This window comes from Varroa jacobsoni, unplaced genomic scaffold (genome assembly GCF_002532875.2).
Source record: "Varroa jacobsoni isolate VJ856 unplaced genomic scaffold, vjacob_1.0 scaffold_132, whole genome shotgun sequence".
Taxonomy (NCBI): Eukaryota; Metazoa; Arthropoda; class Arachnida; order Mesostigmata; family Varroidae; genus Varroa; species Varroa jacobsoni.
The window spans coordinates 143698-215786 of NW_019213034.1; the positions used below are offsets into that span (position 1 = coordinate 143698).

The 72089-nt window shown below is 45.9% G+C and overlaps 1 protein-coding gene and 1 long non-coding RNA gene across 2 annotated transcripts; one reads left to right on the forward strand and one right to left on the reverse strand.

Annotated features, from left to right (window-relative positions):
• Nucleotides 1-6070: 6070 nt before the first annotated feature.
• On the reverse strand, nt 6071-10800 carry LOC147753885 (uncharacterized). Its single transcript, XR_015314082.1, has 3 exons — nt 10700-10800; nt 10125-10181; nt 6071-9625 (listed from the first exon to the last, which is right to left on the reverse strand). It is a non-coding gene; the product is annotated as an uncharacterized LOC147753885 (long non-coding RNA).
• Nucleotides 10801-14479: 3679 nt separating this feature from the next.
• Nucleotides 14480-48035, forward strand: LOC111268062 (uncharacterized). The gene is made up of 3 exons (XM_086971574.1): nt 14480-14546; nt 41904-43071; nt 47849-48035. The coding sequence occupies exons 2-3, from the start codon at nt 42467-42469 to the stop codon at nt 48033-48035; spliced, it is 792 nt and encodes a 263-aa protein (XP_086827700.1). The 5' UTR covers nt 14480-14546; nt 41904-42466.
• Nucleotides 48036-72089: the final 24054 nt, after the last annotated feature.

Sequence of the window (72089 nt, forward strand, 5' to 3'; positions counted from 1 at the left end):
AGTCCCGATCAGTAGATAAGATTTTTGCACGAGGACACCTTTCGTAAATCGTCCTTTAAAAATGATCATGTCAAAGGGCACAAGATGAATGTGTGCTTTGCTTTCCAGAGTACGATGCAAGTTGCCTAGTCCAGTTGGCTGTTTCGTTTGAGGTACACAAACACTCGGAATTTTAATTTGCCCACGAAGACTATCGAGCATTCGCTTCTGGCGTAATACTAGATAAAAGGCCATCTGTTAGTCCCGTCGAAACAAAAACTGGAGATTTCAGGCACAACTGTTGTGCTTAACTGTATGTTGACACCTTTGGTATGCTAAAGAGGTAGCTCGCAATGGTAAAGAGTGTGGTACGCATAGCAAAGTACGGCTAAAAATCATTTATCTCCAGTATCTAAAGCACAGTGTTGGAAATTGGTAGGGACGCCGCACTCGTCTAGATATCCTCACCGCATAATTATTATGTACAAGCCATCATTTCGAACTAAAGAAGTTCCCGCCTGTATAAATCACTGGATCTAATATTGATATCTAAAAGCGGTTTTCAAGACTTGTCCGAACTTGCGTCTACACAGTATTTTGCTATCGCTGCTGCAAAGTGGCACTTAGTTCTTTTTAAGCGTAAAAACAAACCTTATTTGCTTAGAAAGGTTGGTAAGACGTTCGAGCTGGATAACAATACAACAGCTTCGATAAAGCATTAAAAATCCTGTTTGCTAAAACAATCATATATAAATCAACATTATCGACATTGATTCTGTTTATCGCTTATTTAAAAAAACGTGTTCACCTACAGTCATAAGTAAAGTTTCTGAATGAACTCATCCGTACAGTATAAAGACTCACGACTCTTTAATGCTGCCTTACTTTGTCTTGTGCTGTGACAATTTTGTGATTAAGTTCATTGATGCAATCGAGTATTGAATTGGATGACCTGAGCTTCATCATTACTTTAACTTCGTGTGCTATTATTGTGGATTATGTCTACCTTTATAACTTTGCCTCTATATCGCACCAGAATAGTTTGCCGCCGAAAAGCAAAATTTATTTAAAAAGAAGCGTCTTCAAGTGCGTATGTCTTACAATAGGACTATACCATAATCAAAATCACCATCAAACGTGGCTCGTATTGAACCTCGTGCGAGCGCACGAGCCAAGCGTGGCTACTGTAAATGACTGTGTTCAGAGGCAGCTTTTGTCTCCACTATTGACAAACACTGCGACGCCAATATACCCGTAAGAACGGTAACGGTCAACTCACAATGATCATTATTCTACAATAGTTTCTGTCATTAAACAACGGGTATCCGACTAGCAGTCAATAGGTATAGTGTAGATTCCGCAACGACCCTTTTGAAAGGCCTCGAGAAACAACCATCGAGGTGGCAGAGGAATTAAAAACTGCCGGTTCCTCTTAGTAGCACCTGCAGGCGTTGCAATCGGGCAGGTTTCGTGTCTGTGCGCGCGTCTCCGTTGAACTTCTTCCAATCTGCATATACAGACAGGTTGTAGGTGAGGTAGAAGGCCTTTGTGGATTTGTGAGTGTGGGTTAAATAAAATCAGATATAATAAATAAAAAAAACTATACCACCAAAGTAAGCACATTGGTAAGTGACCAACCGCACCAATTTCATGTCTTGCCGTGACTAGAGTAAGTTTCTACCGCGTTTTTTTACCTCTTTTGCATTTCGTCGAAAAGCGGATTCATAACGAATGTTTAGTGCATTACAGAGATGCATTCTACATACTATAATATTACCCATATTACTACAGTCGACGGCATCGTGTGCTCTGTGTGTGTGTGTGTTTGTGTGTGTGTGTGTGTGTGTGTGTGTATGTGTGCACGTGTGTGTGTGTGTGTGCGTGTGCAAGCGTGCGTGTGCGTGTGCGCGCCCCCGTGATCGTATGTCGTGGACGACACTAGCACGAGTTTCAGTAGGAAAGGGTCAAAACATATGAGACTTAACGAATCGGCCACAAAAAATCAAGACGTCGCCAACAACAGCAGCGCCAGCAACCACAAACAAACCCGAAAACGCCTACACCGCTAACGACTTTTCAACGATCGACCTGATCATATATTATTATATATGAGAGAAGCACGCGAAAAACTATCATTATAACTACTAGTCGTACGGTTTCTATGCTAACTAGATCTTAGCTAGACGACAGGAGGTATTGCGTAGCAAAATGGACAAGGCAAAACTCTCCTGTTTGTTAACGCTGTTTCGACGGCCGTCATCGGTCGCGTGTGCCGAGTCCTGCATGAATACTTCTACGACGGATCCGCGACAGCGCAAGGGCTGCAGTGGCAACGACGGCAACACCAATGGCTCGTGATAGAATCTCTCCTGTTTTGTCGGTTTCTGTTGCGGCGGCCGCTATTACGGCTGCGGATGTTGATGCTGACTCTTTCAATAAGAGGTCGTTCACGGTGTAATTAGATAGATTCGGCAACTGGCGACCGCCGACTTCCAACCGCTGGCCTCACCTCTTAATCGTCACATCTCGCTTTGCTAGATCCGCTCGTGTCGTTGCAAATCTGTCGCGGCCTTTGGACGTCTCGAATGCATGTATTATATAGATACATATATATATATATATATATGCATATATATGTGCTTGTTACTAATGATGATGATGATGATAATGTCGTTGCGGCTGCCACTGCCTCTCGGCCATATAAATGGTCGCCACTTACTATAATATAACATGATACATAGTGGCATCTGTGCCATCTCAAGAGTAATTTTCCGGAATTGAATCTATAGCAGGTACATACCTCTATAAGAGGACCAAACATATGGACCACCTTGGGTTGAAGGAAAATAGTGATAAAAAATTAATCAATATGAATAGTATATTGAGCATGTACACAGGGTGCTTGGTGGGAAAGCTTCGCTGAGCTAACGCTATGCTCCTTCGTTTGGTGTTAACCAAGCACCAATGGCTGGCTAACAAAATGGAGATGCTTATTGAGTTTTAATTTCCCTCGAGAGATCAAGAACCTTGGCGATATTTTAAATAAACTCAGTATCTTGATGTGGCGCCTTAGCGGTACTATGTGAATTCATCAAAACAATAACCACTGAGAATGACGCACGTTCGAAAGTGAACGTAATGATAACGTTTGAGAATATAAGTTATTTACGGCAGACGAATACCACCGCATTGAAGGGGATTCTTGTTCCTGATGTTGGGGGCTTTGTAGACAAAGGCCATCAGGTTTTTGCACGAAACGATGCCTATCATTTAAAAGGTCGAGCGTACATTTCTGTAAGCTAACGCGAGCTTTAGGCCTAAGATTAGACGTGACGAATTATAAGATAACCTTAGCTGACTTGTTATCACTATTTATGTTTAATGAACTAACTAAATGAAGTAGATGTTAAACTAACGAAGTGCTCTGTTAATATCTCCCTTATGAGCGCAGGTTTGCACGTTATCAATCGAAGCAGTACTTTTCACCTAACCGTCTGTTTGTCTCCATGAGCTAACCGTTTTTATGATCGGGTTCAATTATTTCTCAACGGATTAGCAATTCGTTGTAAAATATTCTAGGTACGTATATTTTTGGGTTGTCGAGGCGGTGGGATGCCATTTTTCGACCAGACTTTATGAGTGCCCCATTTTTTGTAAAAGTCTGATAAAATAACTCATTACGCTCTTGATTTGTAGAAACTTATGTAGAGCTACTTTTTACAGCTGCCGACCTCCAGTGCATTACCAGCATATCTTGCGATCTGTGGTCACGATAATATCACGTTTAATATTCTTTTACCTTGTGTTGTCCTATTGCGTTTATGGTCTGCTTCTATCAAGCGTTATACACATGGTAACATATTTGAACTTAAAAATTTAAATAAACGTATCGTGCTTCTTCAACGTTGTGTAATGGACAGTGTAAAGCTCCAAATGGGCTTGATTTTAGCCTGTCACTGATATAGACAGATCGGACCCTGTGTCAAGCAAACTCGTTAGCTCTTGCGAGAAATAGTACCTTTGCTTTCCATTTGTTCCGCTTCGAAATTGCCTATTTCAATTGCCTCGGTTTGCTCACGGGAGCTATGTTATCAGGTAGTTTTTGTTACACTTAAGGAAATCTCTAACCATCCATTGACCCGTTGTAATTTTTCGAAAACTATATGACGCTCATTTAATGGTGTATTATTCGGCATCAAAGACCCAAAGATTACATTGGTTCAGTTACTTCCCCATGTCAATAACTGGTAACCTATGGCCCAGATTATAGCTACGTTAGAGTTATTCTGTTTCTTGTTCTCCCATTCTAATTGGATACCTATTACATTGCATGTACTTTGCACTCGTGCGCACGGAGTCAGACCTAACGCCTTAACTTGAGTTGATGTTGTCATGTTTACATATTAACAAACAAGTTTGCTTTTTCGTTGAAACGCTCTTTCGGCACCTATCGACTACTGTGCATTTCCTACTATCCATGGCAATTAATCCGTTTCGCAAATTTTCACATTGACATAGCTTACAAAATCCTGAAAGTAGCCCCAAAAAATACCATTTTATTTCTCAATCACAAAAATACGAAAACTTTTTCCAGTTTCGTCGGCCTCGCAAAAGCAAGCAACTTTCCAACATTAACGGAACTTCAGAAGATTTCACTGGTTATCGAACAAAAAACTCAAAAAGCGTCGAAGTTGAAAAAAATTGCCAAGAAATTTCACTTGAAAAATGTTACTAACTACCGAAATCTAATCCACAGTTCACCACGACGTTATCCTACAACGGGTCCTAGGAAACACAGACTACAAGGGTCATGCCACGTAGTTCATTTCGAGCGGACGCACAGAAACACGAGCATACAAATAAACCATCTTAACGGTATATAAACAGATTCTACTAAACGTAGTTCCTTGCGAAGACAGAGAAGGCTCTACAAAAATCCCTATTCAATAATAACAAAAGTAACGCTAATTTTTAATCTTGGTGAAAGTTTTAGAAATAATTTCTGCTTCCTTCCCATACTTGCGTCCTGCTAAGGATCGCAACTATCGAAAATTGGTCATTAACAAATACGTTGTTCAAGATTATTCTGTTTCACCTATAAAAGTCAAAATTATGTTTACTTATGTGCGCACTGCTGAATAGGACAACTGTAAGATGTATCGATTATATGTGTTATATTTTACACGGGCTTGGGGTTTCAGTGCTGCCGTTAATCATAGTCTCTTTGATTATTTCTGTATAAAATCTACATTCCTTCGGCCGAAGCTGAAGAAAAAGGTTGTACTTTTCATCGTGTTGAACGCTTTTGTAAAAGAAATTACGTTTACGTAAAGACTTAAGGTATACGCCATTATACAGGTACTTTCTACTTCTAGCAGAACCGATTGATCTCGGACAGCGATCTACAGTTTTCGAATACGAATGTATGGTGACTTCATTCAGTTTTATCTTATGGGAATCTTGCCTTAGTAACTTAGAAGGAAGATTTCATTTTGATAGCGCTGCTGCATCAGCCAGGAGCAATGCAGTTTTACTAACGAAAAGGCCAGCTTCTTTAGTTGTTAACCAGAGCTCCACGGAGAACGCTGAAATCCTAGATGATATTGATAAAAATCAGCCAGCGTCGTAGGATTGGGCTGGCTAGAAATCCCACCTTTCCATGTTTTTTTGTTGTCGTCGTCGCTGTTCTTAAGATCGGTTCTTAAGGCAAATTCAGATAAGTAGAGTTCTAAGAGAGTGGATATGGTCGTCATTGATGACCGGGCTACGATAAATGGAGAAAACCGTCTGCTTCGTTGAAGATAACTGATATGAAATGCTTGTGAGTGAAAGCGGTATGGATTAACGATGCCGACATATTACGAAGATATAAATCAAGGGGCCAGGTACAAACAGACGGATATATTCTCGTGTTGTTTGCTCTTACAGTTCTTGCCCTTTTAGGCTCAAGTAAGTTGACATTAATGGTGTTGATAATTGCCGGAGTCTGATCACCCCGGAAGTAAGTAGCATTGAACCTTTTAAGCGCTTCTTTCCAAAAACTTTTTTGCTATTATTGCAGATCCACAAAACTACCACCTATAGGCATATATCTCACTGCGACTTGGCAAGCATAGGCGAATGAAGTATTTTAACACAGTTTGTGCTGCCACGCTCTACTTACTACGCAATTTACGTCAAGAAAACAAAGTTTAATTGACAACTCAAAGATATAAGATGACGAATTTTCTACGAGGTAGTTGTGTTCGGTGGTACTCTACGTTTGCTTTTATTCGATTTTTTATCCATACTAATAATAATGTATCTCACATTGTCAGCCAAAGGTCATGTGATTAGATTGCCGCTAGTAATCTAACTATTCCCGCAGAAAAAAGCAAATTCTATATTTGTAAACGATTGATTGTCCAATGTCGCTTGTCAAGATCAGGCGAAACAATATCGAAAATGGTACACAGTTATCCTTGCTGCCTCCTGTTTCAAGAAGGATTATATCGAGCAGTCCAAGCATAAACCTGTTTAGTTTGAACAATTGGCGGGCATTTATAGTGAACTTAAACACAATACTTACTCAAGATCTAGTTTACTACGTTTCATTTAGTATTAGTAGTAAGCCATACGTCACACAATGCGTGAAAATGCATCCGTATAGCATTCTTTCAAAGTAGATGGCAGGAGGAAAAGTAAGTCAACTTCTATGTTAACGTCATTAGTACTAGTAAATACAAACGTCAACGTCCTAGGCCTACTACAATGGTCTCGCAATCTGACGAAACGAACCGTGTGTCTGTCTGTACCGAAGTTCGAAGCTAGATCAGAACGTGTCTCTAATACCAGCAAGCAAATGCATTACCCGCCAAGCTATCATGGGGACTAGTAGAGACATTGAAAAGGTCCTGCATTGTTCTTCGTACAATGCCTGAAAGAGGACAATTCGTAGAATGCAAGAATTACACGAACCCTCACTCGCTTTTGCCGGCCGTTTATCAATATCGTTATTACTTTGCTATAAAATTGATTTAACATTCTACTTGAGCAGTCAGAGTGAAATAATTTCCCTCATCATTTTTATTGATCTACATTAATCGGTTTTGAAAACTTACTTTTAGCGGCTGGCATTCTTGTCTGGTTACAATATATCAAAACCAGGTGAAGCCTAGTGACATACAAAGAGCGTTCCAGTTCAGCGTTATATTTCAATCAATTTAACTCAAAAAATGTATTTAATGAACGTGTGCCAGCGGATCTTGTGTGCTTATTTTTTACGGGGAGGGGGGAAGTTGGGGGGTCACATAACAGTCACAGCTATATTCATGTAGCTTTTCCTCCGAGTAATTAAGGCTTACTAACTAATCGTTATCGAAAACAGCAAAGAAAACTAGCTTACGGGGCTCGTTTCGCGCAAAAATGTATATGGCAAGCCTCTCTCTCTCGATAAACTTTACGCCGACGGAACATGCATCGTATCGAGTAAAGCCTCACTCTATAAGGATTGTAGTAATTGTTACGCCTCTTCTTTTTTAAGTCGAACTTTTGTTTACAAAGCCTCTTCCTTAGTGACCTTTGCACCAGGAGGCAATTCCAAGACAACTTTCCGCGCTGCCACTCAAACAGTAATCAGAATGAATCTTGACTTCTTCAACCTCTAATAGTTTGCCTATATATATCCGATTTGACAGTGTCTCTTCATGCATACAGACGTATATACAAAAAGATAGATTATATGTATGCTATTGAAATACTTTTTTACTATTTTGCCGTCTAACGCTCAGAGCTCCCAGCATTTCGCTGTTCACGTCGCGCGGTTGGCTACCCAACGGTCACTACGACTTGGCTGTCCAGGCATATTTCCTACCACATGCAAAGTCTCCCTCCCAAGTAACAAGTAGCTCCAGAGATACAAAAACATATCGAGGTTTAGTAATATGTCAGTAACAGATATCCAGTAGCAGCAGCAAGTATTTATGCATTCACGGCGCCACATAAGGTTCAGTAATAGCTCGGACGTGTCCTAAGTGAAAATATGTTCCTTTCACAGTATGGACATTACAAGATAGTCGTATGCATTATATGTTGTCTCACATAACTATGACTTAGATTTTATTTGGCTAATGGGCACTGCTTGGGCATCACCAGGTTGCAGTGGCGATCCGAAATATCGTTGTTTCAAGCATGTTTCTGACGTTATTACGTACACTTACGGACGATTACGAGATGATGTTACGCCATCGACCATATCCGCTTTCCGACAACAAACACCTTACTGGCTGATTTTGAGCAGGGTTCGCTGGAGGCTGCCTTTGATCTTTCGAAAGTCTAGCGACTAAAAGCTGTAATAGGCAGCCCTATTAGATATGAAACGGATTGCCCTTATATTAAAGCTAAGGTACATCTGATCCTGGCTCCGGTGTGGTACTGCTATTAGCTGGTATTAAAAACGTCAGCAGACGTCACCCTTCGCAAAGGAATCTTTCTGAATTTAACTGAATTCTTTTAACACGCCGTTATATTATTAGAGTCACTTGAAAATATTGTATAACAGTATAGCAAGTGTGGGAGGATGGAAACAGTAGAAAAGTATATATTAACGCTGGTCCGCCAAGGTACATTCAGCTAAATCGTCAACTAGTGAGTCCCCATATAATGAATTCCTGCCATTTTTTAATAAGCACACATTCAACCTATGCTAGGTGGTCCACAAATGTAGTCTGATGAGTCCAGACACACACAAAAGCATAACACTGTTGCTTTGTCCCAAAGTATAATGCGAGCGTCTTTTTGAGACGGTGCTCTTTCGATATGCATTACGTTACGGAAACTACCTATATCCTATCAACGTGAGAGGTTCAGATCAATATATTGTACTATCTTAGTGCGTTAACAAGACGCTTCAAGTGCCAAAAGATGTCCTGCAATCGCGCAGTTACGCGTTGCTTTTCTAGTTTCTCTTCATTTGTACGTAACGTTGGTAAGTGTAGAGTGAATAGGCCGCAGTGTAATAGAGATCTAAATGCGAATGTGATTCTGACGGTTCCCGTCGATTGAGTTAGGTTGGGTCCAAATGTGATGCTTCGTCTTGATGTGTTTTCCTTCAAACATCCTGGTCCTATCGTACAGTCATTATTTAAAGAACCGCTATCGCGTTGTGTATGATATATTAAAAACGATTCAAAAAACGAACGTGCAGACACCAAGCACCAGCTGAAAACACCCGAAGTTCCCAGGTAAAATCGGGACGAAGACAAATCCGAAGATCATGTAGCTCCTCGCTAGATAAGCTTCTATCAGTTGCAGATGTCCTTAAATGGTTTTTAGAAGATATAGCAAGTAAATATGTAGCAATATCGTAGGACGCGTCACTATTAAAATTGAGCTGAAATCTAAAAATATTATTTTAAGAAATTTTGTACTTTCTGCATCTCGTCCATTCTGCTGACTTCCCTTATTAGCACGCAAACATTCAGCGCGATGCACGGTAAGCTACGCATCTATAACATCTTTTGCTTCAAAGCGATGCATCGTATATTAGTGACACGTTCCATATTTTGTCATACGTCGTATCCTTTCCAATGTAGATAAATCTTCCCGCTGTGTACACCTATTGTCATTTGTTGTTCCATGAATGCAAGCGCCTCGATCCGACAAAGTCCTAAAAAGGTCATTGTGAGAAGCATAATAATGAGTAAACAACGATTTCCTCCCTCAGATAAACAACTCTGCGCAAGGGACATATGGTCGCTGGCTTGTTGCATTTTGGTCGATCTATATTGTCACTATAGCCAGGAACAATATCCTAGTATGTTGCTAATTTAAGACTAAATAGTTATGTAATTTGGCATGCGTTCGGTGCTACTATTAAATTACCACGATAATATCACGAAATAAATAATAGCGTTGTAGTCATTTTCTTCAGTGCTAGTAGAATAACGCCAAACTCATAAATTTATGAAAGTTCAACTTAATAAATTGCGTAGAACATGGCATGTTGTTGTGGGGTGACCCCGTTCCCCCGCCAGCAAGTTGGGCGGAACCTACGAAATTAGTGGTATAGGCAACTCGAGCAACGAGTTAGGAACAAACAAAGTTGTCTATTTGTTAAGTTGGAAATGCTTGTTCTCTTTAGACTCCGTAGCTCAAGTTGATCGTACCTGGATTACTTGCGACTGGTTATAGAGTTCTCGATGCATCAAATGTTACGTCGTAATCTAAAAAAAAAGTTCGTCATAACGTGAATTCACGAAAGGTACTGCTTTTCTACCTTATGTATTTCTACCTAAGTGTTGAGACTTTCGCGTTTTATCACGAAACAAAAAAATATAGTTAGGACACAGATTCATATTTTCATTTAGTTGCAAGGCTAACCCCCCGAAAGCGGTTACCGCTACGCGAACAATCGCGCAGTGGCAAATTGACGACTGCGTGACTAAGCGATGCGTGCATTTAGAAGAGAGCTCCTTAAAGCTTTTTTCCTGCTGTCCCTCATACGATAGGCCATGCTCTCGCTGCACATTCAGTACCGAGTATGACCGAGACAAAGAATCGTTTCGAAGGCACAATCTCTTACACTTTCATACCCGCTAACCTGAATCGTCAGAATCTACTGATACGGAAATTAAAGAGCTACAAGAGGCTGCTCGGAGCATACGCGGAAACAATATTTTTTTCCAGACACTCTCTTCGTATATGCAACGCAAAAACGAGGTTGTAGTCATGAAAACCTTACCGATTTCCTTAACGCACTTCCCAAAGTGGGGATACTGCGAAATCCCTCCGCATCTCTGATATTCAGGTAGAGCGCCAGTAAACCCGCCGCATTCATACATCTAAGTTGTACTATACGGAACACATAAGTTTTTCTATTTGAACAGTTTGAACCGCCATTGTCTTGCCAGGCTTTTTTTTTCCTCACACAAAGTAGCTTCTCGCCATTCCTCCCTCCTAACGCTTCATTGTACTCGAATGGAGTTTTTCCTGTGTCTGCCTGATCCATTGCTCTCTTTGATCTATCGCTATTATTACTAGTATAAAGGGTTACTGTAGTGCTCTATTGGTGGCGTTTAGATTAACACACCGCTGCTCCACAAGAGTAACCCAATCGTTCGCGGTCTTTGGTGACAGGTTTTGACGCGCTTTTAACTCGACGTATTATCTTCGCACGCGACAATAATAGGATATGATCTTCTTAAACAGACAGTGTTAGCTAGGGTGTAAACTAGAGGTTGCATTACTAGATGCGAATATATATTTATATTATTATATTAGACAAAAAAAAACGAAAGGTATTCTTTGTTAAGTAGATCCTCTGCAGGACACGCTCTCCGAATTTCTCGTTTAAACCTATCTATCTCTCTTGCCATGCCTTCTCTTTATATCCTGTTATGGTTATCAGTAAATTATAGGCCATAAAAGATAGTCCTAATGTCACATTGTGTGTGACAATAGGTAATGCAGAGTTACATACAGGCTTCGTGAGAGTATAGTTCGGAAGCTCTCTATAAAATTTCTCACAACCAATACGTACTTTGTACATAATCTTCGCTTCATTTTACACTTTAACATCGTTATTCATGGCAGCTTTGTTATTATCATCATTAAATAATAAAAATACTATTATTTACAGTAATACTGCTAATGGCTACAATGGCAAGCCGTCCGGTACCAGCTAAAGGATATATCTTTTTCACTTTCACCGATTATTATATATGTCGTACCTCTCTGCATTTGCGCTCCCCATCCATCGTAGCAACGCTAATATAACAGTGCAAAGTCAACTATATAAACCAACACGTTATTGCAGACTTCTGCAAAGGGCCTCCGCAAAAGTCTGCGGTGTCTTCAGCGGTAATCACCATCGGCACAGCCAGCCCCACCTGTGTCTTATCTGCCAGTCTTGACGATTAAAGTTGCTTGTGATGGTTAACACCTCTATGCTCTGTTACATGGGTGTGCTAGCACGGATGTACCGGCTTGCGTGTTTCAGCTGGCACGCATAAATACGCCTGTCCATCCACAAAGTCTGCTAACGCCTTAGGTACCATCGTACCATCATATCACACCAAATTATTTCACGCCCTCGTTGTTGAAGGCACTATGACGGTTTCAATTAAGACCACCAACTGCCCTGCTGTGATAGCGCTTGGCGTTCGCCTCTAAGGACTGCTACCACAATACGATTATAGTATCACTTTTATTCTTCTATTACTACTACAATCTAGGCTGCCATACTGTACACACATAGATATATATATATATATATACACAGGCATGTCTGCGGTGGCTATCTGACGCTTGCCATCGTCGTTGTGCCAGTGGGGGCCGGCGTCACCAGGAGCAGTCAGCTTTAGGAGATGGTTGCATTTGGTTGCGTTGGTTTTCATCGATCGCTGCTGCCGCTGTTTCTAATGCCGCCGCTCTGGCTGCCGCCTCTGGTGAGCGAGCGAGCGAGCGAGAGAGACGGATCGCCTCAGTCAGACGCGCTCTCCTGTTTTGTTGTGCTCGTCGGTTAATGAAAGAACGAACGACCGAGTGAGCGTAGTCCGTCGTCCGACAGGTCCAACTCTTTCCAAGAGCCCGACCGTTTGCCGGTCGCTGTGTATTCCTCGATGTGTCGATCGATTTGTCTGTCTGTGGGTCCGTCTATGCGCCGTGCGTCGGCATCATACTAAACTACACTATACTATATATATACATACATATATATAAATGTATATATATATATATAGATTTACACATATATATGTTGGTCGGAGAAGCTGCTGCGGTAGCGCCAACGGGGTAGCGATGGTGGCGGCATTGGTATGGTAGTGAGACCGAGGAGCGATCGGCGCAGCCTAGGGGAGAGGGCGCTAGCGGACTGGCTGGCTAGCGTTAGACTAGCTAGTTTAACGTAGTCTGACTGAACTGAACTAGCAGTGACGGCGGCGACGGCGATAGCGGCTGCTGCTGCTGCTACTGCTGCAACGGCGGCGGCGGCGGCGGCAGCAGGCACCAAACCAACAGCGAAACGCCCGGGCTGCTGGTGCAGTTGCTGCGGCGGCGGCGGTGACGCAGCAGCGGCTACTAACTTTTCTGTGTTTGATCCTTGACGCGCGAGCGCTGGAGAGCCAACTAGCCTGACTACTATGACCAGGTTGCTTGCTAGCTGCTGGCAGTCAGCGAGCCAACGCTAACCAGTAAATTCATCCGACGACGGACGTCGCCGGCGGATGGTGGTGCTAGCGCTCGGCGGTGCTGCCTGGAGTTGTTACAGGCTGGAGTGTTGCTTCAAGTGCTTTGCTGGTTTCTGCTGGTGCATTCGCTGGTCCGCGCCAGGAAGGAACGGAACGTCGAATCTGGACACGAGGACGAAGGACGGAAGGAGGACGATGGTCTAGGACAATAGGAGAACACCCAGCCAATAACAGACAGCAAACAACAAAACACAGTGGTGTGCGTCGTCATGCACAGGGCAGCATCTGCATGCCAGCGTGTAACGAGAGTGCGCTAAGCTTAGGGAAGAAGTTACTTAATTATAATTAGTCATTGATTTCGAGGCTCGGGTCATGCCAAACATTCAGACACAGTTCATATACGGGGACTGATTCGGAGTGTTGAAGCTGATCCGAGCTTGGTTGAGGGAAGAACGCCGATGCTGCCAAATATCGAATGCTGTCGCACATAGTCTGATAAAGAAGGATCAAATCGTGTGCAGTTCTGATAGAAGGGAAGCGGTCCGCAACAAGATGGTTGCAAAACAAGGATGACGGAGCTCTGCAGAAACGCTACGTTACGACACGTAGCGAGTAAACGAACGCAAACGTAATCTGGTGTTGATCTCAATGAAATAAAGAAAACAACATGCCTGAACAACTCGAATCATAGAAGATGGAAGAGTTCACTTGAGATTATCGGCTGCTACATGAAGTGTTTGGTACAAACGACGATAGTTTAAAGACGCGTTCGGGAGCCATGACTACTCGTCAGTGAGAGCGTTTCGTTGTGTGTCGCTGAATATTTATACGATAGTGTAGAGAGTGGATCTATGAGAGATAATTATTGAAGAAGCTGCTCGAAGACATGTGACTCAATCAATTGGTGTGGTTTAGCATAGCGTGTAGTACGATACGGAATTGAGTTGAACAGAAAGACTGCTTGCGAAAAGAGAAAACATTTGCCAAGGCTTACAAGCAATATGCTAGTGCTCATTATCGTCATCGTCGAGGTTTGACTGCTGTCTTTAATAAACGATTATATGAATATGACTTGATAGCACAGGATTTCGTGCGGTGTGATGTGTGAGGTGACAGAGCGCGGAGCATCTGGCTGCTCCTGCCTATAGCGGTACTGCTCAAATCGACCTCTTCCTGCGCCTGTAGTACTAGGCTATACGTCAAACGCTCTCCTCCCGTCAGATGAAACCGATGACGCGCTAAATTTAGCACGGAGGCGTCGTGCGAGCCGCGCAAACACCATTAAGTGATATGATTTCTTTGACTACTAAATCTAATTGACGAAACGAGACCTGCAAAAAACGTTTAATTTTGCTGAACGATTAGCAAAGACGCAAAGCCGGATGGGTGCCCTCAAAAAAGGTACGTACTTTAAGGATCCGTTTGGAGGGATCTTGAGGATAAAAGCAAGTGGGTTGTATGTATATGATGCATGAGTGACGACGTGCCTTCAACTGCTATTCAACAAGGCCCACAACTGGTCCATTGCTGTACATAGTTATTTTGTTGCCGTTCATGCTGTTATTTACTTGGGGGATTTTCTATGGTAGATCTAGCGCTCATTGGCCTCTAGTGGGGCGAATGCACCAGCGATACTATACAAAAGTCCCCGTAATGCCCGCCCTTCTGGCAGACACGACATTCATAGGACACGCTGTTCCGATTTCTCGCTACCCGAAAACCTGTCGACGGCCTGTTAGCTCATAAGTGCTGATACGCGGGCGGGGGGGGGGGGGTGCGAATGGGACAATGGGGGAGAGTAGTTTACATTTTCGTGAGGAGGAACTCTTGAATTGTAGCATAGTTATTTTGTGGGGAATCGGAACTTCAAATGGATCCATGGGGGGTGGAACGATACAGTGGCGGTAACAGCGCTAGTGGCGGCGATAAGGGGTCGGGAAAGAAGCGTCAGACATGCAAAGTAACGTTGGAGAACTATGCGTGAAGATGAAGTAAGTAACGCGAGTACTGTTGCTGATGCTGCCACTGCTGTCTCCGCCATCACCGTAAATGTAATGGACCATTGTGGGACAACATCTGGGTTCAGACGACAACGGAGTGGAGCCGTAACATAAACTGATATACTAGGTAGGACTTGCTGGCTCCACGGGATGGCCATGGAGTAAAGGGAATGGGATGGACTGCCTATTGTATACCTGCCTGCCTGACTCACTACCCATGTCTTCACTGAATGAATGCTATGACTGAAAATCTGTGTGTATGTGAGTATGTGCATTTGAGTGGATCTGTCTCGGTGAGGCTATATAACATCATCAATACCCGCTCGCGTCATTGTGGCAGTGTTGACAGAGGGAGGTGAAGCTTGTTGCTTAAACGACCGGTTGCAGCTGCAGCACAACAACATTAACCCAACGTAACGCGCTGCATTCACTTATAGCGACGGACGACGACGAGAAACAGTAGTTCAGCAGTTCGATATCTCCTGTGCCTGTTATTCCAGCACACTGAAACGCTACCGAGCTTTTACTTGCTCCTCGATGTGAATGTTCCGCCTTCAAAAGGACCGCAACGGCAACCGCCGCAGCAGCCGTTGTCGTCGTTACTGTCGCAACAGTTTTCCGCAGCCGCCCCTACTGTTAATGCCGATGCCGCTAGCTGAAATCGGTCGACAAAAAATCACAAAGACGACACGCTAGTGCTGCCAGCAGTGGCAATACTGCCTCCTCGACTTGACTTTAGCACCTGCTACCGCTGCCGCCGTGGCACCATCACCATCGCCATCAGGATCGTCGTCATCACCAACCGCAGCAGCGGCAGTGAAAACGTTATATTGGGGGCAAAAGATGATATGATTATTACTATTCAAAATTTCGTTCGAAGAGGAGAGTGAGGCGAAAGAGCACAGTACTCTTTGAGCATATTATCCTGACGAAGGCGATAGACTACCTCTGTGTTCAGAATCACGATCACGCTGAAAGGCAGCTCCAGCTGTTGCCGGCTGGGGTTACAGCTGCTTGTGCTGCTTTTAGCGCCCACTGTTGGAGCCATTTGCAACTGGGACTTCTGCGAAAACGTAGGCCAGCACAGCAGCGAAGAGGAAAAGACCAAGAACGTTAAATACGTTAAACGAATGGGGCTCACCACAAACGAGCAACGACGACGAAACTTATTTAGTAGTTGAACTTTCCAGGCGATATGGAAGTTAGCTTCTCTTTTAAGTTGCGATCGGTGCAGTTGGCGATGTTGTTCGCTGGTAGGTGTTCCTGCTTGCGGGAGTTATAGGAAGATGGAAAGAAAAGCACGAAGTGGTGTTGTGGATTTTCGTTATTTCCTTTTCAATTTTCGGGTTTGGTTTCGATTATGGGGTTCGTTCTGTTACCCAGACGACGACAGGCGCGACGATGGCGTTAATGAAATAAAACGAACGAGAATGAACATCACCTGAGGAATAACAGAGATCAAGATGAAGACGCGAACCCGAGTGAATATGAAAAGACTAAAACACACAGTCAAGAAAGGTATGAAAGCCTTCACGTAACAATAGCGATGCTCAAACGTTCGTGCTCAGCGCTGCTAGTCAACAGTAACATATGTGCTGCTATACTATTAAATGTAGATGGACGAACATGGGAGTCATATCTGCTCCATCGTTCGACTCGACTCAAACAATGTCTTAGTTAGAACTGTTATTAAACGTGCTTGGTTCCTCCACCCGACGTCCGCGTCGTGACGTTAACTTCTAGACATCTCTAGAAGACATGGGAAATTGATCTTCTTAATGTTTGCAGGACTTCTTAGCTCAACTGATTTTTACTCCGGAACGCCACTGGCTGGTGCAAGGCTCATAAAAGCTTACCCGGATCAAGAGTTGTGCACGCTCCATAACACGCAACAGTATTGAACGTGCGTGGGTGTGAAAGCAACAATTTGAGTTTTGTTTACTTGCTACCGACCCGTTGTTGACTATTGCTGTTGCTACAGCATTTGCAGTTGATGATGCATCTATTTCTCGAGGCGACGGCCGCCCCGCCGTAGCCCCGGTGCGTGGATCTACCGAAGCATAGGCGTGCTTCTCACAATATGTAACGGCATCTGGGTGTTGATTTGTTCTGGCAGTTAAAAGACCCAGCACCGGATCGCTCTATGCGCACCTCTATATGTGCTTCGCTAGCTGTGGACAGCGCGAAATGGGTCTGTTTTTTGCATGTTCTCGTATTTAGATGCTGCTCGATGAACAACGGCGAGAAACAGGGCCAAGTGTTGCGTGGAGGACAAGGAAGCATCGGGCGTGTCACCTGAATTCCCCTCCTCCCTTAAAGTTGCTGTTATGCCTAGGAAGAGAAGGTAAACAGGCCGTTAAACTACTTGTGAATGCGGCGTTGTCCAGAGAAAAATAGTCAGGGTCTAAAACATTTTGTACCATTGACCTGTGATGATGCCCAGGTGTTGTTGTTGTTGTTGTCACCGGTATGCCCTGTTATCTTGTTAGTCATTTACTGTTTACGGTATCACCCGCAAAGCTGTCAATGACGTCCGCAGCTCTGGCATTCGGCATCTAGCGCGTTGTCCTGTGCCAATACTGAATAATTACTAATTAGTTAGTATGCGCGGGTTTATGAGGCTGGCGGTTCTATGAGTGGCATTAGCGGTTCTCTGTGGGGTCGCCCTGACATACAGTGCCGTTAGCAGCAGCTGCCATTCCTAGCTCCTAGCGCTGCAGGTGATCCTCAGCTGATGGCCGAGCTGCTGGTACCCGCGGCGGTGGTATTGGCATTAATGTGTGAGCGCATGGCGTCCGACGTCGCAGTCGATCTGCAGCCGCCTCGCACCACTGTGTGTTCTGCAACGGTATCAACGATAACAGCTATATTGATCGTAATCTTGGCCATGGCCGTCATAGTTCTATTACCCGTTCTCGCAACGACACGATATGTTCGATTAAACTAGACACAACGAGGAGACGGAGGAAAAGAGAAATACAGAAAAACTCGTAGAAAAAAAATACTCAACAACATCATCAGTATCACTACCACCATCACGCTTGTCATCATCATCATCATAATAGCCGGCAGTACTAATGGTAATATTAACAATAGCAACAATAAGCAATTGGCACTGCCCACAGTTAAGGTGCTAACGGCAGCAAGCATGACGTTACAATAAGACTTAGAACGGTTCTAATGGTCGTGCCGTGGCCGAAGGAAGAGTAACAGTTAAATAGCAGTTGCGTTCCGGAGGAAACGAAGGTAAGCGGCTGACTTAGTTACCGAATTCTACGTCTGATACTGCCGTCAAGCGTTGCTGCAGAAATAGTCGCTAATGCGGCTATGGCTATTGCTTCTTCTGTGAGGCGCATTACTCTGTGCGTGTAACTAGTTTGGGAACTCATTAACTTGTATACGACAGACGTCAATGGACGACGGCGATGCTGACGCCACGAGCGATTTCGAATCTTCGTCATCCCGTGACTATGCATCTACCAGCAGAAACATGTATTGCTTGTATGCTACTTCAGTGTTGTCTTTCTGTAAAGGCTCAAACCTCTGAGAGCCGGCACTCCCCGAAATGGGTACAATGTTACCGCTGTTGCTTCTGGCGTGGTGGTGCACGCGTCGCTACGAAACGCAAGGCTCAATCAACGGCAGCGGTTGTGACAGCTGCAACAGCGTCGTTATCACCGTTGCCGCTGGTGCCATTCATTGTTTACTACAGTTGCAGCAAAGCGCCCTGTTTCTGCGCCCTTCCGCCAGCTTTGGTGCATTAGTTAACGCTGGTTTGCGTAAGTTTGGCCATCGCTACCAGCACTGCCGCTGGTACAACGGGCGCCAGCAGTAGATCACCGGGGCCACCATGGGCAGTCACAGCGACCGTCGGGGTAACTGATGAATAGTTTACTGTAACCACATCACTACTGCTTCTGTTGCTACCGCAAAATGGCGTAGCGAAAAGCTGCGTGTACCCGCCCGCCCCCCCCCCTCGCGCGTACGGATCTACGAGCTGGTATTCATCTACAAAATCAAAGTACTTTCAGGTTGTAATTAGATAAATTAAATAGAAAACGTCCTATCTTGTCTTGCGGTAATGCCATAGGTGAGAAGTCGATTGTGAACACAGGCCTGCCGTACGATATCTGCGATCTGTAGTGATTTGTATTACACGTTTTACAATGAACTACTGACAAGAGTGCTTAAAGATGAAACGCTTAGACAAGAATTGACGGAATACGTATAACGTGAAACTTTTGTGAATGGCCGATTATCTGTTTGTGTCGTGCATTGATCTTTGGGACGAATCTATTTTAACCACGATAGAGAACTTTTCTAGCGCATATTCTTTTCACGAGTATAAATTCCTCATAGCATAAATCTATGTAACTGTATGTATGTATGTATGTTTATCGGTACGATTGATTCTTCTCCTCCCAAACGGAAAGCCGATCACCTAACATTCCTTTTCAATTGACACTCCAAGCGCTCGCTGGGCCCATAGAAAAAAGGTGCGGAAAGCCGATGGTCGATGTTCGACACAAGTTTGAGCTAAGTATATATATTTGTATTCGTGGACTGCATGGAGCTGGCGAAGATTCACCTTTTGCGCAGCTCGCCCGACCAACTCGGTTAAGCTAACCAACAAAGCGATGAAGCAACTTCGAAGTGTTGTAACACCAGCAGTAACCGGCGTGATCGTAAATAAAATTCTCGTTTTATGATTTGATTTTAAAGACAACTCTGCAGGCGACGGCGCTGGTGACGATTCCTAAGGCTAAATCGCCGTTTCCATCGATGCCTCGTGAAGACTGGTCATCGCTCGCGTAACAATCGACAGTTGACAGACTCGTCGCAGTACCTTGTGCTCGTGCATCTAGTTCTCCCGTTCACTCTTCCACATGGTGCGTGGACGCTCCAAGCAGGATACTGTGTAATCCCTTCGTAGGGACAGTGTCCGCAATAAGGGCAGTTCGACAGTCTGCCCTAGTGATAAATGCACGCGATCGAAGCGGTAGTGACCAGCGGCTAGATTAGCCCATGTTTCACTGGGTGAGATCGCTTGCTGGAATCATGTGAATCGTGTCAGGGTTCGAGTACAAATGTAACCCACTCAACTAGATAGAAACGTCCTCCGTTCAGCATGGATACACGATTCCTAATGCTTACTAGTAATGTGAAGCATGCCACAGGAAAGCTGAACTGAAGATCCATCTAAAGACTTCCCGCCTTTCAAATTCGCCCAAGCGTTTATTAGTCTGGATTGTTCCTAATAAAAAAATCGATGGAAAACTAATGCGCAGCTGAAGAGTTGACGTTTAAATGACGGCAGCTCCTTGCCTTTGCCTTTAACTGTATAGTAGTCCAAGATGGTTATATTCAAGAAGTAACTTAAAAACATTCGCATTAGCGCCAAGTGAGCAGTTAAAAAAATACGGGCTAGCACTAACATGGCGTCCATTACTTACGTTCAATGTTATTCTTTCGGACATCAGCGTGTCATCTTTTATAAATTTGTGTGTAGCTCACTGTTAATTGGTTCCCGCAGCGTTCACTCGTCGAGCTAGTGACCTTGTGCTCATGCTATGGCATAGTAACAATGGCCTAACGTAAACTAATATATTGACAACGAAGGATTTTTATTAAGTAAATTTTCGCCTGTATAAAAAAAATGTCTGTGTACATTACCGAGAATCCTGTTAGTTTAGCGACTTTATGGAAATTCTCTTACCGCTCGGACTTAAGTATACAACGCGATAATTTTTGCTGGGTTCAAACGACAGACGACTAATTCGTTGACAAGCGTACGTAAAATCGACGATTTGCACGTAATCTATTTGCTATTCTTATGAATTTGCTTACGTCCATAGATAGGAATAACATGCAAGTTAGTAGTTATTTAAAACTGTTAGCCGAAATGGGCACGTTTGAATTAATAGTACTATTTGTGCACCTATTTCCACTATCAAAAGGACATTAGAGTATGTTGAGTAAAAGTTTGTTCTCGTGCTACTAGCTCGCAGGTCAACGAGTCGTGTAAATATACGATCTGCGGTAAACAAGTTTACCACTGTGTCTTTCTTCTTTCATCTTTCAGCCGAAGGATCCATTGACGACACGAGATATTGATGTCAACCCTTTAGATTTTAAGGAAAGTTCTGTGTACGACGACGATCCATTTCGTTCGGCAACAGCTGAGCTGCCCAACGAACTGGATAGAAGATAATTGTATGATTTCTGTCTTTCCTATGCAAATCTCAGCAATAGAGATTGATTCGTATAGCGCTAAAAGCGCATGTTCGTTCGATTTATAGGGGTGGAAACGTGTTGCAATGCACTATATATAGTTTATGCCGGTGTTTTTATATGGTCTCTTTGTCCCATCGAGCAGTAGCTTAGCAGGTTATATATTGTGACTTCTGGGTTATTTTATCTGGGATGAAACTGTTTCGACGACAATATGCCCGTTCTAGTTGGTAGTTTTGGTCGCGGGTCTCTCTCCGCCATTGTTCCGACATAGGTACTCTGCGGTGCAGCTAACGGTTCTTATGCACTTGAGAAAGGAGCTCTACGCGCCAGAAAGCAATAGTTGGGGTATAGTTCTGCAAACGGAGAGCGGATATTAGAAAAGTAACTTTGCATATGTTTGCAAGGCATGCAATTGCCAGCTGTAATCTGGGTTTTCACTCGCTTATGTGCTCCGTCCAGGCTTATTTCTCTACTAACGTGAGTCCTAAGTATCTTTCGATAGCAATGTTCATGACTGCGAACCAATTACACATATATATATATGTGAGCTGGTTTTGACATAATATCTGATAACATCCTGTTAGAATCTATGTACCGATAGTCATTCCAGGAACCCACTTATTTAGCCGACTCGATGTCATACGCCGTTACACTATCCCGTTTACAACAATAACCCATCTGTGCAGGTCCGTGTCTGATCGTTAAGAAGAATTTCCTTATTGTTTCGTTATTTACCTATGCTGTACACCTACGTGTGCATTGAATTGTGGGTACGTCGTCCATGTATGCATCAAAGTGTTATTTGTGGTAGCTGCTTGTTACATACAGCGAACCAAGGAGATATGAATTGAGATACTAGAGTGTTGTCTTTCAGCGTCCCATCCTCTCAAGCTTGTTGAAAGGCCGCCCGCTTAGCAGAGAAACAATCACTGGATATGTTAGTTTTTCGTTCTCTGAACTTGCGATTGGAAACAGAATTTTTTTGCACGTCATGGCAAACCTGAACCGTTGCTCTGATTAACTTTTGTATGTTTCTATATGATGCGTCTAGTATTATAATATCAAGCACTCAACAACTTTGTCAATGGTGTCCAGAAATAAGGCTGCTATTTTGCTTTACTGGGATACATGCCCTTTATGAAAATGGGTTTTGCATGATTGGCCAGTATATGGACGTGTTCTTTTTCACGCGATCATGCCGATTAAACGACTTCAAACTTTTGATAAGCTTTTTTTCCTACCTCCTCTTCGTCTCGGCAGACGTTGTGTTCTCAGTACTTAATTGGTGATCCGATATTAAGTCTTCTACAGTAATCCGGCCTCTTTGCTTCCAAAAAGAAACAATTTTATTCAGTCACCCAGATTGTGTAGCATGCACTTCTGAGAAGTGAACTTTCTTGGACTACAGGCTCTGTACAGCCTTGTACAAAATATGATTTCCTTAATTTTGCTCTTGTGACGTTCAGATCTTTCAGGTAAAAACTCTCATGTAACTGACACATAAACAACACAATCTAGCTCTCGTCTTTATCAACATTAGCATATTTAAGGAAATGCAATGTTTATAGTTGTCTATCCGTCTTGAGTCGACTGATTGATTGATGTTTTTCCTGTGATTTGGCAATTAATTATCAGTTTCGTTCATTTAATGTTGGCATTGCCTCCTCGGACTCGATTAATATGTAGGAATCTTTAAAATTTTCTCTTTCAACAGTAAGTCGAATGTTTACCAATATGCCGTATAGCATAGTTGTTTCTTTTCTGACTAATTATTTTAGATCTAGGGGATTCCTGCTTCGTTCGAACAGGCTGAAGCTTAAATGTACATCCCTTCATTAACTCGTTTTTAAATGCACTAGATTAGTATATAAAGTAAATATTTATCATGCCGGGAGCATCGTGCAACTCTGTTATTAAATTAACAATGCGGCCCATTCCGACGCGTAAAACACTTCACAAAAATCATCATTCTCATGAACAAGCATATCCACGGAAAGGAGAAAATTAGGCAACGCCAGGAGGGTGCATATGGCGGTTGAGTTACTACAAGGCCGAGCGCTCGCTCTTCCGTGGTGCTGTCCAAGAAGGCTCTAGAATTGGTGGTGTTAAAGCGCTGCAGATCAAAGGAAAAATATGAAATATCCTAGTACTCTTCATCGGTAAATACTTGTCGTTAAAATAACTGCCTGGGGCAAGAAGGTGTTCCAACAGTATCTACGCGAAACCCGTACTCAATCGAAATTCTTCTTAAGCATCGTTTAAATTCATCTTGTCTTAGTTGTTTTTAATGACGCACAGCATCCACCTTAAGGTGCTTGACGGTCTCATCAATCAAAATCTGGGAACCTGAACCGGTCTCGGATATCGCAATAGACATAATGTGACATTCATATTCTTTACTTTTCTGAGAGAGAATACTCGAGTTTTCTAATGGGCGCAAGTTCATCTCTTGATTTTTCCTCGGATGTTACATATGTCTAAGCACTAACTGTCCTTAGCTGCTTCCATAAGTTGGTCAGACTCGCAAATGTGGTCATAGGCCAAGTTCTCTACGCCAACGTCTAGCGCCTCTGATGGAAACGATATGGTACGCTTTTCGCTAAAGGGTTGATACCGTACATAGGTAAATTAAAGGACGGAGGGCAGGGAAAAGACTAAGATATCGAGGCGCGCTGTCATCTACCTTAACTTGTTTTAGTTTTGTGGAAACACGATTGCGGACGATCTCCAAATCTACCGGCCGTATAACACACGCAAGCAGGAAACGTAATAATACAGCATATACCAACAAGTACAGATGAATATGTGAAGGCAGTACACGCTGTGGCGTTCAGTGTAAACCCCCATATAGGGTATCATTATTGACATTAGTGGTCATGATGTCAATTTATGTTGGTGACAGGGAGCCCCGGACAGGAAAAGTATGAATACATTTTTCAAGGTTTACGCCGCTAGTTGTCGTCAGGCGTCGCAGCAAGGGCCTGGAGCCCCTGTCTACGATACATGCACGCTATACTTATACAGATTGAACGTTCAGCGTGTGAGACAAAGTGCTATCATGCTCAAGGAAAAGTCGGTGTGGAAACATGTCCCTCGCTTAAAGACTGACTACTACGTGGTAATCCCTGCGTGTTTACGTAGGCAGGTTTTTATAATTATAAATCGACACGCTAGATTGCTTGGTAGCCAGGGCGGTCACCGCACGTCGCGGTGTATCGGGAGTACCGATGCAGCCGTCTTAGTTGTCATATATAAAAGCCCACCTGTGTGGGCCATTTGTGTAATGAGGAAATAGGTTTACCATTGATAAAAACGTTAAATATTCCTCGGTATCGTGAATAGTCGTTCCCAACGAGTGTAAAAAAACACTGTTTTTGATTTACTGGCCGATTCATTATAATTTTTATCCATTCTATGATGCAACATTTAGTTTCTCCAGTATCCAGCCGCTGTGTCCATCATTTTTTGTATTAACGGCTCCTTTATGGAAATGACTCGGGGTTTTTAAAGTATGCCAACATTATCTTTTCCGGCAATTACGCAGTCAGAGTTTGCATTAATGAAAGTGCTATAGTATCTCATTTTACTTTGCAAATGCATCTTCTCTTCGGTTCACGCTGGCCGAATTATCTATCCTAGAGGACGGGCGCAATCAAACATCGATCTGCCTCAGCATCGTCGAAAGTGCGCGGCGCCATGTCGAGCGTACCTCACAATGAACCTTAGCAATATTATCGGTATAAGTAAAATCATCTTAGTTATTTTTTATTTTAATCAGGTCTTGGATAAACGACGACTGGTGCAGGCCTACCATTAGCCGTTATGGGCAACATCGTAGACAGAAACAACTATTGTCGCTACTGTCGTTGTCGTTATTGCTATTTGCGACGCCTCTGCGAATATGTCGGCGCGCGCACTCTGATCGTTTTCTGGTACCGTCTCATCGAATGCGGCCCAATAGCATATGGTCGACACAGCGTCAAATATATATATTATTATAAGATAAAGATAAGATCATGAAGGGTGAGTCGGAAACCTTTGACGGCGTCTAATTTAGAAAGTGACGTTTCTTCCGCGCCGCACGCGCCCATGTACAGGGGCGCCGATTAAAGTGGAACTCATGAGCTTGTCAATGCGTGAGTACGAGAAAGACGCGTTCTGTTTTCCTTACTAATGGTAATTGATACTAAGAGACATATTCCGGGTTTATTACTGACTCTGATGCAAGACTACGTTCGATGTACTTGTTTGATTTCAAACAAACTGCCTATAGTTTATAGCGAGTCGACGGTTTAACGTAACCCAGTTGATCAAGAAGGTCGCTTAGAAGTACTTAATCGGCGGGTGCCGTCACTCAACTAAAAATTTCAGCTAGTACACATCAGATAAATCATTTAGACGCTTGTGAAACGATAGACAAGTTCTTATTCAGTTCAGATGAATAGACAAGTTCATATGAAGTTCGTATTAAATAACGAATCATCCGCGCTGTTCCCTGTATTCGACGGAAGTTACGAAAACTACAAATGTACAAGCAAGTAATTTTCGTTGGTTCACAAGCAGCCAAGAAATTTTTATTAACGACTAGGATATTGAGTAAAGAGATCATGGACAAGAAGCCGGCTAAAGATTTGAATTGCCAGGCAACAATGAACGAAATAACAATCAAGCAGGATCGTCAAGGAAGGACAGGTAGTGTGCCTGCGTTAGGTTAGAGTACGCCGTACAGCTTTCGAATCGAAGCTCTGAAGATGTCAGCTCGTTAGTCGAAAATAGTTTACCGACGCTGATGGAGCGACTGATACCTGCGCTTCGGATAAGGAGGGGTCAATTAAATATTTGTTGTAAGTTGACCAGATGGAGCTAGAGGGCCCACTTGAGTCTGGGATACATAAAATGGCCAAGGTTTGACGCAAGGATTATGTATAACTATCGGTTTCATAAAGGACAAAGCGTAGTCACATTATGCGAAGTGCCGACACATTGTGTGGCTCTTCCACGCGTCGAAGGGAAGATTCTCGGTCAAATCGGTACGTGAATCGGTAAAACGTCTTTTTTTTCTTTTTGAAGTGGCCATAATTTTATAAAATCAACGGACAGAACAACGTACATGACGATGTAATCGAAAATGCTCAACGCCAAGTTAAAGCTAAAACGTTTCGAACTAAGGACTACAGGCTTGAAACTTGTCTCAAAAGCACTCGATTTCACGCTAGAGGCCAGTCACCTGAAACAACACTTAACGCGTACTAGATATACATTCGAAGCATTTATTTTTAGATCGATCAAATGATGTTTGCTTGAAACAATTACACCGAGGAGTGATCACAGTTTCAGGGGACAGATGCAGTCGTGATGGAACTAGGCGACTGTAAGTTCAACTTAAACAAAAATCTAAGCGTATTCGCATCAGCCCAACCTTATGCTGCCTTCTTGATGCTTAAGCTATATGCAGGTCGACTTTACTCGGCGCTTTTGCGCTGCAAGCGAAAGCTGTTTGGTCTTCTTTCGAGTTTTTGTCAGCGATGGCGGCACAATACGAGGACAACAACGAAATCGGTACGAATAGTCCTGTACGAAAAGGTTGCATTGCGTCCCAAATAGCATAGCCGTGATCGAAATGGATGTCCCTTTAACCGACTCGAAACCTCAGAGAAGATATACTATTATTAACGCAAGCGCAGATCCCATGGGGCGATGGAAAGAGAATTCTGAAGATAAATCTGCCCTATCAGCTAGCCGGGACTATTTGGAGTACATTGCTGCCGATCGGTCCTCGACGTCCACGCCGCTTAGCCGCTCGGTATCAAACGAGGCCTCTAACGACGCGAAAAGGCGATCTATTTATCTTCGACACCTCTTAAACGGGCGTTATATTGAATTACCTCAAGGTCTTCAAATTAACCTTGTCGTAGCAGTGATATTTTGTATTTGCATGTTGGCATCCCTGACGGTTGTGACCCTTTTGGGACTCGCCTTAGCTGAAATGTATCCCTTTCAAGATGACGAACGCTACTCCACCCGAATGTATACCACTTAAAAATAACATACAGAATACAGATAGCAGCAATTTGGGTACATATTGCGCGACACTGACATTTCTCAACTTTGGCGTCTACGTCGGATGTCCTGAATAAAGGCGGACTTTACAAATGAAGGCTTGGTCGATTCTCCGCAGTCGGCCAAGGTTTACCGTATTCTACGAGAGTAGCTTTTCTAACCGCATTACCAGCGTACAACTCACTAATGAAATTCAACCTGAAATGAAGGTGTCACATATATTCGTTAAATTTGGTCAAAGAAAAATTTCCCGATGAAGTGCTCATTGAGGTCTGCCGCCCGAAATCGACACAGAAAACAAAACCTATCTATCGTCAAGTGAATAATTCGGGTATAATGAACTCGGTCCAGAGGAAGCGTGTCTCGCAGCTTATCATTATTGACGCTCTATGGCAATTGTCGGCCTACAACGCAACAACGAGGATAACAACTACGAGCTGGAAGGTTTACGATAAACGTATCAAAGCCGTACTTCGACAAAGCTTGCAAAACGAGGTCATCGTGTAGTGGAAAGCGGGAACTTCGCACATGTACATTGGCAATAAGACGTTCCGCCATTTGCGCAGAGGCTCTTTAACGAAACAACGAATGAAGCTCGTCCAGACTTCTGAGTTTTGTATCACTAAACGCAAAAGACTACAAGCAAACCTCGCGAGATCATGAAGGTCTATACCAAAGCCTTTCGATTGGTACGAGTTGACATCTCCAATCCCGTACATAGTCAAGCCAATTGTAAGCATAAAGGATTTAGCGGTCCCTAAATGTAATAATGTAATCTCGCGCTGCATTTGACACGTTGAACGATCATTGTGCTTGACACATCCCATTTATTATTGTCAGTCTACGACAAGTATTTTTTTCAACTACCTTAAAGCTTGTAGGCTAGTCTATCTTATCAGCGCAGCCGAACGATCAGGAAGGAGCGCTCGGCCTCTAGTACGTTGTACTAATTTTGTACTCTAGTAACGTTGTACTAACATCATATATAAGATGTAAACATGTGATTTGATAAAAAGATGACAAGCTATGGTTAACCAAAGGAAGCCTTGGTTATGCCGAGGCTATGAAGTTTACCGAAATACTGTCACAGGCTGAACGCCCCATTTTGTTTTGCAAATCGCAAAATAGTTCCGCAGATGAAAATATTTCTTTTAACTCTATCTGATTTCTTTTAACTCTATCTGACACCATCTCCAAATGGTTTTGATGACATATATCAAGAAATACCGTCAGTCAGCTGACCTTTGTTGATAAGACATCACACTCCGCTGCTTCGAACTCTCGACGATGATTAGGGACAATATCCCTGCAACAACGAAACCATGATGACAACTATAACAAAAAGCGTATCATAATTCCAAATGCGCCGAAATGGATTCTTACGTTTCTCCACGTACAAGGCCAAGCCTTATCGGAAGATCTATTGATAGCGCAGGCGCACAGAACGAAGCTTGTGAGTGCATGAGCGCAGACTGGTCCGCACCGCGAAGTTTTGAACCAACCAGCACCTTGAGAACAGGCCCATTATTGCCGAGCGGCTTTGAAGTCAGCGATAGAAAAGCAGTCACCAGCGACGAAAAGCAGCGGTTACCAAACAAGCTGTCTACCCCTAAAAAGCCGGTTTTATTCTATCCTATATTTTTCGCTAACAAACCTCAACGGTTTCGTGTCACCGGTCCCCTCATATACATATTAACCACTGTCGTAATAGCCTTTGTAACTTGTTTCATTCTCATAGCGTTTGCTGCCGTCGAAATGTGGCCTTTCCAGAAAACCGACGGAAGGCATACCAATATAGGCGCTACAACGCAAGAGGCATTGAAGCCATAAAAATAGAAAACTACTTTTGTTTCAACTTCGGAAGTAGGATTAAAGTGAATCCGTTGGTTTGCTAGGGATCTTTTGTTTAATAAATAAAAAATAGCAAGCTTCGTACCTGCATTCAAGTAATGTAGGGACGCCTCGGCCTTTGGCTCAGCCTGAATACGAATCTGCTCGCCAATGACCAATCTAGCATAATATTGATATATTGTTGAACAACGTTAGCCTCTAGTGGCTTTCACAGTTATATACGTGACTGTATAGCTCGCAAGCTGTACAGTGTTGCTTCATATCGTTGTCACATATTTCTTAACCGTCATTTGTTGCGGGATCATGTGTAGTCTTTGACGGCATGCACCGAAAGTGCATCACGTGACTTTGTCCTCTAGATCTGTACTATATGAATTTAATTATATGGTATTATTGCTCGTTGCCTCCTGCCGTACGCGTCTGTGTTCATCTCGCTTCCTCCATTGTCTCAAGCGAGAAATCGTCGAGACCGTATTAACGTTGACTTTTGCGATGAACTCAGTACCTATAATCGCTCGGCATGATTTTTTGGTCTCCCGTTATATTATTACCTAACTATTTATTCTCGGCCACTATGCCCCTAGTTTTTTTTACGAGCGGAGCGTAATTTATCGCCTATCCAGGTTATTCGCCAACTAGATCTCTCTAGCCTCGGCTAGCAGCCATAGAATACTGCGCAGCGAACGAGACCCTCGCCTTGACGTTGAGTTCTCACAGTGTTTTTATCGGTCTTTGCTAAGACTGCGAGTGTGCCCAAGAAACGGTTTCCCACTAATCTCGACCCAGTTGGCTCATTTCTCTTCGTTCTCGATACGGAAACTCAAGCACAAATGTTTTCCAGTGAAAGTAGAGATGAAAAAAGTACCGACACACTGTACCTTCAACTGGTGTTGCACCTTGACATGTTGGCTAAGGCCCCACACTGCTGAGACAAGTACCTATAACAGAAGCGAGGATTAGTATCCATAAAGGAAACTAAAACCTTGTTTAAAAAAACATGTCGTTTGCGAAAGGGTCAATTTGTAAAGAGCTGGAAAACTCTCGCAATGACGAACTGTTTAACATCCATCGATCCATTTGTAGTCATAATTCGGGATAGTCGTATTGCTTCCCTTTGCCACTGGCTTTCATTAAGGTCACAATAGTAGCAGTACGGGATACGCGACGGCTCTTGCCAAGAAAAACCTTCATTTTTTTCCTTCCAGTGAGCTACTTCTAGCTTCGTCACGAACGCAGGCGTAGGGCGGGCTTACAACTGCGAGCGCCGTAACGGAGCCTTGCACATCATTTCATCCATTATGTACACATTTTTAGTCCAGTATGATTTTCTCTATGACAACAATTTTACGTTTGTTTAAGACTAACCTACCAAGAAGTTTTATTTAATTGGACATTGCCAACGCAAGAAAATTTATAGACGACAGAGACGCTTCTCCTGTTTTCTAGCCCGGATTTATATCGCAGCATGTCAAGTACATGCATGTGTGTACATAGCTGCATAACGAATCGTGCAAAGGAAAGGCCACATGTGACAGTTCTACGGCTGCTGTAAGTTGCCAGCTGCGAACTATTTGTCCTTATACGCCTATAGAAGCCCATCCTACATTTAACAAATTGTAGACGACCCGCGTTTGCCCCTTATCGTATGTGTCTCATCGAGAGGTTTGTCCCTCATCCGTCTATTTCATCCTGCGACTTTATCTCTCTGACTCTGTTTGCGCGTAGACAGCTTCTATACGCAAACAACCCGGAATTTAGCTTTGCCTAACAGGGCGAACGGGGTTACTGCTGGTGGCAACTTGCGACTGCTAGATGCCAAGCCACAACTCCAAACGGCTGCGTGTGAAATGGCAGTCCGGTTCAGTTCTGACAACGCGGTAGGGCTGGTAGCCAGGCCGTTATGGCCAGTCTGGAAGAACCGATGCGGACGCATCAGTAGCAGCGGCCTAACGCTGCGACTGTGGCTGCAAATAGCCTTTCATTAAACATGTGTGGGAGCTGGCTGCGACCACATGCATGGTAATAGAGAAGGTAACTATGTAACACATACCGGTCTGACGGATAGTGGCGGCCTGAGCGAGCGTAAGTAGCTTTCGCTTCGTTTTACGTAGCACGCGTCTGAGCTTCCCCAACCGGCCACACAGTTGGCCTGTTTGCCAGCTAGCCGAACCACAAACTGTTGGCAGCACTGCGGTCACTTCTACCAGCACTACCCTCGTCATCATCATTATCAACACTAAGCTCAGCTCATCACAGACGGGCATCCTCAGGAACGTGGGAGAGGGCAACCGCAATGACTGTTAGCAGTCAGTCAGCCAGCCCAACCAGCCAGGTACAAACAAACGCCAAACGGGCCGACGGACAGAAGGACCCACGGACAGACAAACAAATATGAGTAGAAACTGACATAAAAGAGAGAAACACGTGTCAAGATCTATTGCAAGTAAGAGTAGGGCAATAACAACAACGATCGGTATTAAGGTAACAGCAGTGAACACTAGGCAACGTTGCAGGGGGGTTGCAACAAACTGCGAGCAAGCACAGCCGAAGTAATGGCAGCCATTACGACGACAACGACAGTATCAATGCTTGCTCGGTAGATGAGAGAGAATAGCCGCGACAGCGTCAGCTGCTATAGCAGCAGTAGCTGTGATGGCGGCGGCAGTAGAATCAACTACGACGATGGGCTGTAGGACAATGTAACGGATGTTCGGAAGCCGGAGACAAGTGCCAGTGCAGCTGTCAAGCTTTTCATTTTTGTTCCCAGCAGAAAAAAGGTCGCTGCCCAATTCGTTCGTTCAATATAGCCGAATATGATTCGATTCAACGCCGTGCACCAGCGTAAACGCTTTTTTTGGCTGCTTGTCTGACTGATGTTTGCACTAGACGCAGTAAGTAGCAGCAGGCTGTAACAAACGACAGGCTGAGCCTTACCTGGTGAAAAAACTGAGCAAAAGATGGGAAGGGGCGATAACAATCGATGGCCTACTATTGAAGGATTGCTAGGTGCAACAGTCAAGAGAAACCTCGACTTCATCCTGCGGTCTGAAACCGTTGCGTCGGCCGACCCAGTAGCACCACCACACCACACGACACGGACACGGAGACCATATGCTATGCGACAGTTAATATTGTCTGGGTTTCCAGCACATTTCCTTGAAGTCAGAAGCAGATGATTATGGAGGCCTCTGTGGCTTCGTGCATCCGTCCGTTCATCCGTCCGTCCCCATGTGTGGTCGCAGCGTTGGCGGCGACCGTGGCGACAAAAATAGCAGCAGCAACAGCAGACTGTTTTTATACGTATAAAACGCAACTGCTGCTAGAGTCCTCGAGGACAATCGTTCCCTGTGTCTTGTCCCCCCTTGCTTTCCCGTTGCTTCCGGCATGCGAATGAGCGTGCAATAACCCGCGTGTATCCTCGAAGGGAGAGGGAAGTCGCCACGTGTTGAGAGAGGACACGCCGTAGAGGGTAGAGAGCGTCGCAGCGCTGAGCGGTCCCGGGGTGTTTCTGTAGGCAGAGTAAGTTCGTTGGCTATGGTCTAGTGCAACGTAGCATGGCCGGCAAAGCAAAGCAGAGTGTGTTGTAGCGCTGCTGCTGCTACGTAAACGTCTGAGCCGCCGCCATCTCGGCGGGAGCCGCCGCTCAAACCAGCGGCGGAGGTAGCATGCGCCGAAGGCAAAATCGAGATGGCGCTTCGTAGAGGGAGCTGAAAGAACGGCAAGCGGTAAGCCGTAGTGAACGATTATAGTCAGCAGCAGCCATACGATGTAGTCTATGGAGGTAGCAACGGCCCGGAGACCTGTCACTGAGTTAGTTGTACTCTAACCGGCCGTACAAGAGGAGCTCGCTGCAGCACCTTTCGGGCGCCATGCCATGAGCTCTGCTATTGCACTGATGAAGTACCTATCACTGTCAGTGAGCAGATCGCCAAGAGAATCTTCTCAGAACGACACTTATCATTATAGCGAGTACTACACTAATACAGCCATAGTCTACTTAGCACTGATTGTGCCTAGCGTCTCGCGGTTAACCACAAACAGTTTTTCCCCTCTATCCGTGCTCCACTAGTCAAGTAGTGCAATTTTGCGTACAATAGCTACTCGTAGTTGATCACATTGTTCGTTACTCGTTGGTTAGGAGCGCCTAATCGTTGTCGAACTTCGCCGTTATTGGAAATACTCGTTAATCCATTACTGACACGTATACATTAAAGGAAAAGTGTGTTTTTCGCGCGCTGGCTTGCTTCGTCGATTGGATTATTGTTCTTGGAAATCGTTACCGTTGTTGTCATCGTGTTGACCCGAGCCTGAGTTTGGTCCTGTTTTGTTTCGGATGATGTTGCAGTCGGAAGTGTGCAGGTGCACGCAGGACAATATATATCAAGACCCGTTGACTGTGTGCGTTTCGTGCGCATACCGTTTAAAGTGTACCACAGGGACAGCTACTAATTTTCTGAAAACAGACAGACCCCTGAAAAGAACGTTGCATTCGCATTTGCTTTTAATACTAAAGTAGAATTTTGAGAGACAGGAATCGGAAATCAGTACCACTAATACGAGTAAGTAAGCTTCTATTATAATACATTTTTCATACATGCAGACAATGACAAAGCACTGGCGTGTACCAGATAAGATATTTAACATTTCGTTTATACCCGGTTAATAATCTAATGGTTATTTGGCCTTGAAATATATATGAAGGCAGGAACGCCTCTCTGCGTTGAAGCCCTAAGGAGCGTACTGCGCGTGGTCACTGCATGTAATCCCAAATTCCGTCTAATACGAGGTATACATTTGAACACATAGAGCATATTCGTACATCGTATTATACTTAAAGCAAAGGGCTTGCACTTTCGTAGGCACACGCTACTTCAACGTCCTGCTCTGTCACTCCTTGTTGCTTATATTTGTCAGTACGGGTATGAAATTGCCATAGGATTTTACTGAAATTATTACAGCCACACACTTAGATCAAAACAAGCACGCAGTCTTATCGTGTGAGTTCTCTAAATTCGTTTACGTATGTACACTGCAGCACGCAACAGCTGGATATAGAGTTGCGAGCTCCATGCTAGGCAACTTGAAAATAATACGATGCATGCCGAGATGAAGTTTTACCCACACAGTATTGCGAGCTTCAACCGAGTCATCCGGGATGCGGCAAGCGAAAGTCTGTTTATGCAGACTCATATTTATATCGCTGGTGGTCTTCTATATAGCCTTAAAAAAAAAGACGCTTGTACGTTTCCAGTTGTAACATTACGGGCGGCAACAACTGTTGTCGGTGTTATTTGGTTCGCTAGTAGCTGCTGTCACATATTCTACATTATAGGACCTCAGTGTAGCGCTAGTGGTCGTGACAGTCGGTTTTCAGAAGGACTAGTACTGGCTTGCCGGCCGGCGTATCCGTGGGTTTCCGACCATCGCCGGCCTTCGCTAGCGTTCTCCTCTGGGCGAAATTGCGTCTCATTGCTAGTTAGTTACCGCTCTCTTGGTCCTATAAGCCTGCCACCGCTGCCCAATCATACAAACACGAAGACAGAGTACACACACACACACACACCCATAGACACATATATGCTGCTGGCTACAGGAGACAGGAGCCAGATTTGTTGGGAAGTGCTAGGAAATGCCTAAGGGTGTTGGTCCGTGCTAGTCAGAGCAGAGCCAGTATGAGGGTGTGCCGCGACCGTGTCCCCCTCCTCCCTTCGTACTGAGCTCTCATCCGACCCTCGGACCCCTACGGTCACAACGACTTGAGCTGACTATCTCTTCTAAGAATGGGCAGATTCCCCTTTCGTACACAAAGGAACGCACGTAGCACACACAAGCACCCCTACAAACCGTCATGCTTTTATTGTCGGCAATGCCGTCAGGCTGGGGATCTGACTCGCTCCTTCTCTTCCCGTTTTTCGCCAGTCCATCCACCTTCCGAATCCCATCGCCTGTGCTACTCTAGAGGGCGAACGAAACGCCGTCGACGTCTTTCTTTTCCGACAACCTATCCCCTTCACACACCCCTTCCCGGCCGGTCGCGCTCCACGGAAGACCCTTACCCATTTTTCACTTCCGTCCATAGTGCAGACGAGCCACATTCGTACTCACACATACACACACACAGATTGCCCAACCATACAGCCCTTATAGCATTGTACAGGGTCAGTTTGGAACCAGCGCCGTTCTGTACGGCGCCTCACGGCCACGGCGGCGGTGCCTTCTTACCCTCGGAGGTTTTAGCCAGGCAAGCAGGCTGGCGGGCAGCGCTGGGAGACGGTTTCTCTGGCAGCCTCTTCTTCGTCTTGCAGGCAGAAACAGTCGGGAGGCAGACGCAGCGGTGGGAGTGAGCGGGAGCGGGAGCGGGAGCAGTAGCAGCAGTTCGACAGAGAGGGTGTACAGGAATTGAGGACAGAAATGAGGAGAAGCCAGCAGACGCAGCATGTGTAGGGATGTGGGCTTGGGCTGGGTGCGGTCGGGTTGGACTATAAGCGTAGTTGAGCTAACGCCGAGCTGGTGGGGAGGCGAGAGGGGCCAGTGCCCGATGAGGCAACGGAGATGGCAGCAGGACGGTCGGATGGGTGGTTTGTTGCTTGGATAGGTAGAGATCTTGCGAAACCCCTAAGCGAGGGTATAGCCAAATACTTTGTATTAGTTTCTGGCAGCAGCGGCGGCCGGTAGGCAGACAGCCTAGCGTTGCCTAGCCTTGTTTTGCCTCGGCCTGATTCATCTCTTAACCCTCTCTACGGCACTCGCTCAACGAGAAGGCAAGAAAGGAGGAGGGTAAGCTGTGGGCCATCGGCCAGAAAGCAGCAGCAGTACCGCCAGCCAGGCGTACATACTCCGAGAGCCGGCCGGTCAGGCAGGCCAGATCAGAGCAGGCTGAGCCGAACCGACCCGACCCGAGGCAACCCCAAGCTAAGCTGACTCCGCCTGCGACGTTCACCACGGCGCTATCCAGCAGCAGCAGCTAGAGTGTGCTCTGCATATACCACAGTCGCGGGGACAGAGCTGTGGACTCGTAAGAAGGCTCTAATAGGCCGGCAAGCCTTCTCACATAGCGGGGCTAATCGGCTTGTAACTTTGCGTCAAGAATACGGAAGAAGGAGAATGGATTGGAATAAAGTACGGCAAACTAGATGCTACAACTGTAAGTCACGCCACTTGTATCTCTGTTAAGAAACTGGTCGGTCTGTCAAAAAGTGACTGCCAGTACGAAGGGCGATAAGCCTAGGTAAACCAACACACATGTGTGGGTACATAAACGCACATCGTAAATACGTCTGCCTATGCTGGAGTCATGTAGGGGCTCATTCCTGTGGTGGCCTGATCGTGTCACTGGCCAACTCATATCGAATCGAAATTCCATACCGTTTAAATGTATCGAACACGCTAAGAATAGAGGCATGCTGTTCTTCATATCTTCTTCGACAACTATATAAACCCCAGCGGTGTTTTTGTGAGTGGTCTTCTGTGCTAGCCTCCTAAGGAATATTGAAAGTGAATCCATTCATGGATTTCTTTCCAACCTTGTGAATTTCTTGACAAGATTTGCCACAAGCCGCAAGTATTGGGTTTAAGGGTGCTTGAAAGATGTGCTTGTACCGTGTCATGTCCGAGTTGATTTTCTATATTCATATTGAGATAGATACATGCATATATCGCCAGCATCTTGATGCAAAAAAACTGCCAATACCGCAAAACACCACAAAGTGAAGTGGTGGTCGGCGAAGATGTTGCTACCAATGCTGAATGTTGTTTCTATGCTAAGAAATATTTGGCCTGATCTGGCGCCCCCGGCGGGCTGCGTCGACAACTTGTCATACACGGTATAAAAGTTTCGCATAAATAGCGGTCGTCGTCGTCGTCGTCGTCGTTGTCGTCGTTGAGCAAACGCATATGCTCACGCATATCCAAGTGCGTCGACGATAAATGGTGCCGTAAAAGGACGTACGTATAACCGTCTATTACTACAACCCCTGTTCGATCTCTTCCTCTCGCACTGCTCTCGCCTCGGAAGTTTTCCTTCGTGTCTCGCTACACTTTACGGACTACTGCCTTTTTCCGTTGTTGTTGTATTGACCATTTGTGGCATCATCATGCAGCTTTTTAAAAGTAGAAATGCAAAAATGCACGCATGAATAGTAATCGTCCGGCAAGGATCATGCGTTTTACATGAGACATATATGTATATGCATTTGACCATTTAGTGACTAGTTTATCCGTCAAGTCTAGTAGATTGATATTAATACAAGTTGGCTGAACGCGTGAGGTCTACAAGTTTCCTGACTATTTGTACTATCAGTAAACCGTAGATGAGAAGTCTGCCGCTGGTTTTAATGTCACTACGCGGCTTCTGGTTGACGCACTGCCGATTAGCAAACACTTATTAAAAACTATCCTATGAACCTAAATCAATCCTTAGCTGCAGTTATCTTTCTCGGTTAGTTTGTTTTTGTCAGATCTGCGAAAAAGTACCAAAAATCAGACACATATATCCACGCCTGAGAGACAGCTAGATGGTCGTCATTCAGGCATTGCGAAACCAGAATTTCTCTGTTAGAGCTACCTCCCTTCAATATAAATTTCCTTTATACTACACTATTGCGTACAGCCACGTGTGCTTGCCACTGCTACTGTGATTCTATGTAACGCTTTGTTTTGTCTCCATATGAGTTAGATGTCTCTCTCTTTAGTCAGCCCGTCGTACATTTCGCTGTTCCCGACAGGCCGTTCTGTGAAAAAAAACACGAGATCGAGGGAGAGAAAGCGCGCGCGCGCGAGACAGCCACCAATTATCGAAGTCTACCCGCACGACCAGATGAACGTACTATATTTGTTCTTCTGTTTCCTTCTGACACCGTATGCCGTAGAGTCATTTAGAGATTTTTACGATAATGATCGTGCTCGTACTCGCGGCACCGCTAATGGTAAAAATAGTTATATATCACGAACAGGACATAGGTCCTATGTTTGAGAAATAATTGTTTAATTAGCTTCATGCATACAGGTATTTACATGTATAGCTGGAAATAGCCGTGAATTAATTTATTTCCTAATACATTTATACTGGGCTCTTGCTTGCTAGACGGTTCCGTTCACACAGTTTACTACTGCGCCGTTTGGCGATACGCCAACTCCAATTTCTGTTTTTCTATCTATGTATTTTATGCATATGTTTTATGTGTGTTTACCTATTCGAATGGCCTCTTCTCTCTTTTTTCTTTTTTGGGCTTGTTTTTGTTGACCCACTTCTTTGGGCCAGCCGTCTATTTTTTACTCCCACAGTTGTCCTCCATCCTGTAGAAATTTCCTGCTTGTTGTAGTCGGTATCAGAACGATAAGGGATGCGTAGAACGAAAAGAAGATGGAGGAGAGAGCATTTTCTACATGTAGCGTAACGAAGTACTGCTGTACTAGAGACGTTAACGGTATGTAAAGCGACTCACTTTGCCAACTACAACAGCAGTATCATTAGCGGAGTAACTCTAGCGGCTTGAGCGCCAACTGGTTACTAGCTTTCTGGCTGGCTCTCGGTCGTACAGCGACCGAAGCACCGTTCGCGTCAATGTTGCGACACCGTGGAACAGCGGTTATGGCAGCAGCAGCACAATACAAGGCACTGAGAGAGTTTCGGGAATTGCGCTGTGAATTAGGATCGACGAGCGATTTGTGGGGACGGAGAACTTTCGGAAGGGCAGTAGCAGTGCAGGGTAGGAGAGACTCAACTCCCTAATGCGAAAAAGTAGGAAGCGTTTTGGCGTTTAAGCCGTAGGTTGAATATAGGGAATAGAATAAAGGTTTCTGACCATTGGATGAAATGGTCGGCGTGGTATGGCAGCCGTAATGGAAGAGCTTATTGTAGCAAATGTACAAGCAGCGGCAACAGTAGTAGACTGTCTTGTATAGTTGGTTTTTGACGCTCGCTCTCCAGGACAATGGCAGCAGGAAGGCGGACAGCCGGTCAGCTATCATCTGAAGCAGAGAGTCAACGAGCGAACAAGAACGCCGATGAAGGAACGCTCGTGGGGGCGCGTGCTCTTCTGTAGGGAGCTTCAACTCTCGCTAACCAAGAAGGCAAGTAAGCCAGTGAGGGTTGAGAGATAGCATTGGCAGCTCGAATCTATAACAAAGTTACAAAAGACGACCTCTCGCGTTACTTAGACCGTGGCGATGGGGGCGGCGGGGGCGATTGCAGCAACCAGCAGTCATCACCATAACCATAGCTTGCGCCATCACCGTCATCACTACTGCCAGCTGCGCTGTTACAGAAGCGCGGCCACGGTTTATGAGAGTCTTAGGAAGAGCGGTCTGTGTCTTTTGCCTCCTCGTTTCCTACTTCTGTCAGCGTTGGGAGGTGAAAAGCGTAACTCTCGGGTGAAAAAGGTGGGAGTTCGGTTGGGTTAGTCGGGGTTGGGGTGCGGGCCCGGGTAAAGGAGGATGAAGCAACCGGCGGAAAATAGGGATTGCGTTGCTTCTGTGGGTCCTTCGCTTCTCGGTCGTCGGCCCGTCCATCCACCAGTCGTCGACTGGTTGTTTGGGTGAATCGTCGCTTGTCAGTCCCCGGTCGGGTGGGACGGGTGCTCTGTGGGAGGGACTTCTGACGCCCACCCAGTTGGCGTACGTTCTGTACGAAGTGTGCAACCTTTAAGCGGCACTCTGGCGCTGTTGCTAAGGCCTGCTTCCTGTGTATTATACTTCCATGCACTACTATACCACGCTTTGTTGTCTATAGGTACTATGTCTGCCTATGCGTATATATATTAGTGTATCTAAGCTCTTTATATCTCCATATTTCTGTGTTTATGTGACTATGTGCAGGTTCATGGTGCCACCGTTGTGTGCATATATGTATTGCATTAGGAAGAACCTCTACTCATTGGAACGAGCTGGGAGTGGTTGGGATAGCGGGTGGGGAGGTGATTCGGATTCCGGTATGGAAGAGGAAAGGCCACCGTGGGCAGCAGCAGCAGCAGCAGCAGCAGCACCGGTGATGTTGCAATGTCTGCCTCCCTTACGGAGCAAACTCTGCTGCAAACGTTTCCCTCACTAAGCCTCTCAGCCTGCTACCCTAGATCAGCCCCGACTCCCCACCGCCATCGTACAACTGTGCCGTGTTTGCCTGGCTCCCATTGCCACTTCGTGACTCCACTCTGCCGCTAACTCCAACCAGCCCACGTTTCTCTATCCAACGTCTACCGTCTCTTCCTCTTTCCCTAACTCTGGATCTTACCCATAGTTTATAGACATGGTGAAGTATGCTGGTTCTGCAATAACGAGCGGCAGCCACATTAGCGGCGGTGTGACCTTGTGTCCACCACGTCCTCCCCACCCTATCCGTTAGCGCTTGAGCGCTAACTTGGTAGCAGCGGCACCTTCAGCCTCTGCCGCCATCCTCACAGTTCTTTTTTCAACGTTTGCTCGTTCGCTCATTTCTGTAGCCCGCGAGCAAGCTAGCTTGTGAGTAGCTGTAGTTGTACCAGTAGCAGCCTTGCAGGCTTTACAAAATTCAGCAGCCTCCGCTGCTGTATAATCACCCCACCCGGGTGGCCTAACCCGACAGAGCATCACATTCCGTCGCCACCCACTTCTCGGTCGAGTCGTACTCTCTCATGACAGTGCCAGCGGCGGCTATTGCCACCTCCTCTGTTGCCACGGGAGAATCAGCGGCCGCTAGCTTCACTGTCTACAATGTAGTTGAGTAGGTTCGAAAGGGAGGGAAACGGGCAGCAACAACGGAGAGTCTTAAATCGGTGGGGTACAGGCGCCGCCGCCGCCGCTCCCGCAGGAGGTGGGGAGAGACAAGGATGATCTTGCGCAAGCCAGCCAGCAACTAACAGGCAGGCTGGCTCTCTGGTCCCCGCCGCAGCCGGAGTTCTCTTCGCTCGCCACTTTGGGGTGCGGGCCGCTGGTGGCACTACTGCCAACGGCGCGAGGTTCGACAACAGCAGCAACGGGGTCGTGGACGATCCCTCCCTTTCCACCAGCCTCTGGCGGCGCGACTCGTTCGCTCGGTCTGTCGCTCGCTCGCTCGTTGGTACGGTGCTAGAGCACAAACTTTGAGACTACTGCTGACTCGAGTTCGTGATGAGGCGCCTCGGCTGTTAGTTGTATCGGTCCCTCCAGTCGACTCTTGGCTCGGGTTCGTTATAGCTCTGTTCAGCAAGCTGGTAGCATCTGTGTGATATAACTAAACAAAGATATATCGAGCCTAGCGGACTATTTGCTTTTACTTATAGAAAGACAACTTGTTATCGACCAACTCTGGCAGATAAGCAGTCGCTACTTGAGGTTGAGTTGGCACGGTCAGTCGTCACTTGGCTGGTCTTTTGGCAAAACTGATCGGTCACAACTAACTTTGTCAACTTTTAGAAACTTTTTCATTATAGTTACATTAGTGCGCATTGCAACTATGCAAGTGTTGCTAATCAGCTCATTGAAGATAGTTTCCTGTCACCTTTTGGGTGTGGCAGAAGATGACAATTGCCTGACAATTGATTCAGTACATTGTATAACGAACAAGCACAGTCTTAAATTCAGTCAACCTCTGCGGGACCGGTAGGTACGTATGAAGGTGTTAACATTTATTGACGTTACTTTATTTTCATTCGTATTGCAGGGAAAAGTCGCTTGCAAAGCAACCTCACATCAAACACAATCAGAAGCTTGGACCTTGCTTTAAGTTTACTCTGTTACCGTGTAAGTAACAATCATCGAAAGGGGCGAGCGACGTATTCCGATGTGAGTCTGTAAGTGTCGCCAGAAACGTCAACGACACAGTTATAGAGGGGTGAAAACTACCAACAGCGACAAGTGAGGTATCAGCTCGGTTCTGTTTCTACTTCAAGTGAGTACTAGCACGATGACTCGCTGAATGCTACAACATCTGCAATTTTTACGACAACAATAACTTCTCCTTCAGTTGAAATTAAACCAGCATGACGACAGTGACTCTGCCAACAACAGTGATGTTGCTCGAAAACAAGCAGGACCAGACAACGACGGCGGAGGACAATAACAGCCAGAAGTGGTGATTTTCCTAAAAAGAATCACACTAGGAGAACGGACACGTTAGCCGAGTCATTGAGTACATCAAGTCATCGCTAGACGCCAGCCGTTTGGCCCCCGCTATCACCATACCGCGTAACCCAAGGTTCTTTGGCGGGTGGTGTTCCCCGTGAGATGCTCAGAGGACATCAACAACACCATCTGACTAGCGTCCCGTCACCGCCTTCAATGGGAGCCTGCGAAGAGTCGATGGATACTAATAACAACCTGCAGAGCGCGGCAGGCACTGGGGGCGCTCGGCCCAGCCCGGGCCTGACGCAACAGTTACCGCCGCAGTTGAATCACCACCCCCCGCAGGTGGGACCCCCGCAGTTGGCGTCACACTCGCCAAGTCCGGGTGGTCACCATTCTCCCCAGCAACAGCAGCGGCAGCATCATCAACAGCAGCCACAACATCAACAACAATCGCTCGTACGGAGCAGTCACGGGCCTCATGGTCATGGATTCGGCCATGGGCACGGCCATAGTCAACTCATTGATACGAGCGCCTGCTGGAAAGACGTGTTCCTCGGCCAACGTGAGTTCTCCACATTTGACGAGTTTAGCCAGCTGTTCTCGAAGTTCGAGAAGCGGTCACGGTTCCTGTTTCGTGTCAAGAATTCGTCGAGTGTTGAGGCAGAAAATCGCCGCCGTAAAGATCAGATTGATGGTGCCATCAAGTACTCAGGACTCGTCCTGTGCTGTGTTAACTCGGAGCTCGGCCATGGAAAGCCTAACAGGTTAGTGGTTGTTAGTGGCCTATAGCTTTACTTTTAATGTGGAAGATCCTTATTGCAAGGTATGTACGTCAAATGTATGCCTTGTCAGTAAGCTCCGGCACAGTTATCCGCTGTCTAAATGTTACACTGTGTATTCAGACCATAGATAAATCAGGCAAAATCTGCGATGAGTCCTTAACGGCTAATGGCTCAACAGGTGGGCGTCTACTGCCATATAGAGTTTATTGAACAATACTGTCGCGCGATGCTAGTGCCACTTCGGACGTAGGTCTCGGAACAATGCTCGCATGTATGAATGTGGTTTTACCGATGAGGTTGATCTAATGTGAATGTATGCACCCATAGGAGCTTTGGTCGGACGTACGATGAAAAGGTTTTAGTGTGTGATACTTCGTTTTTGTTATCACAGTAAAATATCCACGTTACAAATCGATATTAGAAAAATGTATGGGTGTCAATGGAGTGGTAAGATGGGATGTTAGCCCGAAAACTTCGAATGACAGTTTCATCGATGTCTGTTACCAGCTGAAATTAGTATATGTACAAATATAGATATCGCATACGTGTTGAAACAACGGCACCGAAGTCGACCAGTAACACACGAGCGACTCACGACTGCAGCCTATTTTAGCTCATTTATCGGGCCATGGGAGGCAAAGCACGCTGCCGTTACATGAATCATACGTTTGTCGTATGTGTGGTTTCCTCTGTAGATATTGTGAATTTAAGTAATTCTTGTAAGTAAGTAAGTAAGTAAGTTTTTCGGTGATCTGACAGTTGGTGTTGCAAGATATTTGCGAACTGATGTGATGTATTGTCTTTTGTTCGTTTGCCTGAAACGGTCTTCTAACGCGATAAAGTCGGAAGAGGCGATGGCGACAAACAAGTTAACAAAATTAATCGCGAACAAGTGAAATGTAAATACTAAACCCCGATGCCTGACTGCTTCTATTCAGGAGCTATTGGGGGTGTCTATTTATCCACTGCCCGTGTATCGTTCGTTTTCCCTCAGTTGGTATCCACTAGAGCGGAACCAGCGCCGTTAGCAGCGGTAACGCGGCGGTAAACTTCATGTCACTCACGTCGTCCATCGTTTGTTTTTGATGGGCTTTTCTTACCAATCTTTTGCTGTTGCCACCTTTTCTGTGAGCTGTCGACACTGTGACGGCCTGCTGGTGACACGGAAAATCAATTTGAGCCCGTTCTTGTCAGAATACGATTATTCGCGCTATAATCTGCATAGATATTTCAATGACTCTATGGTGCTCATGTAGTATAGTACAATGTATCTATATACATATTAGTATGGGTGTATAGGTGCTCTGCTATAATCACATGATATCGTTGTTTGCGTGATATGGTAATGCTATATAGTAGTAGTTTTTGTAAGGTAGGCAACTAGAGTAAGAAATGCGTACGCTACGCCTATTGTATAGGCATTCATCGAGTACATACATACAAATTGTATTCGGAGTCGGATTATTTTGTCAAGCGAAGAAAGTAGTATTTGACGAAGGACCTCCTTCGACAAACATTTTTGCGATGCCTGTGTTGTTTTGTTTGCCGCGCCTTCCATGGATCGTTTTCTTCGCCGAAGAGCTTGCCGATCGCTCTGTGATATCTTATTACTGGGTTTGACAGCAAGAAGTCCTAAACACCTACCCATAATAAAAACAGTAACATTTTTACCAATCGAATGGGCCACCGTTGTGTTTGGCTGAGTGTCTTTGGCGTCCTCTCCGCAGTAACTGCCCCCGTACTAGCAGCAGCGGCAGAGGTGGCCAACCGTCGGACACAGTGCGCATGCCGGGATCAGTAAGGCTGTCAGCGCATAGATTTAGCACGCAAATTGCTTTTGCTAGCAATGGCTATCAGCAAAGTTCTATCATCTAAACAAGCACCAACAAACCGGCTAAGATTAACGGTCGCATGCGAATGTTCTTTACCATCTGTGTTACCCTCGTTTTCCCATGCGATACTGCTCCTGCTGCTACAGAGCATTGGTTTTTGCCACTTCCGCATCCCGACTTCCATTCATAATAGCACATCAGGTGCCCCCTGTCTCTCTCTCTCTCTCTCTCTCTCACAGACGCAGCCACGACACTGCCGACATCTGCTTATTACTGTGATTGGTAACGCTGGCTGATTCAGCGAAGGGTTGTACCCTGACCACAGCAGCGGACGTCACAGTGTGGCTAGCGGCAGCCGCAGCAGCAGCAGCAGCAATCACAGTGTTTGTAACTGCACAAGTAGGGGAAGGCCTCGTCGCCATATCACCAGCGACAGTGTTTCGGACTGCACATTATGCACTGTGAACACCCTCTCCCTCGATCGTGCTTAGGCTCCGCCTTAGCCTCGCTGACCGGGGCCAATGAGGAGCCGCGTAACTGGGGATGTGGGCGGGGCCAATAGGGGACCTGGGGTGCTGAAAAGGGGTTTTTGGGGAGTTTGGGGTCTTTCAAGGGTCTGGACCTGGATCGGGTCATAAACACTAGAGATCAACCCACCAAGGCACCGGTATAGGGTGGGGTGGTTTGAAATTGTTTGAGTTGGTCGGCAACAGCATACGACACAGTGCCCAAATGAAACCACTTAATCATTGTTCTTTTGACAATGTCTAAAGGTCTACTTCAGATAGCTGAGCTCGATCAAAACTCGCTGGTCTGCAGTTGACTGTTAAGAAGTATCATTATAATTGCAGGCACAATCCTTAATCAAATCACAATAGCATTAACGAGCTTGTCTAACAAGTTGTGCTTCTACACCTATAGTGATGACTATGGTGTGTCGTTTCTATGACGTCGTGTTTCATCACATGTATCATCAAGTCCAATTTTCCTAAAATTCTCTCGATTTTTGTCGTTATTTGCTAAAGATAGCATCCGCTGATGCCTCACGAAACGCGCCTGTTTGCCCGTGTTTATAACCTCTGTAATGCATCGAACCAGGCAGCTTCTTTTCATAGCGTATCGAATGAATGAGTTGAATTTAACGTCCAGAAAACAAATGAAAATTTCTTTTAAAGGTGGCGTCGGTTTTTCCCTTTCTTCTTTTAATGCCTCTCCGCGACATTTTCCCTTCGTATGTGCGCCATACGAGCTCAAACTATATAATTTTTAACCGTATAGAAATTAGGTATCAGAGGTGACAGTGTTAATTATCGGCTAGCCACGCCGAGGCACGTGCGCAACAGCTGACTTACGTATGTAAGAAGCAAAGAGCCGGCCTATTTGTACCATGATTTAAGTTTGCAACGAAAAAGCGATGAGTGCAACAAGTCTAGCCCAGAGATCTTCATTCCACCCGCAACGGGAACCACGCAGAACATGGTCATATCCAGCTGCGACGGACAGCCAAACCGCCGAAGAGAGAAAAACATCCACTGGGCTACCTATGTGCGAAACATCCAATATTTTGTGTTCCTATATAGTATTGGTTGCACGCGATAGCCTTAGTTAATTTTTACCTTTTATCTAAGTTAACTGTTGTTGTACTTAATAGTCCGAACGTATTACACCCATATGTTTCCAAAAATGTGATAACGTTTCGGGTCACTACGCATCCGTACTTCACACCTATGTTATTGCGGCGATAGCACAGAATTGATCGCGTAACAATCGTTTTGCCGTTGACGCTATATTCAAGCAGCACTGAACGGAATAAAATGCTGGCTAGCGTTAGGAGAGCAACAGGCATTGCAGGTACCGAGATGGCTGGCCGTTCCCTCAATGATGACCTAATCGGGCCAGACTGGGCGGGATCGGACCCTATCGATGATTGCCATACTTTCGTAGTCGGTCAACTTGTACTAGGAACTCGCTGCTCTTCATTGACCAATGCAGCAGCTTATGATGCGATCGTTATTTCCGTTGTTGTTGTCATTGTTCTAAGTGTAGCTTGCAGTTCTCGGGTGAATATGATCATATGATCAAGCGAGTAGGCTAACTCATCGAACGATTGATCGAAGACGCAGATTTTCTTTGGCAACCGTCTGGAGCCATTAGGTGACAACTGATGATGATTACTGACAAAACTATAATATTAACGTATCATACGGATTATCTGGGCTGGGGCACATCAATCGCTAGTCAGCCAGACAGCCCTCTAGGGAAGAAAGCCGTTTGTCCCCGTCCAGGGGAACACCTCAGCTCGTGACTTCAGCTACAGCAGTGGCTTCCAGAATCAGTAGGCGCTTGCCTCACCAGCAGCGTCAGCCAACCAATCAGTCAGCCATAAGGCGTCATTCTATCACTTACGGCTGATGGCCCACTTCATGTGTTCGCTTTTATGTTTGCTTTACTATTTGCATCCTCAGTCATCATTTGGCGTTTCATTGGCATTCCGTTTATGTTACTTTACCTCAATTACTTTGGCTCACTTTATCTCATCTTGCCCCACCTATCTGGGTATTGTCAAGCGCTTCTACCCAAACTATCAGGTTAGCAATAACATTATCATTAGTATCACTGTTGATGACGGCGCCTTTTCCAAGTCATCGTAATATTTACGGCGTAATAATTAATTATATAAATATTAATACTTACTATAGTAAAAAAATATATGCATTTTTTAGCGATTTTTCAATGCGGACGGATTTTCGACTCAAGTATGAGCATCTCATTGCACGTGATCATCAAAAACACTAGCACCAGTAGGATCTTATGGGGCAATCAACATTTACTGCTGCAGTACTTAAACGTCGAATAGCTGGCGTTGTCCTGAGAGATCCAACGAACGAGCCTGCTTTTTGCGTATCGACTTGCCGCTTTGTCTACAGGTGTTCATTTACGTTTAAGTGTATAATTGCATATGCGCAACCGGCCGAACGATGGACATGTCACAACGCAAATGCCACCGTCGTCATAGCCATCAGCAGCTCTCTAACGTTTCCGTCACTCTCCTGGCCGCTGCGGCCGCCTCTAATGTCGCTGAACGAACACGAGCAACAACGACAGGCGCAGTAATCAAAAGAAAAACAGAGTGTTTACTTGGCATCTGGCGGCGAAGAAGTTGTTGGGGGACTGCTACCAGGAACCGCTATCGCACCGCGCCGTATGGTCGCTGTCGGCCTCCATTAACAGAGGAGAAATCGCTTACGAAGTTATGTCGCCGATGCTTGCGGCATAGCTAGCGTAGCGTGTTTTTAATAGAAACAGTCATTTGTGAATGCAGTAGTAGTATTAATGGCCAAAATCGTTGTCAGACTAGTAATTGCGGTATATACGTGTCGCGGTTTAACGGTCACAGTATTGTCTCGGTGAGATAATGGGTGGACACGCGCGTGTAATTATTTGGTATCATTTGAAAAACTGTCCCCATTTTCAGTGAACGGTGCTCGAAGGAGAGGCAATGCACAAGGCGTAGTGGATTCGAAATTACTCTTGACTTGTTGGGCTCTTCGGGGTAACATGGCATGGTCTAGGTTTGAATCCGGGCGGGTGAAACACTTCGTACCGTGCCGGAAGCCAGTCATGTGATGCAACGCCTAACGGCGATACCGGACGTACATCTCGAAGCATAGAGAAGATAGCACAACGCCGTTCGCTGTCCTATACACTAAAGGCTATTACATAATATGATGGGATCGTCGCTGGAGAATCCAAGTGAATCGGGTTATTGATTTTTTAGTTACTGATTGCATCATCAGAAATGACAGGATCGCTTTGATCTGCTGCATGTACATGTTCTACTGTACGCTTGATTTGCGCATATATATTTTTTTACATGCAATAGCTGCACACAATCCAACGTCAATGACGCTAATTTTATCTAGGTAGTTTAGCTCAACTCGATTCTAGCGCTGCTACTGCGTTTCGCTGTACATCATGCTATACTACATATAGCAAGTTTCGCCAGCTGTGGGCAACGACTGCAGTGAGATGGGAGGGCAAAGGAGGGAGACGAAGTTGCGATGATGCTTGTGATCATGACGATGGGGTTGGCCGTAGTGCTTCTGTTGGGCAGCAGCAAGACCATCGTTCTGAAACTGAAATTGTCCCTTTCGCTAACTGTGAGCATTAACTCGGACAACTTTCACTAAAGCGAACTAATGTTATGGCTAACACTGTTGCGCTGCTGATTCGACGCTATGTCCGCGATGCTACTGCTACTACTGATTCTGATCAGCGTGTGCGTGTACACGTTTTGTTGGCAGTTACTTTCTAATAAAGTGATTATAGGCGCAGTCTATAGTATGCTGAAGTACCGTTGGTGCGAGCTAGCCGGCGGGCGGCTATCGATATAGCGGTGCCGTCACTCACAGCGGCAGCTTTGTTTGGCACGAAATCAAACGACGACGTACAACAAAGCTCCTCATCGTTCATTACATTCCGCTAACTCTCATAGATGTTTCGTTTTTCTTGTTTCGTCGTGTTGCGTTCGCTCCTATTCAACTGCTTCCGCTGCTCGGCTTGATTTGCAACTAGCAACAACTTGTGTCTGCATGATGATGGCCGAGAGAAAAACGCGGATGGCTAGGGGAAAAGCGAAATGAGAACAACTCGCACTTGGGCTGAAGTCAACGTGCGCAGTGGCACTGCCGCAGCAGTACGTGCTGTACGAGCCGACTGTTGCTACCTCAACGCCAGCAGGTGGCGATGCTGATGACACTTATGCCTTGGCTGCTGGTACCGACGCTGATACTGGCGCTGATGCAGTTGGCGTCGTTCACTTTACAAGGGTTCGTTATAGCCAATAAAGTTCATTTGCTAACCAGCGATGGTCAGCAGCTAACCACCGTGACTACCACTGCGTCACGCTGGCGGAATCCGAGTGCCGCTTGTGTCGGTACGGCTGTTGTGGGGCCCAAGCCATTCAGTCGGTCGAGATAGTCCTTGTAATTAACGGTGCCAGTAATGTACAAATATGGTAAACGTATGGAAGAAAGGCATTTCGACAAACGATGAAGCGGCAGTCGAAAAAACACGATGACGAGGGCATGCACGGAGGAGTAATCGTTATTATTATTATTTAGAACCAAATGTGTGCGTCACTTCTTTCCAGATACTGCTTACCCCGCTGTTGGCTCAATGAGGTGCCGGCCAGCAGCAACGTAAGCCTCGTTCAAATTGCAGTGAACACTGGTTAAAACAACTGCGTAACAATGTTCGGCCATTTCCACGGTCAGTCTAAAACTGAAAGCCAAAATACTTCAGTATGCTGATCTTTATAATAGCCGCATAGCAGGTAAAACTTATCTTGTAGCTGGCAAACGACCGGATACGACCGTTGGAGCCGTTGCTACTGCGGCAATTGCGGCGTTAGCGGGATCTGAAGTCGGTCGGTATCAATCACCTTACGACTAAAGAATCTTCGTAACGAGTTTGAACTTCGCGAATCGATGCCGCAACAGCAACTGATTTGACAAGATGAGCAGCGGTATTGCGCAGATTTGCCAGCGGTGCATGTTGCCCGCTTTGACAATACGCCGGATATAGGATTTTGGCCACTACAGCAGGGGGCAAATGCAAATATGAGCTGAAAACCGTTCAGAGGATCGGCAATAGCCGAAATTTCAATTTACCGTAAGTACGCGCATAATAACACTGCAACAATGCGCCCGTCAAGAGGATTTTCTCAGGGCTATAGCTGGTAGCGTACTGCTGTCAGCAAAGATGTAATATGCAACGACAGTCTGTGAAGAAAAATGGTAGCACGGATCTGCAAGTCTTAGATATCAACGAAACGAAACGATCTGTGAAAATAAACCAGTGAATGCAAGCGGTGTTAGCAGGCTTGCGACGTTGCAGTAGCAGGACTCAGGTACAGCTAGGACGAATAATTATTGAGTACAAATTACAGAGAACTAACGAATCATAGTCAAGTTAAAAAAGAATTAGGTTATCGCATACTTCGATTGGGCTATACTATCTGTGTTTCGAGTTCTGCGTCCGGTACCGCCGCCAGGTATTCCACTAGACATCTGGCTGCCAGCACGAAACGAAGTCTGCCTATGCCCGGGTTCGAACCTAGACAACAACGCGTCCCTAAGACTAGCAGGTAAATGCCCATTAAGCTAAACGGGGACTATATTGTAGAATAGAGAAGCAGTGAGCAAACGAAAATTAACTTTCTTATATCTGCAATAAATATGAGTTAAAACGAAGGCAAACGTTCAGTAGATACCATTACAGATGAGAAACATTGTAGCAGGCAATGTTGCTGTCATCCTGCAAAAATAGGGGTCTAGATGAGCGCCCCGTAAAAAAAAACTATGACAAAATTACAATCGGTCATTAATTCGGAAAAATTGCGTTATGAGCTGTAATCCGTTACTGCGAGAGTTGGCCCGGGCACCTTTCGCCCGCTGGCGTCCAGGGTCCGGGGGCTGTTTGCCACTAACTGCCTGAGCCCGCTGATCCAGCAGGGCACCAACTGCGAAGCGATAGCGAACCTATTGGTTACATCTGGCTGGCAATCGCAAAAAATGGCGAAGTTGTATTACGAGGACGTTTGCCTATCACTGTGGAACAACCGCGCAGTAGCGACAGCAGCAGTAGGCAACCCGATGGCAAATTGAAAGTCAACGATGTAGTCGTTGGTTTTCGCCGCTCCTTTTCATCTGTGTCTGTGTTAGTAGTCGGACGAGAGTCTCACTGAGTTAGCTGGGTAAGCCGCTAGGCTTACCAACCTGTTACTTGCAACAGCGTTTTAACGCAGTATGTGCGGTCAATTTGGAGAAGGAATGGGGGAAAGGCTGAACAGCGTTGAAAACCCAATGACTCGCAACTCTCTATGGCTTGTTCGTGACTAAGCCGTGAGTCGTCGGTGTTATCGACTGCCGTCGCAGTCGCAGGTGGAAGTGACGTCCGCCACAGCAGAGGCAGCTGCTGCGAGACATTGAAACACGTTGTTGCACGCGCTTGAGCCCGTGTGCACTGACTCATCGGCCCGTTCGTTCGTTCGTCCGTCCGTCCCTTCGTCCGTCCATCTGCTGCACTATGATGAGCTATTCGCAATTGGTCAGCAGTAACTAACTGCACCGTGAAGTTGTAGCAGAGTTATGGCGTACCAGACGACGCTCTGGACACGTTTAGCATAACATCAGTCAATCAGTACATTTACTATTATAGCAATAGCAACAGCAACAGCATGGAATAGTCATCGTGAAAACCCTATTGCCCAGCCATTGGGTACTTGAAAGTTATTGCTGCAACACGGCGCAACGTCATATCATCATCATCATCAGCGACATCATTGGCATTACTATTCACTTAAACCCAACCGACCAATAAATACCGGGCTGGAGTGTCTGTAGGCTGATGCTGACTCGAGTCCTGCCTATGACTACCGTCACTACTACTACAAGTACAACTATAGGACGTTGCCATTGGCATGGCACGCTATATATGCGTTAGGCTTTCCATGTGCGTCTTCTGCCGTTGTTGTTTCGTCTGTGGCCGCCGCCGCTGAATGGGGCGAATAAGCATCGCGCACATAGATGCAGATACGATTATAGAACCCTGTAACGTGCACGATGTCTTACAACGACAACACCGCTATCGTTCATCGGCAAGCGATAGCTGCCGCAGCTTGTACCGCCGCCATTTCGTCGTTTGAGGGAATCAGCCGCCAACCTCACTACGATAATCATCATCACCGCCACCAACGCCGCCGTCAGTCCCAACAGCAGTTCTCTAACCATGGTCGTCGTAGTATGACTTCTTTTTTTCTTCTAGCCTTTTTCTTTCTTCCTCTTGTTGTTCATCATGACCATCACTACAATCATCACGATGATGATCAGCATCATCCTGGCAGCCCACTTTTTTAGCCAACTGCAGCAGCATAACAACTGCAAGCAACAACGGAACTCGAAGCGAAAAGCAACTGAAGCAGCCAAGTTGCCAACGAAAACGGCAAAATTTGTTAAAGAAGAGCAAAAAGGAAACAGATTTGTTGTTAGGGTTACTGCTGCTCTTGTTGTTGTTGTTGTTGTTGCTGTCGTCGTCGCCGCTGCCACTGCCGTCGTCCCGAAATGGTGATGACTCTCCACTGTTCGTGGCTGGTGATCGTGGCCGAGGTACGGGCACCGATGCTGACGCCAAAGCTACGGCGAGTAAAATCAACGTAAAGTCCAACGAAAGCCAAACCGCGCCAATATTACATCTTTCCTATTCTCCTTTCTGTCCTTTTACTCAGTCGCCTGCCTGCCTGCCTGCCTGCCTGCTGCCTAGTCGCCGCCCCCATCTAATCTGCTCGGAACAGTTCCCTACCTCAATGCAACAAGTCCTCATACTCCTTCACTAACCCTCCATGGGGTATCATGAGAGTAATATGTAACTAAACAAGTAAAAAACGACACATGCAGGAACTGTAGTACGTACGACGAGCTGTGATTATGATAGCGATGACGCTAACAGTATGGCAAGCATACAGGCGATACGAAGTGATGGCCACAGCTGATTTAAAGATAGCAGCTGGTAATGAAATAGCGAAAGTCGCTTGCGAAAGAGACGCAAAGGGAGATGGGTAAAAAGGCAGAGAAAAATTGTCGACATGACGGGAAGTCAAGCGCTTTACTGGAGCCGCAGATGCGTTCAGCATCATCATGGATATCAAGTGACCAGAATACTGACCAACCCAAATGTTATCAGCGTGAGCGTCTGCAGCGATGGTAACTTCTGTGTAAGCGGACTGTTCATAGTAAAAAGCACACGTTTCGTGTCCTACCACTAATATTACGTGCGCCTTAGAGCCTACTGCTAATGCAATACTACAGCTGCAATACGATTATAGAAATCGTACCGCTTCGATACAATTTGTTCGTGTATACATCAATAACTCTTTATATTGGTAATTTTCCAACTGGTCGTCCGTACAAGATTGCGATACGAGCTAAAATTAATTAATCGCTTATTAAAACAAAGATAGTACGACACCAATAATAACACGCCAATGACCAAAAAAAATATAATTAAAATCTATGAATGCTACAGATTATGACCTCATATTATCTGTTTGAGAAGAAAAAAAAACTTAGTTTAGATTAGCCAAATCGTTTAGGCCGTCATTCGGGTGGCAACGTTCACACAACCTGCCTGCAACGCCTCCATGTTCGGATCGACGTGTAGAGATGATTATTATGCCGGAAGAAGTTGAGCTCTACAAGTGAGTGGTGATACGTTACGTCTCGCTTTTCTTGTGGTAAAGGACTGTTTGATTTTTTTCTGTTCTTTGATGTGCAAGGTAAATCTTAGATGTGCTGGGCGGTAAGCGTTAAGTCGAGCTGCTGGGGTGGGCTGCTGTCCGATCGACCCAGCCTACCGCTCCTGCAGCCATTACCTTTGTTGCTCCTGACGTGGCGATATTACCAAATCTATAATTTTCTCACAACAGAAACAGTGGAGTTAAAGAGCTACAGCATATACTAGAGATCGCAGTATACAACCTACAATTCCGATGGCAGCAAGAAGGTGTCTCGCGGGCCATGACACAACGGTCAATCGTTATCGTTTCTATTTCTGGGCTTTGCTGTAACGTTTGATCGATTTCTATTCGAGCTTCTGCTACTGGCAGTGCCGTCAGCGACTGCTAGCTTGACAACTGATTGACTGATTGATTGAATGAAATGGATCTTCCCACTGAGCTATTTGCCACTTGAATGATCTTAGAGTAGCTGCATGTATATGTAGCGAGCAGTTTTCTACGAACTCCTTCAAAGCCTATAGATAACTTCGATTTCAAGGAGGGTTAAACATAACAGATGTCAAGAATCTCTACTGGTTTTTCCTTGAACTTCTAGTTCACTAAGAAGTTCGCTAGAGTTTTACTTTTCTTCTTGCGCCCACCGTATTGACGTAAACACGCGGCGGTTCGATACTGCTCAGTCTAATAAATGCATAAATGTTTATAGCATTTTCTATTGGTTCGTTTCTCATATTAAAGAGCGACAAACGGAACAGGAGTAACTGGTACTTTGAGCTTTCCTTTCTACAATAAGTCTTCAGTACTAAACACCTGACATGCGTTAAATGTGAATCGTATTTGCGCTTGGAGCAGCAGTATCAGCACTCACAGGAAGTAATAGTCGAATGTTCCATGTTGTACGCGTATAGAATAGAAAAAGTACACATTGGGATCAGATATATAATTTTTTTGCTGCACCCCCGGATCTAGTTCAGGTAATCGACCTCTCAGAGCAGACAACAGGATATGCACTAATCAATTGCCACCTTAAACAATAGGCTTTTTTCTCTTAGTATTTGTAGTAAAAGAGTTCCTCAATATTCGCATATAGCAATTCATTGTGGGAAGCTGCGATTTGTCTGGACCAGAGAGTTACTGTCCGATATAAATATTATCCTGTTATTGCAATTATGTTGTTTTTTCTTGTTGCTATTGTCGTTCGTTCTGATACCGCATCACAATAGAGGACAACAACACATCTTTGGCCATCATTGGCTTTGAGCTTGATGCTACCGCCGCCTCTGGCGCTACCATAGCCGCGCGCCGCTGCCGATTTTGTAGTACGTTTTTGTTCGTCCTCTACAATTTGAGCTTTCGATCCGAGAATTAATTGTGGATATGTGCACCGGCGTCGTCAGCCACAGCGTGTGAACTCATGTGCGTTCATCAACATGATGACGACGTTACGTGAATAGCTTAGTGTGCTTCCATAGTCTCCTTCACTTGCAGTGTACAGGTCTCTGTAGGCGAGCGGGTATCTGTGACGTTGCGACTGGATGTGGATGGTTCGACGACAGTTGACAACTTCTTGGAGGCTTCGTTATTTAGAGTAGTCGCTCACGGCCACCGTCTTCGTTCTTACCGCTGCTTTCATCCCTTGTCGCTTCCTTTGGATCGTTGCAATCGCCGCCACTGTTGCAGCTGTCCATGCTCTTTCTCAAGTCAGCAATCATAGAAGCTGTAAAAAGAAGCTTGAACAGCAGCGGCAATATACGAGGCGACACGAGAAGGCTGGGGAACACGTTGTTATCGTTTCCATGAAATGGATGGCTGACTGAGTGACTGAATGAGAAAACGCAAAAATGACCAAATTCGACGATGACGGTGATTGATTGGACGCAATTACATTACAACAACCCTAGAATTGCTGCTGCGGTAACTGTTGCCAATATACTGGAGGGCTCTGCAGAAAATCGCAGATGATGACCGTCTGAGCGAATCAGACACACGGGCCCATAACGACCGCTTCCGCGATGATAGGCAATAGCTATCGCACGAATCTATAGACGTCAGGGAGTGACATAAACTGGGGTAGAGATATAGAGAGTTATACAGATCAAGAAAGAGATAGAGTCATACAGAGGGCCAAGATAGGACTCTGAACGAGTTAGTGCTATAGTTAGGGGAGCCAGGCAGCACCATTTCGGTATCTAATCGGGAGGAGTAAGTTGTTGCTTGACAGACATTATAACCACTGCCAATACAATTGACTAGCTATCGAACAACAACAACAAGAGGAGCAGGAGTAGTCGTTCGCAACACGTTCGTGTAGTGAGCTGAGATTAATTCTATCAGCTCGCGCTCCCTAGCGCCTCTTTACCCATGGCCACCTTTCCCTGACCAAACGTCTTCAATTGCTTCGCACGAAGTCTTTTCAAGTTTTTCTTCCCCTACCCCCTACCCCCAACCCCCCCCCTCTCTCTCTCCTATTTTTTGTTCCTCGATCTTCTCCTAGATTTTTTTTTCTTTCTGTCGTTTCTGGTGGCGTTTTTCTGCTCCGTGCGTCTGTCTATGTCATCTTTCCGCGATGACATCGCGTCTTACAGCTGTGGTTAGCTTTTGCATAGCTGTCTGCTGTTCATTATTTCCTTAGCTCATCTATCTGTTCATTCACTCCTTTCATTTAGTTCACCGCCACCGCAACAACGACAACCATCAACGCCATTTCCATTGCGATGATTTGAGTTGATGTATTTCTCCAACTGACCGCATCTGTTCGACCGTTCGATTCCGTCTTCGGTTGCAAATGGCACTGAGCCTTACGGTAAAGCAATTCCATGCTCTAACTGACTAAACCGAAATAAATACGACGGAAGAAAGAGCCACCACGACAAACATGGCAAGCCATAGAAAGCACTGCCTGAACAAGGCGCTGTTTGTCGATCAGCGCGCTGATACGCGCACATGAGATATGTGTCCGTCCATACGGTATTGGATCAGAGGCGGCAGATAGATATGGCGCATGGACAGGAGTATCGGCCGCAGATGGTTTTCGGGGAGGTTGCGAACGGCACCCAGAAGCAGCGATTTTTAATGGCAAATGAATTTATTTATTTACGTTCTAAAGAAGCCCACGTTTCCATATTGAGCGGTCGCATTCACAGCTTCGGACTGATTTCGTCTGCTTGACCAAGCAACGTTCATTATTGTTATTTTTTCTCTGTTGCCCGTATGGAAGGCGGGCAATGTTGTGCCTTTTGCTACGACCAGTCGGCGATGTTTGAGTTTAGTGCGGACTAATGAACGGGCTAGGGACGAACCGATAAACTCCCAGACGCGTTACGCGTCCAGGAATAGTAGCCGTAAGCTATTTTTTGGTTGGTGGTATTGGCTCCGGGGATTCGATTAATGAAAATGCTGAAGTGCTTGCGTTCATGCACGATTGACACGCGCGTGCAGTCATCGGATACTGCTATAATGCACTCAATTACATGAAATAGACGTTGAGAAAACTTGAAGCCTCAAACAAATCGAACAGTACGATTGCATTTCGGTCCGGTAGGTGAGCGGGGGTCTCCACTAGGTGAGAACTTACTCGGTGTTGAGTTGTTGTACATGTCAAGGCCAGAGTGTGTAGAGGTCATTAACAGAGACATATTAACTTGAGAGGACAGTTCGCGGTTTTCGTGGTGTCTTACACATTTGCATACATGTATCGATGCCGCAAGCTGACGACAACGTTTTATTTCAACTGAAAACGCTGATATAAAGAACGGCCGAGTACACAAGCGTGTATTCGAAACGTGTTTCGACGATGAAGTGGAAGCTATAAATATGAGAGCTCAAACCGCCGACTGGAGACAGCAAGCGAAAATTAACAACGAACGAATCGAGCAGCAAACGCGAGGCGTTTTGCGAGCGTCAGAGAAGAGTGAACAGAGTATCGCGTTGAGTTGCGGTGTCACCGCAGACGCACCATGGGAACATACCACTTGTAACGAGATGTAGTATTACGGTGAAGACGAAGTAAGCATCGTGGGCATAGCGTTTCAACAATCCGCAATAGTAGCAGAGGCGATATCAGCATCGACAATCATAACAAGACCCAACGTTGCAGCTTTCTGACTCGTGTTATGATATCTTACCGCACCTTTTCTTTTGTTTTGTTGTTGTCGCTGCTGTTACTGATATTGCCGCTGCTACTGTTGTTGTTGTTGTTGCTGCGGCTGTTGTCGTTGTCGTTCGTATCATTGTCGGCAGTCACCGGCCGTCGCCAGCCTTTGTATATTTCGCTCCGTGTTGTCGTTGTTTGTATCGTGGCGAGCCTGCTTCATGTCGCTACTGCTGCTACCACTACTACTGCGCTTGTCGCTGAATCTGTTGACACGTATTGTGGTAGGCTGAGACCTTTGCCTACTTCCTCGGTAGCGATGAGAAGGCAATACTCGTGTTGTCGTTGTTGCCGGTACTCATTTGCTGGTCGCGCTTCATGGAAAAGAGGTGTTTAACGGCTTTTCGAGTGGAGTGTCTATGTATGCACGACTTTTTCACTTTACGCCGTTTAGGTCATTGCGTTGAGGTGGTTTGAAGTAGAGCCGTCACGAACCGCTCGATGATCACCATAGGACATGAAGCAACGGACCGAAACAGCAGAGAACACAGCCAGATTGGCCAGTAACGGTTGAGATCGCATCACCTAAATTTACTGTTAAATCATCTAAGGTAGTTGGAAGAAACTTCAAAATTATCAAGTATTCAAACGAACCGGTCGACTACGAACGTTGTCAACCAACAAACTTCTAGAGTTGCGGCCTAATCGTTGCTGCTGCTACATGTGCACACGTTATTTGCAATTCATCGTATGTATAAAGAAATGTAGAAAGTAGTAAGAAACAACTGGATGACCCTAGCCAGTCAGTCAGCCAGCCATTCTATAGGGTGCTGACGTCGGAGATCCGACGGGCGACAAATTCCCCTTGTTTCGAGTGGACTCCTATTATGTTTTGTCACTGTATGGACGCGCACAATTGCCTGCAAGCCGTTCTGCACAATGCGCTGCGCGACCACACTCATTTATTATCAACACAGAGTCCATGTAAGCCGACCAAATACTCACTGATCATTCGTGTGTCCGTTCATAGGTGATCCGATGGTAATTACCGGGCCAGACTAGCAAGCCGTTAGCAATACTAGTAACTGTGGTAAACATTAGGACGAGCATGTCGCGTACGGTTTCCCTTTAAAAACTATTACCTAGTAGGCGATCGCTTGCCACCTTGCGTCTCGCGCGAGACAGAGACGTTCATTTTTCTTTGGCTTGTTTCTTGGTTCGTCGGTCGCCGTCGCCGTCGCCGTCGCCGTCGCCGGTGAAGCGATGTATCTGATAAGAGTGTTCGGTGCCATCTTGCCTGTTAGCTTTCCCGCCATAAATCCTGGGTTCGTTCAGTAATTCGCGGGACATTTGGCGCCAACGCTTGGCGCTGACTTGTCCTTGGCTTGACGATGATAGTGGCGGCGTCGACGGTGCTAGCTGGTTCTAGCCCAGCCGCCGCTAGCCCTCGTAATGATAGTGAGGGACTAATGCTGTTATATATAGGGTACGATATCTAGATCTGGGATTCTTCTTAGGTCTTGTTTTTAACACTGTATCTGAATAGAAACGGGTATTTTTTACATGTGTTACTGTCGTTTCTGATGGTGATGATTATTCAATATAATCATCGCCATCTACTGCGATTAAGGCTGTAGTTTAGGACCTGACCACCCGCTAGATCTGTTTGAAAAATTCCTTCAACATTCAATTCACTGTCTTGATGGTAATAGCGTGTAAAGCGATATTAATAGGTGCAAACTAGTTAAGGTGGCTTCAGTACCCTACATATAAAAAAATCCTAGCGGAGATAAATGCTGAACCGATCATAGACCGATGGGACTCCAAAAAAATGCAAATGGTCCAAACAGCTAAAAGAAACAGTATAAAAAGGTGCAAAAAGTCTCAAAGAAATTAACCACTTGACCCTATTGGTAATTGATATTCTAATTTTCAAACAGGTCCTTATGCTTTGCACAAAAGAATCAGGTATATCAAAAATGGCTTCTCGAGCCCTCGTGATGAATTTTTGAGCCTTTCAGACAGGAACCCCATTGAAGGAATATCAAAATCTTTGCTAGGATTTTTTAAAAGCAGCATGAAAGCTGGCGATGACATAGACCGTCGATTTCAGTGGCAAAAAAGTTTTCGGTCTCCTTGATGCTTCGTTCAGCGAGAGGAGATAATAGCTGATCTTCGGGTTGAATCCTGGAAACGACGCTATGATGAGTTCGTCGTTTTGTTCTAAAAAGAACTGGCAAGAATAGCGAATGAAGGCGTGCCCCTTACAGCAAACGACCCTCCGAAGTTTAGCCGGATTTAGATGCAGCACACTGTGATAGTTTACCGCGTGAAGTGATGTCAATAGCGAGCGGCACCGCCAGCTTCAGCCCGAGCGGTGACTACCAGGCAGCTACAGTCGAGACGCTAGAAGCAGCAACAGCCCCAGCAGTGAACTGCTGCTGGTTCGCGGTAGCAACGGCTGTGGCGGTCGAAACAGGAGAAAACGTCGTTTGGCCTTGGCAGCGGTTAGTCACTGTGACTTCTCAGACAGATGCAAGAGCAGTCAGTGCGTGGCGTTGCCGGAGAGCGGGCCGCTAACGCCGCCAACTTTCCGACGGCTAAGATTCGAAACTATTCGCGTACCTACCTGGCCAGCTAGTGCCATTTTACTAGCTACGAATGAATCTCTTCCAGTTTGTCTGGCGACCGCCTGTCGTCCATTTTACTGACTGGTTTGCTACTCACTCGTCTGCTTGCCTCGTATATGTATACATATAGCGAGCCGCCGTCGTCGCCATTCGTTGCCCTAACCATACTGCTGACAACTTCTGACGAGCTGCAGCTTTACTGTGGTCACTAGCGACTACCGAGAAGAATACTAGATACTCCTTTGCAGCTGCTGCAGTAAACGTAGCCATAGCGTCGATCGAGGAGGCGATACCGACAACAGTTTGCTCAGAACAGCACAGCTCAATGTAACGTCCACATTTGTTCGTAGAGAAAAAAAAAAAACGATGATTGCTTATCCACCCGACTTACACGCGCAAGCTGTTGCTGTTGCTCTTGATTCTGTTTTAGCTCGTAAGTCGTTGTTTGTCGCTTACCAGTTCGCCCAAATGGGAAACGTTGGCCGACCGTGTTCTTTTAACAGCCTCCCGACTTCAAATCTCGTCTCTACTATTACATATACTCATGTGTAGATATATATTAGTTATTATGCAGGCGTCTACTGCTCTGAAACTACTGCCGACTCTCTCTGTTCATGGTGATAGTGCTGCGTCAGCCCTTGCATTCATTGCGGTTTCCGCTTCAGCTGTAAGCACTGCAGTCTGCAATGCCTATTGCGATGATACCCAATTTCGCTGCAGCGAGCACCGGACCGAGACGGAGTCCAAAGCAGTGAAAGCTGACGACATCAGCGGCAGTAGCTACAGAAGAAGACGTGAGAACACCTGTAACACGTGTGTGCATGCGGGCACGCTTACTAAGAAAGAAAGAAAACAACAAATCAACATGGAGGCGAGATAGATAAAGCGACGCACTGACGTTCCCGACTGAAGCTAAGAAAATCGGTAATCCAGTAAACAAAATGAGCCTGTCGCCTTTGTTGCAGGACTGCTACTTAGTACCGCTGCGCAATAACCGACTGGTTCTTGCCAAAACGTGGAAGTAAAGTGGGCTGAGGACAGTGGATGCGGCACAAGACCCGGCCCATGACAATAAACGTAACGACAAGCGAAGTTATCTAACCGATGATGGCCCGAGCAACTATGTAGGAATTTCGACAAGTAGGAACATGGATAGTTGTTTTCTGTTTCATTTGGAATGAATCATATCGGGATCGGGCGGGCGGGCGGGCAGGCAGGCAGCTGCCTCCACTTGTGTCGGATATAGTTGGTCGATAAGCCTAACCCGTCGCTTGCACTCGCCCATGCCTCAGTGTCACTGAGTCCCTCTCTCCCCCCGCCCCCCCCCTCGGATCTTCTCACCGGGAGCCCACAAAATTCCTAAGAGAAAAAAATTTTGGCCGTTATCGTTTTCGCTCAAATCTTCCCTATCCATTTCGCAAAGGTTGAAGTTTACAAACGAATCGAGGATAGTCAAAGGATACGGAAACAATACAGTTCGGCAATATAATCTGAGCAAATGGAACTGTCTCTTTATGGTTACGCAAGGGAGGGGATGATCTGAGCCTGGCAGCGAATCATATCACATAAATGCGCATTGGTTCTGAAGGAGGACCAGAGCAACGATCCTGACCTGTTGCGAAAAAAAAAAACACCATCCAACTCAGCAGCGCTGCCTGATAAGCAATTTCCGTCGTGAGTATAGTAAACGTCGGACAGAGATATTCGTTTTCTCAGATCTAACTTTTTCGCCGTAAAGTCTTCCCCGAACTTGGCTTATTCGCCAATACTGATTGAACCTATCGAAGCCGTTTCCAAGATTGTCGACTCGGACTTCAGTCGCTATCGACTGTTTCCTCGCACTTGGCGCATGGAGGAAATAGAGAATGCTTCTAAGAAAGTACGCATCTTACTACATAATAACAATGAAAGGATGACGTACAATAACATACGTACGATCAATCTATGACGAACTTGTCCTAGGGCAGATTACTCATTCTGCCCATCTCTTTTCACTTCTACCGGCCGTTCATCACCTAACGTCAGAATAATCCTGCAAATGGACAGTATCGTTTGTTGGCGAACCAATATACGAAGGGTGTGCGATGTTGACATTGGCAAAACCGCTCACACGCATTTGAAGTAGCACCCGCCATTCAGGTGCGGTCCTATTGTGGCTGTCACAAATTCAAAAAGACAAGCAATTCAATAGACTAAGTCCGTCTAAATCTTTTTCATCGCTCCATAGTAGTTCATAAAGTTACTGAGCTGCTGTTGTTTGAGGCAATCAGTCCAGAGCAACGGCCCAGGCACGACTTAGTGCTTCCGAACCATCATTATCATCGACACCGTCGAAACAAACACCGTGAAGACTAGTTGGACACGCGGTGCCATTCATGATGATGGGATAGCCACCGATCACGCCGTCACTAGCTCGCTAAAGACATGTTGTTAGCTTAAATCGTCGAAGCTTAAAAGGCAAAAAGCGCAAAGCGAGAGAAAGGACAAACAGACGGCAGACGGAGAAAAAAATGATAGAGATAGCGAGAGATCGAAAACTGCATGAACTTCGGTTGAGTTCAAATGAATTCGGGCTCACGGTGACTTGTTTCGATTTGGAAAGAGACAGACGTCGCTTATTGACTCGATAGAAGCTGATAGAATTGAAGAGGGAGGGCATCGAGGGGGCGCCGCCGCGACTACGAAGCGACACAACTCAGACGATCGAACAGCGACAAAGACGATCAGAGACTAGAGAAAGAAAACGAAGGCGGCCAGCGTGCAGTTGGTGTAGTCAATGCTGACGGTCGCCAGTTGGCTGGTTGCTAGAAGGAGGTCAACGAATGAGATCCGGAGAAGGCCTCGACCGTTCCGTCATAATGAAGAATCAGAGCCCGCAGCAGCAACACAGGAGACGTACAAGGAACTCCTAACTTGTCGAGGATGGCGCGGACGATCTCACCGGCAGGAGTAGCAGTCCTGCTGATGCCCGTTGTGCAGGTTGATGATGGATGCCGCCAGAGCGGACGATAACAGGGGAACTGCACAGCTGCGACGACCGCAGTGGAAGTGATTGCAATGAATGAAGGCGGCCAATGAAGCCGAAGAACTGTTGCCGCGCGAATCTCATCTGGCCAATCACGTCGAAGCGTAGCGGACAGCTATAATAATGGGAGCAAGCTTAAAACGCTAGCGTATTAGCTAAGTGATACATAGATAGCGGTGAGACATACATACAGGCACGACCACATACATACACACACACACATATATATATATATATATATATGTGAGAAAGACAGGGAGAAAGCAGACAAACTTGTACATCGATGGTTGGGAGATAAGCGAATGATGCATGTCCCTTCCTGAGCCTTCTCGCTTGAGCGAAAAGGAAGGATATTTGCTAGACGTGTTTAGAATGTTCTTCTGTATTCTGGATATTTGGTGCTGCAAGAAGAATCACAGTAATTTTACTACGGGAACCCCGTGGCAGATGCGGGAACATCATGATTTGGGCGAGGTCCAACGCTTGCATAGTTTCTCCATATGCCGTCATGATATCGGTCATGATGTCGGCATGATATAAAACGTGCAGGAGAACGCGATTCCAAACAGTGACACGATGCTCGTAGGTGGTAGGAAGTAATGGCCAACGGCCACCTCCCGCTCTATTTTCGCTATAGGAGCCACATAAATTCGAGTTTAAATAGATCTTATTATAACCGTTGTAATTGTTCCCTGTGTGCCTGCAGGCATATATTATGTTGGCGTTTCTGTTGACGTCAACGAACAGGGCCGGGCATTGGCGGGCTGCTTCTGCCCTGTGTGCGATCTCTTATTTTCTGAAGTTCGTTTTGCTCTTCCGTACAGTCGGTCCGTGACGTTTTCTGCTTAAAACTGAAAAAGTCGTTGCTGCTGTCGATGATGATTGGACGCTGATGGGTTCTGGTGCTGCTAGGATGAAAGATGGCGATGAGATTGCTGGCGTATTATAAGCCAATTTCATGAATAACGATAGCAAAGAGTAGCGCGCTTGCCCCGGTACATTGAAGTGCGGTCCCAGAAAAGGGAAAATTGAGCAGGGAAGGAGGGAGGCAGGTCGAGAGAAGTTGAAGAACAGAGTAGATCTGATAAGGGTTGATGAAAGCCCGCCAGTCAGAATCCGACAATGCCGATTCGCTGAAGTCGAATTTTAACCCGATAATGGTTCATCTTGTTTCTGTTTGCATATAGTTGACAAAAAGCGAACTGTCAAGCGGCAAAACAAATATAATGTTTCCTCTTAATTCAATAACAATAATAATAATGAAGCGATTCTAAAAAACAAAAAGAGGACGGCTTTTTTTGATCCCAACGCAGCCATAATGATTGATGATGAGTTGCATCGTAATTAGAACGAACGGTCGGAACAGTCTGTCTGTCTAATAGGTGGCGTCCTAGAGCGCATCTAAATATGCTACGTGTACTAGTGTACTCGATAAGGGGTCTATGCGCCTTCCCGTAAATCTTTTCGACATTAATGGAGATCATTCAAGTCATTATTGATTTAAATTAATGTGTGTGATTTACGGTACAATGGTTCTATATGAAACTATGTTTAGTTGCGGCGAAACATCTGGCGACGAGCTACACTGATGTGTGTCATATGCTGAGCAATGATCGCTAACTTGAACTATATCTGTTGTTGCTTCATGTCAACAACGGCATCTTTGTACGAATTTGACACTGGTGGTGCGCCAATATACCGCACCATTATAGAACGTAGAAAGATTTGCTTTATTTCATTCGACAGTTACCAGAGCGTCAGCCATGCTTAGATATCGTAGTAGAACGAGATAGGCTCATGTGGTATTTCTGTGTGTTCCCTATACACTACTCAAGGTTACGATATGCTGCCATAGCGTGCTCACGTACGCTCGCTCAAACAGAGACTACTGACGTTGTCGCACGACGACAAAGTCACGCAGTCTCACACATCATCCTCCGCTGAGGACAGCGTCGTCTGCCTACTTCTTTACCTGTTCGCATGAGCGCGCAGAAATGTGTACGTCGTTGAGTATGTAATTTGCCTCTGGCGGGGCGGCCGTTTGCTTGGTATTGTTGTGTAGTTGACGCTTCGGCCCGTTTGTTTGCTGCTTGTGCTTGTAGCTGTCGTCGCTGAATCCGCAGTCGCTCCGGGCAGCGATCGGACCGCAGGAGAAGCGGCAAGTCGCTTACCCTTCATGGTTCTCGTTTGGTTACATAGTTCGGACGGTTTCAGAGTCTATCTAGCCTGGCTAGCTAGTCCGCTGATAGTTTGCTCGCTCGCTCGCTCGCTCGTTCGTTCTTGTGAGTCGTCGTCTCGAACGCTGCCGTTGTTGGCGTCGTTCGTGCTTTTGTTGTTTCGAACGCTGGCGCCGCCGCCGCATTCGCCGGTCCGGATGGCGCCCTTCTGCCACTGTCCCTGGCGATGGCCGACCTTCAACCGGGCTCAGTAAGCGAGTTATGTAATACGTTATGTTACCGCGGCTGCAGCAGGAATCGCTCCGGTGGTAAAAGTGGTGGCTACTCGAGCCGCTGGCAGCACGACGAAATGCAGACTTTTTATTAAGCCAATAACGGCGGCTGTTCGTTGCTTTCGCAGAAGCTGCATCGGCAGCACGAATTTGACTGTTGTTGTTTAACGTTAGGTTCTTTTGCCGGTTTCCTAGTTTGGCTGCCATTCAGAGCTGAACTGAGTGGAGCGAACTTTGTGCTGCTGCTGTTACTGATAGTTTGTCTAGTAGCTTCGTCCGTTGGTCTTAAGTGAGAGGCCCCTACTCTTGTTCGTCAACCCTATTCATTGCTGGCTATTCTGGCTGCTGCTGCTGCTGCTGCCGCCGCCGCCGCCGCCGCCAGAACAGAATAGAACAAAACAGCGATGACTATTTGGGCGACGACGACAACAATAACAACGCCGGCGGCGGCCATCCTTGAATCTTTGCCCGCCGAATTGTTTAACTGTTGAACGCTGAACCAAACTGAACTATTACTGCTGCTGCTGCTATCCGTGAACATTCGGCAAATGTTCGGAGTGTTCACGAAGCAACTGGGGCCTTGCCTCGATTTCGTTGTTTGGTCAGCAGCAAATGCTCGCGCGTAGCACAGACGAGCAGTGGTGTGACGGCGGCTATAGCAGCAGCAACAACAACAACAAAACCGTGATCAAGCCTGGTCGTCCGTTTCACAGGGCAGAAGTTAAACGGAAAAAATCGTACGGAAAGGGCCAGCTAAGTCCTCCCGATACTTAACCCTTTCCTCCCCCTAAAAGTTGCCCAATCGTGGCATTTACGTGTTACTGCTGACGTTGCACACAGCAAGGAGCGTCGAAAGATTTGCCGTTGCCACCACCACTGACGGCGTGGCGTCTTTAGCACGCGGCCAGCTTAACCAGCAACAGTAACAACACCTTTTGCAGCAACAAGCAGCATTAAGTCGACAATCGAAGAAGCTCCCAGTTATCTCAACAGCTTCAATGGTGATCTGCAACTTTGATTTGATGTTGAAGCCGCTCAGCGCCAAGAAACTGTTGCCATTCTCCATGGATGCAGGCATCTGTTGCGTTGCTGTCAATGCAGCAGCAGCAGCAGCAGCAGTAGCAGGGGCCGATGCCAGTCTCCTCGTTGAAAAGTATGGGGCAAAGAGGAGAGCGGATAGCGAGCGGGCTAAGTTTAACTGAATTGACCAGAGTAAGGCGGCTGCTCAACTAGCCGGCTCCGTAGATCGCTTCGCTGTGGTACGAAGACGAGGCGACTGCTTGATGACTGAGGTCGATCGTCGATAGAAAGGGAGCTGACGAACGAAACGAAAAAGATGACGAAATTGTAAATAGGTGGAGGCAGCTGTTTTCAAAGTAAGTCGGCAAAAAATGCCATTGTTGGTTGGTCAAAGAACGTTTTCAGTCAGAGTCGTCAACTGCTGCTGCCAGTTGAGTTAGAAGGAAAGTTGAGTAAAGTCGAGAAAGAGTCAAGCTACACCAGGCGACGCGATGCGATGCGGTGATGGGGTAAAACGAAGCCAAGCGGACCCCTTCCTCGTTGTCAGTGCAGCGGCGGCGGCGGCGGCGGCGACAACAACAACAACAGCGACAAGCAATGATAGGCCCGGACAGAGTTGCACGCGCGCCAGCTCTGGTCAGAAGCAGTCTCCTGGCAGCTGTCTACAGTCGCTGAGCTGGTCAAGATACAGGCGCATAGGGCAGTTAATGGTGGGATGCACTGGGAAAGAAATAGCCCTTAGAAAAGAACTTCAACGATGCAACTGGAATCGGGGTTATCAGCGGAGAAGGTGCGAGTTTATGCGGCCATCTCCGAAGAAGTAGTCTATCTACTTCGTTACGTATCGGGCTTGTCGCTAGCGGAGTAGCAGCTTACAACATATATATAATATAACAACGGCATAGTATGCGCAATGATTCGGCTGAAACTTGGTCCATGGCTCACCACGGCGCCGTCGTTGCCATTGGACCACAGTTCACCTAGTGCTATCTCGAATGCTGGCTATCAGTTCTTCAGCCTGATATTCTATCGTATGCGGCCATAGCCAATGCGTTGACGATCGCCGCATTGCACTGACTCGCTCTGATTGAATTGGCGGATTCGTCGCAGGAAACCGTAAAAACGGCTCGAGGCTCGAATCCATATAATGAAACGTTTTAGAACTAAAGATACATACTAGATGTCAATATTCACTTTGTTATTTTTTCTGCTGTTATTGTTACTACTGCTGCGGCGGCGGCAGTAAATACGATCACTAATTCTTGAACTAAATGTTCCGGGCAACGTTGTTCTCTTGAGACAACAGCCGATTCTGTCAGGATCACGACGGGACACTGCATTATCACGTGTTATCGGCCGGCGGCAGGGGCCGTAACTGCAGTGGCAAAACGCGCTACCAGTCAACCAGCTAAAATACTATAATTGGACGTACCGGAACACGGTCTCAGACAAAGACACACAATCACACGAAAGCCAGCGAATTGGATACGCGTACATTCGTTTATATATACGCACAGATCTGTGGTCCTTCCTAAACTCTTCGAACGTAACTCGGTCGCTATTGGGTCTATTGCTATTACTGTTGCTTCTTGTCTTAAGGCAAAATTCCCGATTGCTGTTCCGTTGGTGCTTTTTCATCCAGTTCGGACATATGAAATGTATAGAGATAGATAAAAATAACGAAAATAGCTAGAGTAAAAAAAAAAAGAAGAAGAAGGACAGAGACAACGAAAAGAGAACACCCAGCGTAACAGGACATTGCAAAACGCCACAGAAGGGATTATGATCGGTACTTCTTATAGCTGCTACCGACATTCGGCTTCTCGGTATTATCCGTTTGGCCGTCGACTTCGGGTCGTTGTCTATGATTTCTCCCATTTAGACTTGTCGCCGTTGCGTTGCATGGCAGCAGAGCGCAGATGACGTTGTCATTTGTTTTGTGTACCTGTCATGTTATTGGCGTCGCCGTCGCCGTCGTCGTCGTCGTCGTTATTGTTATTTCGCCAGCTGTAGTCGTCCCGTCCTCGGTTCGTCGACGTTGCACTCTCATCGGCGTGGATATCGTGGATGAAGTCTGTGAAAGCTTGCGAAGTTCAACTCTAGTCAGTGGCGTAAATGTCGCCGCGATTCTTCGGCCGGCGTATCGCAATGGCATCACCTTCAGCTATTGCTTGTTGCTGTCGTTACTGCCGCCGCCACTAGCATCGTGTCGTATGCGAACAGAAAAATGAATAGGCTACGTAAATTGCATATAAGACTGATCGGAACTGCCTCGCTGTTTCGGCCGGTCCCTACCGTTCAGGGTTAAAAACTCCTTTTTCCACGAAGATTTGTTATTAATGGACAACTGTCAAGCTTGAAGATATTTCAGAGACGAACACAGAGCAAGCTGGCCTAGCTCGCCAAGCTGCGAGCAGCGCAAGTTCTGCCGCTTACTGCTTTAGTAGCGCTGGCTTTGACAGGCTACAGTTTGTATTGGACAAACAATCGGACAGCGGCTAACGTAATAGCGGTCGCTGGCTGATCGCGAGATGCTGTTTTCTTCCAGTGAACTTGATACTGAACGATCCGTGTAAGCAGCGCGACGACATTGGTATTGGCCAGCAACGCCTGCCACTCCAGCCCTGTTTTCAGAAACACCCTGGCCCTGGCCCAGGGCCAACTGACTCTGATCTACTCTCCGATTCTTTCTCGCTGTTAGTGCCATCATGGAGCCTATGATGGTCGCACTTCACTGCACGGACGCGGGGCTAATGGTAGTCATGAGGAAAAAAAGCCGTATGTGTTATTCATCTGTGGTTGCGTCGTCTTCGTTACCATCATCATCATCGATGCCGCAGCATTGGGAAAGCAGAATCGACGAAGTCGCCCCTTTTTAGTCTTCTAATTTTTTTTTTTTATTTAGAGGCGTTTCAAGAGGTGTTAGTGCTATCGCCGCAGCGGCGGCTGTTTCTGATTGCATCCATTCGTTCCTACTGAATGCTTCTATTACAAGCAAATACTATTAGTACTTTTACTTAAATACTATTAGTACGTACCAGCTGCTCGCCTGATGGCTTGGAATTCTGTCATTGTAAACTCTTTAAGGCTTCTTCGATTTGGCCAATGCCACCAAGCCGCGGCTGATGCCACCGACGCTGTCCAAACTGCCAAAACCGTCGACACGGTTCCGGTGTCGTGCTCGTCGTTAGTTACTCCCAGTTATTTCTGCTACCAGTCAAAGAAAGCACTGGACTCCTCATTGATAATGCCACTTGTCGCTCGCTTTGTCATGCTAGCGGAGTGTAGTTAGTACATGTAACAACGATCGCCAATGCAGAGCTGCGACAGCCTTGCTAGGAAAAGGTTTAGGTTAAGACAAGTAGGCACGCTCGTATGCTAAAAGCTTGTTGGTATTTCTTCTCTCTGCGGTAATTCTGCATGCACTCTACTACCCGACTCGAGCGCTGACGATAGACAAAGCCGCTGCGGAAGCACCGACGTCGCAAGCGCGCACATGAGCTGGCATGTAGCATCAGCAGCAGTCGAAGGCACGACCGGCCCCTGTTTGCCAGCTGCCGAATTGGCCATGCCGGGGATGCACTCATACTTTTTCGAGGCAACGTGCACGTCGGGTCGAGCAAGGCTGTAACTGTGAGTGAAACGGGGACCGTATGGCAACCTCATTTTCCTGCGCGTTAATCCGCCATCCCAGCTTCACCCTACCCATGCAAGAAAATGACGGCAAACCAGAATTTATTAGAACTAGCCTTAGTTTTGATAAACCAGAAGTCCAAGCTCACTAGACCAAGATGAGCCCCAAAAAACACCAGTAGCAACAGTCGCAGCTGTAGTGTGGCCTTTGCCGGTTTCATTGGCGCCCGCCACTGATCCGGCCATCAACAAAACGAGTTTCTGTTGGATACGGTTGACAACATTATCAGAAAGCGCAACGCAACAATGCTACAATTGCAATGAGAAATGCAGGCAAATTTTTCATCGCCATTTCGGTCAAATTTAAATTTTACCTTACCTGATTCCTTTTCTCTCGTTTTCTTTTCCTCGTATTTCCCCTAAGAAGAGGAAGACTTCGTTGCCTTTTTACCTCTGTCGTATCAAATACAAAATTTGAACTTCTTTACATACTTGCTGATGGCCTGGTGCAATCAATGCGCACGGACGCGCACCTTCATGTGTTTTGACCATCGTCAAACATGACGCACCCCATAGCAGCATCCTTCATCCAGCCATACATGTAAACAGCTATCTATATTCTATTGAGGTATATCACGCCAGTGGCAGCGGAAGCGCCAACGTTTGCTCACCACGAAAGAACCTCAACCGTGCCTTTTTTAAATTCCCGTATAGGCCCTGCTCGAGTCCAACAAATTGATTACCAACCGCTCTAGCTCTAGTTGTTGCCATTGTCATCACCAATGGCAAACCCATGCCAGACTGACGCACCGACCAGCTGTCGAGCTAGTGTACTGCTGCTTTTTTCCTGTCGTCGTCGGGGCGTTCAAAAAAGCAGGGGTAGGGGGGGGGAACGGCCAGCGGCGTTCGAAGCCTAGCGCTCAATATTCGCTGCTGCTGCCGCCGCAGCTCGACGATCGGCGCATTTCACCGTATGCGTGTTGTGCATCGTTGCTGAACATTGCGCAGTGCCTCGGCTGTTGCTGC

Coding starts and splice junctions, on each gene's coding strand:
- LOC111268062 (XM_086971574.1), top strand. CDS start 42,467: ATGCTCAGAGGACATCAACAACACCATCTGACTAGCGTCCCGTCACCG. Junction 43,072..47,848: donor GGCCATGGAAAGCCTAACAG/GTTAGTGGTTGT, acceptor CTTTGTCTACAG/GTGTTCATTTACGTTTAAGT.